Source organism: Pempheris klunzingeri, chromosome 21 (assembly GCF_042242105.1).
Source record: "Pempheris klunzingeri isolate RE-2024b chromosome 21, fPemKlu1.hap1, whole genome shotgun sequence".
NCBI classification, from domain to species: domain Eukaryota; kingdom Metazoa; phylum Chordata; class Actinopteri; order Acropomatiformes; family Pempheridae; genus Pempheris; species Pempheris klunzingeri.
In genome coordinates this window covers 1,155,429-1,211,594 of record NC_092032.1, presented here as the reverse complement: position 1 = coordinate 1,211,594, position 56,166 = coordinate 1,155,429, and the positions used below count along the sequence as shown (strand labels likewise).

The 56,166-nt window shown below is 43.7% G+C and overlaps 1 protein-coding gene across 1 annotated transcript; it reads right to left on the bottom strand.

The window, feature by feature from the left end:
• Positions 1 to 1,749: 1,749 nt before the first annotated feature.
• On the bottom strand, positions 1,750 to 54,957 carry arhgef4 (Rho guanine nucleotide exchange factor (GEF) 4). Its single transcript, XM_070852755.1, has 11 exons — positions 54,606 to 54,957; positions 20,533 to 20,678; positions 9,949 to 10,128; positions 9,543 to 9,743; positions 8,512 to 8,691; positions 8,075 to 8,307; positions 7,088 to 7,217; positions 6,842 to 6,973; positions 5,407 to 5,650; positions 4,261 to 4,338; positions 1,750 to 3,357 (listed from the first exon to the last, which is right to left on the bottom strand). The coding sequence occupies exons 1-11, from the start codon at positions 54,868 to 54,870 to the stop codon at positions 3,200 to 3,202; spliced, it is 1,947 nt and encodes a 648-aa protein (XP_070708856.1). The 5' UTR covers positions 54,871 to 54,957; the 3' UTR covers positions 1,750 to 3,199.
• Between the last annotated feature and the right edge of the window lie 1,209 nt (positions 54,958 to 56,166).

The following is a 56,166-nucleotide window of genomic DNA, read 5'->3' as shown; positions in this document are numbered from 1 at the left end:
TTGTGACTAACAGCACAAAGGGAAAGCAAGGTTTGCAACTTTTGCTGCATGCTGCTCTGAATGTGGTTCATTGTTTTTCATAGCATTAACATTTCATTCCCAACAGCTGCTCCAGTTTGACATCACTTGGTCTGTTGTCTTTGTTGTGGCTCAAAAACTGACATCTATAGAACAGTGCGGCCTCATTTTGAGGGGGAGTATCTGCAGATTCATTCCATACCTGACATGTTATGGTCCACTAAAGGTACGCCCCACACGGTGTATCGTCACTCTAGTGATTAGGCTTAGGAGTACATCATTGGTTCAACTGAGAGCACCTTAAGATCCAAATATGAGGAATAAGCTTGTTTTTCATGTCCTGTGTAACTCTCAATTATTTAATTAATATCAGCAACAAAAGCCCTGTATTGCTTGGACTGATAATAGGCTTATAGTAAACTGTTGCCCATAAAGTTGGAATAAAATGTTTTTTACTTCTTCTTATGAAATGATTGTGACAATGTGATTTATTCTTGATAAATAAAGTTTATATCTTCTCAGGTTTATTGATCAAACTCTTCCAAACATATCACAGTGAAACTTAAACCACAATGAATCTTTGCAAACTGTGTATTCAGGCTTTAACTAAATTGGGGGAATTGAACAATTATTCCAACTTTATGGGCAACAGTGTATATTTTAGAAATGTATTACTTGAGATAAATCACATATGCTCACATGACAGCTTATCATCTTTTTCAAAAAAAATCCCATGAATTGGTTTTTATCAATTTCTGTATGTTATCTAAATTCTTTAGCAGACTATTGAGTCATGCTTGCAATGACATCATTGTTGAAGTTTATTCTTCCCGGGAACAGCATGTTAAAAAACAGCCAGACAAACAGAGAAACAGGGTCAACTTAGTGTCAGAGAGTTCAAGCACACACTGCAGTCTGCCTCTGTGGAGTTCACTCTGTTGTCTCGGTCTGTTCCTGATGAAGACTGTACTGTGTGGTTGAAAGCACTGGAAAATGTTACTAAGTGGATGTGCTGTGTCAGACTACATTATTACTGTGAGACTGTGGAGATTGTTTCAAATGTTAGTCTCAGTTTGATACCTCACGTTCAGAGCTAAAAGCTTTTTATTTTAACAGTAGCTCTAACTGAGAAACAGAATGTATTATTCTATTAAACCGTGTGTTTCTAACAACAAAATAAGCCAAAGTCCTCATATCCATTAGCGTTTAATTCTGTTTTGACAAAAGTTTAAAAAAAAAAGCAAAATGATCACGTCAATCAGATGACAGAGTAAGTTAACATGCAGCTGATGCCAGTTTGGGGTATTTGACTGTTTTTCATACTCTTGTCAGTCACTCCCCAAAAAGTATTGAAGTTTGGCACCCAGACCTTGCTGTGAGGTCCATGGACATACTTCCCAGTATCTCTAGGAAGACCATTCTGCCCCTCTTGGTTTACAGCCAATGATGTTGAGTGCCAAAACAGGAAGTAGCGTGTCCTTTATGTTACAAGGCAGGATATACGGGTGTGAAGGTTACAGTGGTGGATGGGTGTGTAGACTATCTAACTTTCAAACTGGAGTTCATCAGGATTGGTCTTTTCATCATCCTTTTGCCATGTGCAGATATTGTAGGAAGAAAGAATTTTAAAAATGTTGACCAGCCTCATACGATGTAGTCTGGGGTTTGAAGTAACGCAGAGCATTCTGCTCAAATCATTTCGTACTTGAACTATAAATTATCGCAGACTTGATGTTCAGTGTGATGGATGACACAGTTTACAGAGGTCTAATCTGAATTAAACTTGCAGCTAAGTTAATAGCAACAGCATCATAATGTGCTTACATCTCTCCACGATGTCTGCAGTGTGAAATAAATATAAAAATCACCCCAACTGATGGCCACATTTGTCAGCTTAGGAATGTTTAATATTCCATATCGTCAGAAGCTAAAACATTTGAACATAAAGGTGAAAGGAGTACATTTCACTGAATGCACTTACAGAGCCATATCACTGGGCTGCATTGATCTGAAATGAGATTATATTGGAGACCAGATACACAGAGCAGGAATACTGGATATCAGAAGTACAGGTAGATAAAAGAACGTCAGTGTGTGTGTGTGTGTGTGAGAGAGAGAGAGAGAGAGAGATGCTGTCAGCCTAGTAGCACGATGAAACCACAATAGTTCCTGAATCTGGTTAAATATAGCAGGGCTCTTCAGAGATAAAAAAATATTCTTCACAGTATTTTTTCATCACATCCATGCATGTCATTGTAAATCATCCATGACACACTTAAAATGGCACTTCAAAAAAAAAAAAAGCAAGAAAAAAGAACAGGTTGTTTACTTTCATTGACATGGTAGGTGTCAGGGGGAGTCGAGGGTCAGACTCGAGGAATGTGTGTAGCTGTGTGTGTGTGTTGTGTGGGTTGCTGCTGTTTGTTTGAGTAAAAAGCTCCAAATCTGTGATGAGTTGAATCGTCTTTGGGCTGCGTTTGTCGACTTTTATCAAGTGCGTGCACAATACCACGAATGCACCAGAGACACGCAGAACCAAATGCTGGCAGACGGAGATCACAAAACACTTAAAAACCCAGCTGAGATCCTGAAATGAGATATTTGCACAGAGAAAAGCACAGGAAGCTTCAGCCCAGCTCCTCCATTTTCCCTTTGTTTTCAAAAGCAGACACAGAACGAACAAATATAAAAACAAATCATGTGGCACTGCGAACACTTGGCATCTGTCAAATCATAAGACAGAACAGAACAGTGGAAGTAAACGACACGATTCTGTCGACAGCTAATGTCTTCACAGAGGCAGCACAGTCAGGAGTCCCACGCTCACTTGCAGCAGTACAGTAGTAGTATTAGTACCAATCGGCGCTTGATTGAAGGTGTAGAAGTAGTAAGTTAAGCAAGAGTCCACTCTCCCTGTTTGACTCAGTGTCTCCAGGAGACCATTCTCAAGTCTGATTGTTAACCAACCGATAAAGTGCTTTCAGAAAATAATCTCCTCATCATAATCATCCTCATCTATACAATAAATCAGTAAGTCAATTAGGGCAATGTTACGAGTAGGAAAGAAAAGAGAGGAATAATTAAAAAGGGTCTGTTCAGGCACGAGCAGAGAGCTCTTCTTCTTCTCCTCCTCCGTTCCTTCTCTCCACAGCTTTGCTCTTTCTGGGTGATGTTTCCTTTTTTACTTCTTGAAGGGCGTCAGCCTGCCGATGTTGTGCCAGAAGGTGGAGGTTTTGCGCTTCGGCTCAGCCAGCATGAAGACCTGCTGCTGGGGCAAAGCGGTGGGGAGAGAGGGGTGTTTCTGTCGCAGCAGGAAGTCATAGTAGGGTCTGGTCACCGCTGACGGGCAGGAGAGAAACAGAAAGTGTTCACACATTCTGAGCAAGCTGGCGGAAAGCAGCCGTTCATTCCTGACTGGTCTGTGTTCATAAAGCGCCTCAGAGGCCTCAGAGGCCCACAGTCAATTCCACTATAAACGTGGGTATTCAAATAATGAATGATGAGCATGAAGTAATATTAGTCAGAAGTACCTCTACTATTCTGCCTCACATTTGATGTGATTCCAGAGTCGTGTCATAGCCACTGCTCTTTTCTGTCACCAATCAACTGTAATTGCTACAAATCTTTGCTGTTAAGCTTTACTGTTAATGACAGTCAGCACTTCCTGAAGCTGCTTCATATTAAACACTGACTCGTTAAGGGAGGACACTTCTTGCTGAGCTGATGCTTTAAATTTAAAAACAGCTGTGCAGGAAGTGTTTCGTTTTATTGACTGGAACTCAGCGCCACTCAAAGAGGATATTTAACGTTAAAGGCGTTTGCAGGAATCTTCATAAAGAACCTTTAGTGTGATTCCTGACAAAGATTCAGAGATGCTTGAAGAACACAGGTCCTGGTGACATAGGATTTCAACAGAGTGCTGCTATATGCATTATAGATCAGTGCTTATATATTATACATAGTGAGATGGCCCATGTACAGGCCCAGAGAGGAGGGAAGACATCTTCAGACTGACACTACACCGACACTTTAGATGATCACAGAGCTATATTCTTCTATAAAGAAGATGTCAAGTCACAAACACACAGTGAGACTCAGGTACAGGTGCTACAGATGCTTAGTCTTCTGGCCTCACCGTGTGTTGGACACAGATACTGAGCTGAACACTCACTGCCTAATGTGCAAATACTCATATCCATGCAATCCAAATATGAGCCTTTTACTGAACCCTTGGGGGCATACCTTTAGGTTTCCCAGCTGGATGGCTTTTGCAGGCATTCAGCATGGCCTGTTTCTTCTGGACCTCAGTGAGAGAGAAGCCTGAGATAGGAAAAACAGATAGTAACACTGTAAGTTATTTAGTAAAGTAGAACCTGGCTCAGCCAGTTTGTCACGCACATAAACAAATACAGTGTGAAGGCTAAGGCGTCCAATAACATTGAAGATGTATGCATTTCTATGGACATGTATGCATGTATGTATATGTATGTAATCAGCACCAGATTATTGAGCTCTTTCCATGAAATATATTTGACATTATTAGGAAACTACAGACCTGTAAAACAAAGCACGACCAGAATTTTCAAGCAAAACCAACTGTTGTAAACTTGAGAAAGCCAGTAGATTACATAATAAAAAATCTGTTAACATGTCTCCGCCTGTAATTCTATTTACAGTCCTCTCCAGTATGCATATACAGTTAGGACAGAGGTGCACATTGCAAACATTCACTGAAGTTTGATGAACAAACATCACATCTGCATCTAAAAACCAGTGTAAAAGCCACAGGAAGTCTGGTCCTAAACTTTCATGAGCACAAAAACATTGTTGCACTGACCTCTATCACTTGAGAAGCCTGTTGTAAAGTAGTGGACTAGTGAACTGTGACGTTCCTCTTGGCTGTTTTCAACCTGCTTCATCACTCTAAACTCCAGCACAGTGCTTTAAGCCCTGGTCTGTACTAAAGGTACAGACTGTCCACCTTCCCACTGTGTCACAGAGTCACAGTGAGACAGTGAGACAGGACAAAGCAAACAGGCCTGGCTGTGTGTAATGGAGGGAGATGATGTGAAATCACTGACATCCTGCTTGTCTACTCATTGGACCAGCATCACAGAAACCCATTTACTGCTGGCACACTGCCAAGTAAGGATATTAGAATAGTAATGCACATGTAGTGGAGGGAAAAGAAAGAGGGACAGAGATCACAAGATAGTTTATGGAAACAGCTCTGTGCTCTGTTTGCAGAAGGGGAAGCATGGCTGAGAGTTAATGGAGACAATGGTAGCTACCCAAAAGATCACAGGCTGGATTCCTTTCTGTGTTTTCTGAATAATACAACCGAAAAACCCTACAAACCCTAAGGCTGAACACGTGCGTGTCTCTGACCTGTCTCGCGGTCATGCTGGACCTGGATCCTCTCGTCAGCGAAGGCTCTGAGCCAGCGCTGTTTCTGCTCTGGCTTCTTGGCACACAGGAGATGGACCTCGTCACCAGCCAGCGACCGCAGTTTCAGGGCATTCTTCACGCTGATGTTGAAGTCCTTCTCCTTGCCATCCTCCACATCTATCACCTCCATGTGGTCCATGTCCAGCCGACCCTTGTAGTACAGCATGTCCCGGCGCAAGAGGTCCTGCAATAAGCAGAACAAGTTCAGCCAAGAATCCTTCAAAGAGTTCTAAGTAATGAGCAGAACCAGCAACAGCCAACATGGACTGAGTGACACCCGCAGGTATGAACAGACAGAAGAATTCATTCTACTACATTCCCTATTTGAAATTCATTCTCATTGATTTGAAAATTCATAATTTCCTAAGAAATGTGTTACAGGGATGATGTTACTATTCATGAATGGTAAGTAATTGTATATCAACAGACACCAAAATCTGAATCTTAATTTGGAGACAGTTGATCAGGAGGCTGGCTTGTTCCCATATAGAGTGTCTACTGCTGCTGCAACAATTTATCAATCAATAATATCAATAAATTAACCCATAAGAGCCCACGGTGACACAGGTGTCACAGACCTTTCCCTATACAGCTTTAACCTTGAATTTAACTCAAGAAGACTTCAGACTACTGGCAGGAATGACCTGCTGTGCCACTTGGTGGAACATCTTGAGCTTCAGGTTTCCCGGGGGTCCACATCAGCGAGGACCTGACCTGAGCTCACCAGCAAGACAACTGCACCTTTTCCTCTGCAGCCTGAGGAGACTTAACATGGACTCCAGGACCTCTACAGCTGATCAATACAATAGATCTACGGATCTTCAGAGGGTGGTGAAAACTGCACAGCTCATCACCAGAAAAATGACACTTTTAATGACTTAATGACTGCAGTCTCAACATTATTCACCCCCCTCTTGTTAAGCACCTTTAGTTCTTAGCAGAGCACCCTTTTGCTGTTATGACTTGCTGCAAACGTGATGCACAGCCAGACACCAGGTTCTGACAGCGTTCCTCAGGAATCTTAGCTCATTCCTCCTCATCTAATGTTCTTGGGTTTGTGTGCTGCAACCGCCTTCTTCAAATCCCACCAGAGATTTTCTATTGGATTGAAGCCAGGCGACTGTAACGGCCACTCTAGTAGTGGACTCTGAGGTATGCTTGGCATCATTGTCCTTAACTTAAAGGAGGCAATGGCCACTAATGACACCAAATGGGAAATGGTGTACAATTCACACAAATAGAAGACAGCCGCCCCTTGGACAAACCACAACCACAAGCTGAAAAATACTGCCCCCAAGTAGCTTTTTATGGTGATTCTTCTTGCGTACTGTTCTCAGCATAAAACAGTGTAAACCAGTGTAAAATGCTGGGGCACCTTTTTGCAGTAAACCATCTGATGATCAAAGAGGAAAAACATTCTCTGTTGACTCTTGGCCTGAGGCTGGGACAGCTTGGTCAACTCCCCCGAAAAGATGAGATCTGAGCTCCTGCTGAGAACATCTTCACCCTGCATGGACCAAAACACACACACACACACACACACACACACACACACGGCTGTTACTTGCTAACCAGCCACCTGTTGCAGTTGGTTAGAACACTATGAAGTGAAAGACCACACCTCCCAGTCCTCTATGGAGCTCTGCCACTGGGCGATCTTGTCGATGTTCTCAAGGCGTCGTTTCCTCTCGTTGATCAGTCTGGCCACGTTCTTCATGGCGTTTAAGGCTGCCTCCACATCTCTGTAGTCCCTAAAGATCAGAGAGTGACATGTAGTCGGTGTGTTAAGTTAAAGCATAAAGGATAGTGCATTTTCATTACAGTCAAGAAAGAATTCCACAAAACCAACGATGTAAGTGTCCCCCTATAGAGTATAAAGCTTGATGTATCTTGTTCCTTGTCCAAAAACATGCCTGCTGGACTGGACTGGCCCAAATGTGGATTCATCTGGCTTTGAAAACAGTCCCCTATGTCCTCCCTCAGTAAGGTTTGATAAAGCCTGGTTCTGTTCCAGGTTTCTTCCTGTTAAAGGGGAGTTCTTCCTGCCACTGTGTCTCTCTATAAATAAAGATTGATTGATACCAAACTCTTTAATTAAGAGAGAGACCCAACGATTGATTGAGCCTGGGATCGAACCAGCGACCTTCCAATTGATGGACGACCTCTGAGCCATAGCTTTCTCTCCAGCCTGCCCCGACAGAATGATGCTGTTACCACCGTGTTTCACTGCTGGGATGGTATTGACAGGTGAGAACGGCACCCAGTTTCCTTCAGACATGCTTAGAACTGAGGCCAAACTGTTTTTTGGGCTGTTTCCAATCATGTCCAATCACTTGAAATTGCCACAGGTGGACTCCAATCAATGTGTCGAAACATCTCAAAGATGATCAAGAGAAATGGGAGGCACCTGAGCTGAATTTGCATCATAGCAGTTTGAAAACATACATCAGTGTGATATTCCAGTTGTTCTTTCAAATAATAATAATTAAAGCGTCGTAACAGAGAAAGTGAAGGGGTCTGAATACTTTCTGAGTGCACTACTACAGCATGCACCACTGGATTTCCTGAAATCCTCCCCAGAGTGAACACAGACAGACTTTGCATTCACCTGTGCTGTGGGTTGGTGTATTTGAGCAGCTCAGCCAGCTGCAGTGGGTACTTGCAGATCTTCTGAACTGGGGTGAGCAGGAAGCCGTCCAAGGAAATGTCAATCATCTTCTGGAGCAGTCTGCAGGCCTCGAAGAAGAACACATACTTGTTGACCTTCATGAGCTTAGAGAGCTGGATGCAGGCGTTAGGGTGGTTGTTGCAATACTCCGAATAGATCTGGAAATCTGTTTGCTACACATAAAAGACAACAAGAGAAAGAGTTAGAAGCAAGAAAATGGCTGGCTACAATAAATGAAAGACTTGAAGTAAGTAAGAAAGGTTTTAAAGCATCTTTTGTGTGCTGTCTGAAAAACTACAGCAGAAATAATAAGCAGAGGCTTTCTACATGTTTTCTGAATTCAAGGTGTTCTGATTGACATTTGTGACTCGGCTTACATGTTCAAGGAAGCAGCAGCCGATCTCGCTGAGGTGTGGCTGCTCCTTATTAAACTTCTTCTCAAGGCCTTTCAGGAACTTCCTCTGGAATCGATAAATCTCTTCAATATTGCCAAAGATGGTACGAAGCTGCTCTTCAGTGAACATGTCGGTTCTCTTGCGGCACTGTTTGATGTAACCCTGAGGAAAACATACAACATGAGTACATTGTAACATCCATCACACACAATACACGTACAATATTACACATATGGAGTGTGTGATGCATGTTAGTAGCATAATAATGTAGTAGCGTAGGCTGCCGGGTCCTCTGCTAGTAAGTCCACTCATCACTTATCTGTACGGCCTCAGAGCTTCTGTATTTTCTGGTTTGCCTGCCGGTCATGGAGATGTGATGTGCAGATGTGTGGGTGCTGTGTTTGCTTTTGATTTAATAATTAATAATCTTAATTGTTTTCCAAGCAAGCATATTACTTTACAGGAGGAAGTCTACACATATACATGGGTGGCATTACATCATTCTCATCAGAACCTCTTCATAGCGTTTATGACTTGGCGGTGTAAGCTGCTTATTGCTGGGATGTTTGACTAGGTGATCTTATCCAAACTCATGCAGTATATACTTATTAAGTATATACTGCATAAGGTTTGTTGGTATGATGTTACCTAGTCACCTTCTGTCTTTTTCCATTCTTCACATTAAGGATCATAATGTAGATAATGTAGACCATGTTGAAGATTTAAATCATTTTTAGTAATGGCTACTGGATTTTATTGTGTCATCCTTCACATTGAAACGTGGGACCTGATGTCCTCCATCTTCTCATAACATTTATTGGTTTGGTTAGTTTCACCAGTGAGGAAATAGTTAATGTAATAGTATTTAGTGTCAGTATTTAAAACAGTGATTACAGAACTGAGCCCTGACAGCCAATCAGAAAAGAGTGTGTGGATGGTGGTGTACAGCAGTGAGGAAACGAGACAGTCTGTGACATGTTTTACAGTGTGTTCCCACGTGATCTGATCCACACCTCACAGATGTCCTTCAGGTGCTTGATGTAGTCTCTCTCTGTGCTCATGATCTCGTTGATAACGTTTGTCCTCATCTGCTCTTTGCAGGGTAAACCAGGTCCCAGCAACAGGCCCAGACCTGCCTGGTCCTCCTCTCCAGCCTGGGCCTCCTCCAGGTGGGCCAGATACTCCTCCATGGGCTCATCCTGGTTCACACGCAACTGAGGAGGCCACACGTAATGTAAAACCCCAAGAACTCTCATTTTCTCCAGCAATTAACTTGCATCTTTTATTGTAATTTCTTTCTTCACAAAAATCATTTTAATGCAAACTGCAGTTGCGATTTTATAACAGTTAAAGTTGTGCAAGATGTGCAGCTGTACAGCCGCTCTTTTCTGTCTCTGTTTTTGTCTCAGTTTGTCTCACCCGTACAAAGCTTGCAGGGAACCAGCCCTCACTGTCCATGATGCGACCCCACCACCACTCCTTGTTAGTGGCATCCACTACTTCAATGACATCACCGGCCTTGAAGCCCAGCTCCTGGTCGTCCATGGTGACATGGTCCCAGAGGGCCTCGGCATACACCACGCTGCCATCACTGATCAGCTGTAGGGGAAGCACCACAGAAGGGACACGGCTCAGTTTATTCCAGCACAGGGTACAACATGGTGACACAAAATGTGCGCTGCTGCCATGCAGCACCTTAGTCGTACGATGACAGTCAAAGGGCAACTACAAATCACTGAAATGATGAAGAATTGGATTTTCTGGTGTAACATTACACGACTTCAGTACAACATGTTATTAAAACCATCAAAATTCTGTTATCTTCCTCTCCATTGATTCCCACAGGCTGGCAACTTCTGTGGAGTGACAGTCAGACAAGTGAGGCTGGAGGGATGTTCGCTGTGCTGCTCAGACTTCTGACCCCCGTGAGGTGGCTGAATGACGGAGACATCACAGTGGAATGACTTTCACTTGGGAAAAAATCAACCTGCACTCTCACCTGTGAGGCTGCACAGAGGTTCTTCGAGGCTAAAGTCAGAAGGCTACCATGCAAAGGTCAGCATGCTGGTCTAAAGCAGCGATGTTTTGCAGGTATTTGGTCCTAAACTTAGGTATTAGACTAATTCAAGTTTCAAAACTGATGATGGTGCTAGCTGAAAGCATCACAGCATCATCAAAGTTATTATAATTCATCCCGAGGGGACAGCGAATGTTGTCTGAGCCAAATTTCATGACAATTCATCTGTTCTCAACGATTTCACTCAAAGCCACAAATAGTGGCGCTGGATGAAAAGCCAGATAATCATCGAAGTAGGAAGGGTTCATCCTTCACACCAAGGATGGAGAGATGTTTCAGTCTGGGTGGACCTGATTAGTCCCACTCATATCGAATTGGTATCAAACATGGGTTTGGGACGCAGTGAAAGTGAGTGAAAGTGAGGTTAAAGGCAAACCCATAACTGAGCACACACAGGTCACCGTAGAAGCAGATGGAGCCAGTGTTATTGATGAAGACACTGCAGTGGTCATATTTCACACTGCCAGTTTCACTGCGTCAACATGGCCCCAGGCTCCACAGAGGCGATCTGTTATGCTGCTCAGCCTCTCATTCCTGTAGAGACAGCAGGAGTCCTCCTGGACCACATCAGCTCACCATCCCTTCTCTCCACGAGCTCGTCTCATTCAGTCTGGGTCTCTCACACTACCTCACTAGTGTTGTTAAAGTAATAGTCGTTCTATTTTTCGTAGCTCCGCTGATCCATCATGACGATGAGGAAAACAGGCGATGTGGCTGTTGCTAAGCAACACACCCACACCATCTTGCCTCTCTGCTGCCTTTTCTCTCCAGATTCATCTTTGACTACATGGCACCACAGTATCCTCTTATTGTATGTTATGATAGTAAAAGGCCACAAACAGCTTGTTATGAACAGGGCGAACGTCATGACACTGCTCACAGAGCTGGTTTAATGGTCACCATGGCAACAGTAATGGTGAATACACACACAAGAGACTCACACACAAGCAGCTGTGCCCCCATCACCTTTACCCCTAACATGAGCAGCTGAGTGAGGCAGAAATGGGGTTGTCTTTTCCTGAGGGGGTTGCACACACACACACACACACACACACACACACACACACACACATACGCATGGAGGACCTGAATTATACCTATACTTATTCAACATATGTAATCTATGCCACGCTGATACTAATATTCTCTCTAAGATAATTTCACCTCATCAAGCCGCTAATTTTTTGAAGTGAAAACAGTCTCAGAGGAACAACTGGATGGAGCTCACAGACATTTACAAGCTATGGTGAGAGCACTGACTTGGACATTGTTTCATTTTGAGCTATTTTATTTCATAACGTAGTCATTTAAATTGTTTTTTAAAAACTAATATTCAAGTGATAATCCTTTGATAAAAATACATGGTAGTGTACGACATGGTGTCCAAATGTGAAACAATAATGCACAGGGTAGGGGGCCACAGCACAAAGCATAGTGCTCTTTTCTCTGCAGCCACTTCCTTTACATCCATTTTAAAGCTGCACAAAGTAACTTATTACCACAAGGAGATGCCAAAAGATTTGGATTTCCCCCAATCTTTTTTAGACTTTAAAATAATCAAACATCTTTGTTTCACTACACTACATAAACACTTGAGCTGCAGATAACAGGACTCACACCTGGAGCAAAGGCAGATTATGAGAGGCAGACAACTGGTATGTTTTGTGGATTTTAATGTTACTGCAGAGCTTCCTGAGCCAAAAAAGTGCAAAACCCATTTTAAACCCATTATATAAGTCACCATAACAGAAGCTTAACACACATTTTAGATGTCAAATAAAAGCTGGCATTTTGACAACACACAACAGGTCAATGGTAGTTGGTAACAAAGGCAGAGGAAAAACGTTGGGGGCACTATGATGGCTCACATGGTAGATTCAGCATCATGTCCATTTCCACAGCATTAATTCCATCTGTACAACCACGGTCATGTGACACTCACCACTCTGCTGGGAACACTTTCTCTCCTCCAACTGAAATACAGATTTGATTCACCAGTTACTCTCAAGTCTTTCTACACTGCTGTTTTATGAAGCACTGTTAGTCGACTGTCACTGAAATTAAACCAGGGATAGTGTGGATGTTTGTGAAGTGGTGTTATATAAGGTACTTATCCATCCACCTAAAAAAAGACCCACCTGAAAAAACCAATATGAGGTTAAGTGTATGCTATGTTTAGAATATTTTCATCAGACAATCCTTATTGTCGTTAAACTGAAGCTATTCTACTGCTGACTCCACTGACAACTAGAGTCATTTTACCCCACAGAAGACTAGAGTTTCTGGACCACCGCTGACTCCATCACTTCGATTGTTTGTGCTGTTGTGTGTCTTTGGTTTTTTAAAATGTTTGGTTCAAATCCTGATTAATGTGTTAGTTTGTTGACCAAGGCACCGAGAGTCTATCAACTACCGTGTTCTGTGAAGTAAACATCTATTTTTGTCAAAGACGTTTGGCAGCTTTGAGGACAGAACAGAGCGATACAATGGAAAAATATAGCGTGCACTACAATCCATATCGCTTTTTTTAGGTTTGTCATTTATTTTAAAAAATCTGAACTATCCCTTTAATGTTTGCCACTGAACAAAAAAGGCAGGAAAGTTGCTGTTTGATTTGAAACATCTATGTAGGAAGTGTTGAGCTTCATTGACAGTAGCTTGTTCATGAACAAAAAACAGCAAGGTACAAGCAATTCACAATGATTAGTGAACGACAGTGATATTTCTATCGGGGAAGAGGAACTCAGCGACAGAGTGGTGCAACGGATAAACATGGAGGAAGTGATGAGTTCGCATCGACAGCAAATGAACACAGGAGCAGTTCAGAAACAGGGGGACTGATCAAGCATAAATACAGGCCTGGGTCTAACGTACGTCTGTGTCAAAGTCAAATAAAGGCCCCGTCAACAAATAATACCTCATCATGTGAAGTTGGAACAGACCTGGCTCATCGATTTTCAGAGTCGCGTTTAATTTTTGCCGATGAATCAGCATCTGTTTGCTAAATGGATTCAGTTGATGCAGGACTATTTCAATATCTGTGCTGTTTGTGTGACTATATCATATTAGACTGTGTGACTGTGTGACTATAAGATTTTAATGAGCAACTTTGTGAGGTGAAAAATTGCTTAAGGTCAGTTTTATACGCATTTCTGTTCTGTCAGGTCACAAAAGGACAGATTACATATCAGAGGATTGACGATACTGGTAATTCAAATAATACCATTTACTTGAGGATGGGATCGCCGTGACAGCTCAGCTCTCTAATCTCTCTCTTCGAATACTGCATGCTGAGAGGTCAGCTCGGGTCTGCTCTGTCTACAGCAGACTAATTTAGCAATTTAGCAACATCGGCTAATGCTGAGGTGAATCAGCACCCAAATCAACTCTATCTGTTGAGTTCAGTTCAAAGTGTCGAGTTGTATCCTCAGAGCATCACTCAGCAGCCGTGGTTATCTAAGAGCTGAGGAGCTGTAACAGGGTCTCCGTAGAGTGTGTTACATCACCTGAAAGCACTCTGTTACATTACTGTTGCTTTTAAAGGGTTAGTTCATCCAAAGCAGAGAGAAAATATTTGCTCAAACTAACTCTCAAAGAAGCACTTCACCAGGAAACAGTGTGCTCTATAGATTATCCACAGTAACAAAGGACGTTCTGCTTTAAAGGCTAAGATCTTGATGACAAGCACTGCGTGTTTTTAACGCCTGATGTATCTTGTGATCCACATGAGTGAGCCCCACCGCTGCTCTGGCTCACAAGTTCCTTCATCACCATGAACACACACACAGTAGTTTATTTGGAGGATACACACATACACCCTCATCCTGCCCAGAATACTCACACTCACACCAAATATGAATTAGTCTGCTGCTGAAAATAGTCCCCTACAAAATGCTCTATGTCCTTCTGTTTGAACATGGTCGACAGACACTACAGTGGCCTGTAGCTGGGACCGAGAAATAGCTGAGAAATGAACCAATTTATTTGGGAAAAGATGTATGGGCCTGGAGCTGACAGCCACAGACAGGATAGGAAGTTAGAAAGTATTTACAGACAGACGGACATGTTGTTAGTTTGGATCTTTGTATGGAGTTTGTTGGCATCTATAGCATAGTATAAGCCTCATCCTTCAAGCACCACACCTTCCCCTGTCCTGGGCTGTAGCCAGCTCACAGAGGCAGAGCTCAAAACCAAACCCAAACTATTACTGACAATTATTGTACAATTCTGATGAAGACAGACTCCTGTCTTCTTCACAGGCTCCTGTGCTCACATATGAGAACTTGTTAACATGTCTCTGATGCCCCAAACCTGCACACATCATCCACTCTCACACTAAAGGCTCTTCTCTCTCCAGGCTGTACCTGTGTTCTGCTGCTGCAATGTTGGACACCCATCAATCCTAGCAGTCTCATCAACAGGGCAGTCCTCCGCTGCTGCTCGGTCCCCCTGGGTTTCAGTTTATCTGCTCGTTTCCTCCATCTAGAAGTGTGTGTGTGTGTGTGTGTGTGTGTGTGTTTGGATGACAGAGTGGTGGTCTGGTCTGTGTGTGCACTCTACTGGAAGGCCAGCAGGAACATGAGCACCACGTTGATGATAATGAGCAGCATCATGATGAGGAACACCACCACCTTCTGGGTCTCTGGGGGGAGGTTGCAGCGCAGCATGGCATTGAAGAATCCCATCCTCTGCCTGCTCCACCTCCCCGAGCCGCTGCCACGAGCCATCAGTGCCCTGGCCTCCTCCTCTTCCTCCTCCTCAGCACCGCTGCCCCTCCCCCGTCGCCTTTCCCTCAGTGCTGAGCCTCCACACCACACCACGTCACCTCGTCCTCCTCCTAGACTGTCTCCGTCGCTGTCCTCTAGTGCTGCTCTCCTCCTCCGCTCGGCTCCGGCGGTCACCGCCTCTGCTTCTCCTGCCACTTTGCCGATGCCCAGCGTCGCCCCGGCCTGCCAGTGGAGGCTGGGTGCCGTTCTGTGTCAGTGTGTGTGAAGCGATTTGTGTTTTACGTGCTGAGCATCCCCCCGTCCTCCTTTGCTCCCTTTTTCGTCTTTGAGGAATAGGCACCACCCCACTCTTTCTTCTTTCTACCTTCCACCAGATTAGTCTTTTTTCCCTTTCGGTTCCTCTCCCCTCTCTCTCGGTCAGGATGTCAGGATAAAAGACGGAGGATGGGATGCTGCATCTCTCCGGTTCACGCTCATGCTTCCTCGTCTTTTCTGTTCTCTTCTTTTTCACGCTCTGTCCTCTTGTTTTCCGGCTTGCTCTTCTCACACTCTAGCCTACATACGTTCAGTCATTTCTGCTCAAACCAGCAAGCCATTTGTTCTCCCTCTGGCTTGTTTTCTTCCTCTCCTATCTCTCCGTCTCTGCCCACCTTTTCTCTCCGTTAAGAGCTCTTCCTAAAATGGTGCCGGTGCTCTGCCTGGAGCGTTGATGCTTCAGCCATCCATCTAACTACCAGGATCACCCTCTTTTCTTTTTTTCTCCTTCCTCCCCTTCCTTTTTTGTGTGCCCACCCTTGAATAGCTGGCAGCCAATCAGGATGCAGAGAGTGTCACCGTATCCTGGATACCAGAGTGGATGAGGCAGGGCCATGGCAACCACTAGTAGGGTGAGGAGGGGCTGGGGTGTTGGGATGAGATGGAAAAGAGGGAGGGGTACAGCTGAGGCCATGCAGAATAATGAACGGATCTCAGGGGAATATGTGTGTGTGTGTGTGTGTGTGTGTGTGTGTGTGCGCGCATGTGCAGTGGTTTATGGTTGACTGCTATTTGCTGCATTCATACAGACTTACATTGATGTAGCAAATAAATGTGCTAGTGTTCACTAGAGAAATCAAATGTATTACAGAGTGTGTATTTAGGTTCATTACCAGTCTGGTGTGGTTTTATGTTTAAAGGTGCTAGGTAGGACACACACAGCCACTAGATATCACACTAGAGCACCAGCATCTTACACCAAAACAAATGTGTGCCTTAGCCACACCTCCCCCCCTCCCTCCGTGTTCTCAGCGCTGTGTTGTGAAACAGAGACGGCGGTCCCTGAACACGACATGAACAATGGAATAAAGTTACGCTTTCATGAACAATGTCAAGGTGAGTACACTCTGCAAGCCAGACGGTGCACACTGCGCTCTTATTTTGTTGATTGGAAGATTGATTTAAGCAACATTAGTAACGTACTCTGCTTGGTGAGCAGATATTTCTTCCATCTGTCAAGTGCATAAATCCATGGAACATGATTATTAGCTTGCCAGCTAACCTGCTAACAGCTGGGATTACAACACACACTTGAAGCGAGTGCGACTTCATTCTCTGCTCAGGACACGATAACTCCATTACCTCTTCACAGAGCACATGGTTCTTTGCTGCCATGTTAAAGTTCAGAAATAGAATTGTTACAGAAAAAAACCATCAGTCCGTCTTTCGGTGCTTCTCTTCCTGTCTGTTGCTCCCAGGCTCATTTGTTCGCTTTAAAAAGAATTCACAAATACATGGTCTTATCTTCACCAGCTGGGTTATTCCCTAAACTGGAGTTTTTCCTCAAACGTTATTTAGACAGGGGGAGGTGCTGCATTAGTTGGGGACTATCTCCGATACGTACTGGTGCCCCTGGGAGTATTTTTGGTATTAGACCCTACTTTGTGACCATGGTGTCACCGCAGGATCGATTTCACTTTGTTATGTTAGTGCTTCATATGTATTCATTAGAATCAAGACGACCATTTTCTGACACAGGCCATCAGTAAGTGTGACCCTCACTCTAATGTGCTTCAGCTGGCCCCTGACAAATCATTTTGGTATACATATAGCATTGTATTACATACGTGCATATTAGTGTTTCCTCTCATTCTCCCTTAGTTCCCCTCCATCACCTCACCCTCAGAAGCCATCGTAGAGGACTGGCAGTAGCATTTCCCTTAATTATCCTAACTGCAGTCAGTGAGGCATTGCTTTCCCTGGTCCCGCCTCTCCACTCACATGACCTCAATAAGTGGAGTCACTACAGCACACCTACCACATGCTCCTCCTATTCATTTCCACACCAACTGTCACAATCATCATCAGAATCTCCCAGAGGCCATGGTGATGTATTAAAATGAGCCATTTTGTCCAATAGGCCTAAAAGACCCAAAAGATATTGAGTTGACAATGATATGAATGGAGAAAAGAAGCAGATCTCCTGCTTGGAGAAGCTGGAACATGAGAGCAATCACAGCCATCTCACATGTCACCGCCACGTGAGTCTCCACTACCTGAGGCCTGACAGGCAGACTGTCAGAGAACACACAGCACCATTTTGTTGACATACACATTTCTACCTCCTACTTAACCCACATCAGTGAGCCACAGGGTGGCAGCAGAGCGCACTCTGTCTGATACTCAGGGAGAAGAAGAAAACTGGGTGTGTTTTGATTGGCTCTAAATCTGTCGCCATCAACCAATCCAGCAGAGTGCAGACTAATGCTGCAGGAGAAGGGAGGAGGACTAGAAAGGATCCAAAGGGCCGATTGTCTGCTGCTACTGGACTTTCCTGAATAATCAGAATCAGAAACAGGTTTATTGCCAAGCAGGATTTCATGTACAAGGAAGTGAGGAGCTGAAAGACCAAAGAAGTGTTCTGTGGAGCTACACAGCCACACAAAGTTACTCCTTTCACACTACATTAGTCATTTTTTCAGTGTTAATATAAAAGCATTAAAAAGGGAACACTCAAATCAGTTAGACTGTTCCTTTAATTCAGTTTTGAGTGTCAAAGTTTAGCACAGGGGGCGTCTGGCTAAGGCTTCTTTACTGTGGGTCCTTCACTTTCATTGTTTCCACCAACAATGAGGGTCAGAAGCACAGATAGATTAGAGCTAGGCAGCGTTAAGCAGTAAATGAGGTAAATAGTTACCAGTTCATAAACCAGCAGAAACTGTTAGGACTTGAGTATGGTTCTAATGAAGTGTTGTGAAAGGCCACCCTGTCATACTGACAGTGTAGATACACACTTTCTTCCTCTAAGACATTGATGGTGAAGTGAAAGGAGTAGTTGGATAAAAAATGAAAAAAAAAAAAGGGAAGAGAGGGTGAAATCCAGCCCACGACACGTGTGAAGTGTGCCTCGTTGTTGGATTGTTGTTTCTGGAAAGTTACAACAATTGTCAAATGCAGCCAACTTAGTGCTGTTGAGCTGTGAGCAGTAAGCATCAACCCGTGTGTCGTCTCCTCGGCGGTTTGCAACAGCTAATGTGTACGTGCTGGCAGGGCTCTGGTCAACGCAGAGCTGTCACCGCTCTCTGACGGCAAAGCTGTACGTGATGGATCCAGCTCAGCTGTCTATATTGGCTGGGTGTCACCAGTATGAAGCAGGCACATGATGGCCACATGATTATTGGTGTGTGTTTTGGAGGAGACAGAACAGAAAGCGGTTGGGCCACACACCATCGTCTCGTTTCAATGTGAACGCAGTGTCTTATTGTACAGTTTTAGAAAGTCAGAAACACAAACGAGTCACTTTTCTTCCATCTCTCAGCTCCAGCAGTGGTCATCAGCTATTGGCTGCACCCAAAAGGATCCGTGCAGCTTGGGTGAGATAATAAAATAAAGAAAAATGGTTCTTGTACTTTAATAAAGGACGTGGAACAAAAATGGAAATGCTATTTTTGAAAACTGAAGACGTTTGTTTGCATCTCTACCACAAAGAGCTCTGTGCTTTCCTGTCTCCTCTTTGCATGTTTGGCTGTAACATCTTTTTAGGAGAGTGCTGACTGTACATAAATGGTGCATGACATGATTTCTAACCTGAGGAACTTCTTTGGCAGAACCCTTTTTCAGTGGTGGGTAGTGTCGGACTCCGTGCAGCCCAAACACACTGATAACACCTGTAACTAGTAATAACTGAAGGTGGCCCACATGAGTTAATCAACATTTTCTATCCACTATCTGTTTGGACTGTAGTGGCTGAACAATGTTCAGAGAGAAAATCAACCTGAAACTTTCAACGTGGGGGGGCCATGGCCTCCCACACTATAAACACATGATAGATCAGCTCAGTCAGACTGTGACACTTTGGATCAGGAAGCTTCAGTCAGGTACTGTACGAGTGCATGTATCTACTGAGTAAATCACATTTTAGTGAGCAGAATCCAAAGCAAGTATCCATGACAACCAAATAACCCAGCAACCTCCAAGCTTGTTTTTGCCTCCCCTCTTAGCCAAAAGGCAATGAGAGCCATTTCTAGTCATCTGCTGACTCTGGCTCTGTTTCACTTGCTACCACCTGAACACTGCATCATTTTACCATCTCCTGTCTCTTCACATCAGCACAGAGCAACTGTGAACCTGCTGCCATTAAAATCAGTGTAAAGGATGATAGGAGGCTGAAGGACGGACAGATCTACTTCAGATCAAGTCCTTTGAACACCGGATGGGATGTCATACAGACGCTTTGTGTCTCCTACTGTTGCTGTGAGGTTTATGAGAATTCATGGCATTTGGTCACAACGATGAACCAGTTTCTGTCAGTCCCTGGAGGGACAAACGAACAATTCTGCCCCCACCGGCTCTGCAGAACCTCCATGTGTGTGTGTGTGTGTGTGTGTGTGTGTGTTTTGGTGGCTCAGGGCTTTCCTGCGTCGGAGCCTTATTCAATGTAAGACATTTGACAGGAAGACAGCTTCTCTGCCATTATCAACCTGATATGAACCGTTTTCATTTCTTACCCAGCTTAAAGCCGCAGTCATTACAAAAGCAGTAGAATCAAAAAGACACAATGGCAAAAACAACACACACACAAATACTATCATCACAACGACCTGGTGCTGCCCGTAATGATTCTACAGACAGCTTTTTTCCATCTTCACCCTGAGCACACTTCTTCACCATAACCAGATCCATCATGTGGTGGTAGACCAAACATCTCCAGCCATATTGCCGTACCTCATTGATGGCTAGCTGCTCTCCTCCACCTCCTCCTGGGTGTCCAAAGCGATGCCCAGAGCTGCGAAACTCTTCATAAAGCAGATCCTCTTCACTGCCCAGGTCGTCCCCAGCCTTCTCTGACGCTCCGTCAGGAACAACCACCGCTGAGACAGGAGGGGAAGCAGGGGAGACGGAGAGAGGAGAGAACAGAGGGTCTGATTAGCCAACTTATAAATAATGACTTTGACTTTTTAATCTAGCCTGAAACTGTGGCTGATAAATGAGTTGATATTCTTCAATGGAGCAAATCAATGAACAAATAAGCAGGTAGGGGCTCAGTGCTCATTCACATACAGACGATACATATAATCTTCTATGTTACTGAAGAGGAGATAAGCCTGTGTGAGGTTAGGTGTCCCAATACTGTGGGGAAGAAACTGTCAAACTGTGAAATAACAGCATCAAGAATATTTTCAGTGGGACTGAAGGGACAGACAGAAAATTCACTGTATTTGAATGAATGTGTTCTAATATTAGAATGATACTCTCTACCCATATAGCACCATTCTGCATTTGTCCTTTAACTCCCACATTAAACAGATTTCCAGAACTGTCTTTTTCCATCTACATAATATTGCTAAAATCAGGCCCATCAGAAACATTAGTCCATGCATTTGTCACTTCCAGGTTGGATTATTTCTGTTCCTTATTATCAGGCTGCCCCCATAAGTCCTTAAAGACTCTCCAGCTGGTCCAGAACGCTGCTGCTCCTGTTCTGACGAGAACTAAGAGAAGAGATCATATTTCTCCTGTACTGGCTTCTCTTCACTGGCTTCCAGTAAAATCTAGAATAGAGTTTAAAATCCTTCTCCTCACCTACAAGGTTCTTAATGTTCAGGCTCCATCATATCTTAAAGAACTCATAGTACCGTACTACCCCACTAGAGCACTGTGCTCCCAGAATGCAGGCCTACTGGTGGTTCCTAAAGTCCTCTAAAGTAGTGATGGAGCCAGAGCTTTCAGCTATCAGGCTCCTCTCCTGTGGAATCTCCTTCCAGTTTGGGTTCGGGGGGCAGACACCCTCTCTACATTTAAGAGTAGACTAAAAACCTTCCTTAGTGATAAAGCCTATAGTTTAGGGCTGGATCAGGCCTTGAACCAGCCCCTAGTTATGCTGCTATGGGCTCAGACTGCTGAGGGACTCCCATGATGCACTGGGCTCCTCTCTCCTCCTCTTCCTCTCCATCCTGATGCTTCATGTGTCTCTAATGTCTGTTACTAACTTGGTATCTTCCCCGGAGCCTTTCTGTGCTTTTCTCATCTCTCTGGTTTTCAGCTAGAATAATGAATTGTTACTATACTATATTTTACCTGATATAATGTACTCGATAAAAAATGACTTCTCATCAAAATATATTAAAGTACAACAATACATGGCAAATTGAAGTACTGTTCTTTTATCATAAAACAAAAAAAAGTTATCATGGGGGGGCCCTAGAAAAAGACTCTAAAGTTAGTGAAAAATCAGGGAATTGTTAAAATTCACACAATGAAACACAATGAAAATCACATGACTACAATCGCGTGGGTGAAAATCACCCGACGTTCGTGTTCTAGGGTTAAAAAGCAGTGCAACAGCTATTCAACTCTGAACGTCTGACATGAAACTGCCAGTCGCTGACCACACGGGGATGGCAGCTGTTGCTTTGGATTTGGAAAAATATTTGTATTTCAGCCACAATAAATCAAATAAATGAAATTGGCAAACAGGGAAACTTCATGGCTCTGATTGAGCTATTTGGTGCTGATCAAATCAGCGAGCTAGTTTTGTTAGTTGGTTCAGTCAGCTATCCAAATGATCCAAAGAGCTAATCTCTGGTGCAAACTGTTTTAATTTAGTGATGCAGAAATCTTCCCTTATTTATTTTGAATGTTGAATTTGAGTCTGAATTCATGAGCAGCTGTTTGGAACAGCTCTTGAACATCAGGGATTATTGACATTCACAGTCTTGGAGAATTTGTTGAAGTGTTATCAGAGGTCTCGGAGCACCCAGGGGTGTAGCAGCCCCCTGTCAATGACTAATGCGAATGCTTGTAAGTTGTAACCATGGAGATCATTCCCATCACTACTTGCCATCCTAAATGAACACAACATTATCCACAGCAGAGCACAGGATACCAGGGTGCACCAGGAGCACAAGCTCAGCATAAAGGTCTGCTCTGACGTTTGTCACAGGGATTAGCTCAACTCTAGCATAAGATTGTTCAAAATTAAAGATAACATGGGAACAAAAACGTCCCCTATCAGTAGCCTCATACCATGCTGATAGGAGGCTTTCACAATGCAGCCTTTGTTTCTCCTCCCATCACCGAAACATCCACTGAAGTGTCTGAACTCACTTTGTCAGTACCTGGCTGATGAGCTAAAAATACACTTGCTGCCACACCTCGTCATAGGCGTCACCCTCGGCTGCCTCGCCGACAGCTGTTGCCATGGAGGACGTATCCGTGGTGGCAAATCACCGTGGAGACAGAGAGAGATGGATATATGAAAGCTCACATAGTGGCCGAGGTGGAAAAGATCGCACATGGAAACACTCAGCTGTTAAAGGATGCACAATAAGATGCAGTTGGGGGGGCAGTGTATTAAAGGTGAGTCGGACCCTTCTGTTCTCGATCTATACAGTCAACATCAGGCAAAACAAACCAAAGGTTATGTCCTCCTGTGAAAACAACCAGCAGCACCTTGTGCTCCATATAACACTGCACACTGTAACATCGCCATCACTGCCATCTGTGGGACTGCAGAAGCTGCAGGTGCTGCCCTCATGGGGGCAGTGTAGGACACCCTGACTGGTGGTGTGTGATGCTGTAGCGAGATGGAGTAGCTCCAGGTATTGACTGGCCTTTATTCATGAGCATAGAGCTCCTGCAGTCTGGCTTACAGCAGCAAGGAGGGGTGAGAGGAGAGTCACCACATGAATTCTCCAGCGAGGCACTGCTCTCCACTGCTGTCTGAGCACTCAGGAACAGCCCCATTCAAAGCACAGGGTTAAGGTTAGATAAGATATTGTCAAAGTTTGACAACATACATACATACAGTAGAGGCCAAAAGTTTGGACACACCTTCTCATTCAATGCATTTTCTTTATTTTCATGACTATTTACATTGTAGATTCTCACTGAAGGCATCAAAACTATGAATGAACACATGTGGAATTATGTACTTAACAAAAAAGTGTGAAATAACTGAAAACATGTCTTATATTGTAGTTTCTTCAGAGTAGCCACCCTTTGCTCTGATTACTGATTACTGCACACTCTTGGCATTCTCTTGATGAGCTTCAAGAGGTAGTCACCTGAAATGGTTTTCACTTCACAGGTGTGCCTTGTCAGGGTTACTTAGTGGAATTTCTTGCCTTATTAATGGGGTTGGGACCATCAGTTGTGTTGTGCAGAAGTCAGGTTGATACACAGCCGACAGCCCTATTGGACAACTGTTAGAATTCATATTATGGCAAGAACCCATCAGCTAAGTAAAGAGAAACGAGTGGCCATTATTACTTTAAGAAATGAAGGTCAGTCAGTCCGGAAAATTGCAAAAACTTTAAACACAGCTGTGCTAGTTACCAGCACAAAGCTCACACTCGCTGATCTGATGAACGAGAAATGTCCTGTGTCCTGTGTCCTTTAGTGGGCTCACCATCCTTGTATTGAGCTAACAAGTTAGCACGAAGCTCAGCCTCTGAGCCCCGTGAGCACAAACATTATGTTCAAGACAGCTGCTTCCCTGTGTTTATATGAAGTCATATAGTCATGTATTTATCAGACTGAAAAACTAGGAGAGGCTGACAGACCGAAGGAAGGCAGCCAGCCTGCTCATCACTGTTGTGGACTAGTTCTCCAGCAGCAACATTAGTCAGGCAGCGTGTCCATGTGTTGGGGGGAGTGTCTTTGGAAGAAACCTGAAGGGAGGGAGGGAGATATTTCCGATTGGATACTTTCAAAATCCAGCTACTGTCGCTAGTTTCTCCAAAGTCGCTGAGCGTGCCTTTAAGGTCCTCTAACTAGTATGCAGATACATTTGGACACTAGATAAGCCCGTGCTGTAGAACCGGACACGGAGGACATTGTGCTTTCGTGGGACAAAATCCCTAAAAAATTGCACTTAGTCAAATGACCAAAACTAACTTGCTTGCAGAGCCATTATGGGTCTGGGGCCTTGGAGCAGTTTACATTCTCAGAATGGACTATTGCTGAATCAACACACTGTAAATACTCAGAAAATGAGACACAATTAGCTGGTGGCTTTTAGAGGCAGAGCACAGCAGGTCCAGTTCCCTGATGCTCTCTATCCCAGTCCTCTCTGTGTCATGAAGCACGTGTTCCCTCTGATCTGACTGATAATCACCTGTCTATCCAATGAATCCAAAGCAATTACCATTGTCAGAGTTACATTTCCTATTGTGCCATGGATCTAAAGACAGCTATTTTCACTGCTTTCTCATTGTGACTCATTCGGTTATGCCCTGCTAAACAATTTGATGAATAGAAAAGTGATAACACACTGTGGGGTGTAACAGCGACAGCAGACGGCTTCTCCTCCGCTGCTCTATCGTCCACAGAGAACAAAAGCAATCAGTGTCACCTACTGAACAGCAGCTTGATGCAGGCCAGCGTGTCACTCACAGCGAGGGACACAACTAAACTGTACTGTTTACTGTTCGCCTCGCGCTTGGCTGGTCAGCCTGTCCTTGACAGAGAGAGTGTGTGTCTGTGTGTGTGTGTGTGTCTGTGTGTCACAGTGTGTTATAACTGAGATGCTGATGGGATCACACACAGAACACTGATTTAAATGGGTTTTGTGTGTGTGTGTGTGTGTGTGTAGGAAGCTGAAGCTGAGGCAGAGCATGTTAGTGTGTGAGTTTGGACTGTAGCATTTAATCATCCTGAGCCTCTGGATGTGGGTTAGCCATATTAGTGGATCAGATTTGTCTGCATAGAGAACACTCAATACTCAATGACCCCAGTGTGTGCATCTTTGTGTGTGTGTGTGTGTGTGTGTGTGTTTGTGGTTGGCTGAGGAATTCAAGCGTAATGGTTGCATTTTCATTAGATGTTGTGTGCTGCTGGCTGCAGCGCAGCACGTGTCTACTGGAAACGCGTGACTGGACAGCCTCGTACGACTGGCTGCCCTGGACCACTTGGCCTGCTAACCGGGACGAGGGACGAGGGATGGAGGGGAGGGTCCCTCGTCCCACTTTACAGGCCCAGTGGTTGAGGGGATCACGAGGCTACATGCTAAGCTACATTTAGAACTTTTTCTTGTTTTCATGAACAAACCTTAAAGGCCTGACATAAATGTATCCTACTGACAACAATTGTTTGAGCATCCACACCCTGATATACCCTCTTCCTCTGTGGCATGCAGCTCTAAAACTATTAAAAACACTTTAATGGGCCTCACTTTTGAACTGGGTGACAATCCCAAATACACTGCTGCCAGAAACACTCAGTCGTCAGTCACAAATGTCAGTCCTCCACTGAAAATAGTTCTCTAACAAATACTCCTTTCCTTGTGAAATGATGGACTGTCTCCATGATCAACATCAGTGGGACACCTGTGTGTTAAGCAGCTAGAACAGGGATGTGCTTAGCCTAGCTTAACATAAATACTGGATGCAGGAGGAAACAGCTAGCCTGGCCCTGTCCAACCTTCAAACATACACCCACCAACACCTCCAACGCTCACTGTTGACCTGTTGTATTACTTCTGTCTCATCGGCACATAGACAGAAATGTGACAGTAAATGGCATCACTCCGTCACTATCTCATCATGTCCTCCTACTTCACTCTGTCCATCACAGATTCTTTCCATTTCTATCAAACTCTTTACACAGTCTTTTGCTTTTCGTTGCAAGCAGGAAAGGAATATATGGGCTGGATGGATGTCAAACCACGGTTACTTATCGGTGCTGTCTGACGCATTCTGCATTTGTACTGAGCAAAAGTGATGGGCAGTCATCCTGGGAGCCGTCCCAGTCCACAGTGCTGCTCTATCAGACAGGATCAGCAAAACAGTTCTGGAAATGTTACATCACAGTGACATCAGTGATCTTATCAGAAAACAGGCCCCCCACTGCTTGGGTCTACATCTCATAGCTGTACTCATCACCATTAGATCTTCTGCCCATTAACAAACTTGTTCAGGACCATTCCGGTTTACTACAACTGTGCTTTATCTTTGTAGGTCTCATCATAAAAAAGGCAGTTACACAATGCCAAAATGCATTATCATTATGAAGAGAATAGAATAGAATATATCTTCATCATCCAGTGGGGGGGAACTTTGTCTTCGGCTCACCAGACTCACTAGAGCAACAACAGCAGAAAAAGCAAGCAGACATGCAACATATTCTGTGGTTATAGCCAGAATGCTTCTCATATAGTTTATACCATACATCATGTATCTCCAGGCAGAATACAGTAAACATGTCATAGTATACACACACACATACATACATAGTATACACACACACACACATAGTATACACACACATACATACATAGTATACACACACAAACATAGTATACACACACACACACATAGTATACACACACACATACATAGTATACACACACATACATAGTATACACACATGTACATAGTATACACACACACACACATAGTATACACACACATACATAGTATACACACACGTACATAGTATACACACATACATACATAGTATACACACACACATACATAGTATACACACACGTACATAGTATACACACATACATACATAGTATACACACACATACATAGTATACACACACACATACATAGTATACACACACGTACATAGTATACACACACACATACATAGTATACACACATACATACATAGTATACACACACACACATACATAGTATACACACACATACATACATGGTATACACACATACATACATAGCATATGCTGAGGGTGAACGTTTGGAAATTGTAGTTTATGAAAATAAAGAGCAACAAAGAGCCGATCCCAAACCTTATAAAACGTTTGCACTGATCTGCTGATGGAATAACCAGCTGTTTTAAGACTAAAGCTGTCGTATTAATCCTGTACATCATGTTAACTCACACCACACATCTTGATGGGCCTAAAAGGAAAGACAGAGAAGGTAAAGACATTATGATATGATAATATGATAATGGACACCTACTTAATAGTTCCAGTGAAACTGAATCTGTTCACCGTTCTACGTTGTCCGTTAAATGAGTAACCATGGCAACAGGGACACGGGGACAACAGCCTCATTGTCAATTCATTGTAGCACCTCACCAAGCTAGCTTATTTCCAACAGTGAGTGTAACACAGGTCCTTCAGTGTCTCATCCTCTGAACGCCACAAGATGGAGACACGAAGGCTGCAGGAAGTAGACTGACCCCCTCTGACCCCAATGATGGACAAAACTGTGACTCTAAGACCCAATTTGTAATAAACCAGAATTACCCTTTAAGATTAGATTGTACATAAAAGCGTGCTCTCTATATGCTAATACACAATATGAAAATCTCTGTAGTTGGACTACGGGGAGTTTATTGTGCTATTGTATTCTGAATATGATTTGTTTAGGGAACAGTTCAGTAGGAAACTGTTACACATGTCCTCCCCTCAGCACAGTGTGACACCACCACTGGTGCTCTCCTCTGTTATAGAAAGTGACGGACTGGAGTCGGGCACCTTGCCAAACGCTTCTTCAAGGTGACAGAGTCGCCCACTGGCCAGCACCTCAGCACGCAGGCTTCACATATACTCATACTCCACAGACATGTTCATAGATGAACTTTTCCCCTCTCTCTAAATAGATGGATTTGCTCTTTGAGGAAAAAGGGAATAGGCTTCTTTGATACCTCAAGGTTTTAATCTCAAGCCTCAGCTAATGGATGGGGATGACAATTTTGTAAGAGCCCTCGGTAACAAGTTCAATTCCCCCCTGGGACCCTGCTGTGCCCTCAAATCCACCTGTGCCGGTGTGGACACAATCCAATTACAAATATTTTTTTTGTCCTTGCTCTTCAACGTGGGCTGGAACAAAACTGGACAAATGGTCGAGCAAGTCTGGTTAAAGGATGTAAAATAAGGTACATTTTGTGTACCTCAGTGTGTGATGTAATGTGATGAAGTCGTGTTTACTGTTAGAGCCAGCAGCTAAAGCACCTGTGCAGAGACAGAAGAAAGGAATAAAACAAGGCCCCGCAGCAGAAGCTGCACACACAGAAACCTTCACTGGCATTAGAGAGCTTCTCAAAGATGCAGATGAATTAAAGGAAAACTTCGCCTTTGAAACACTGACCTTATTAAAGTGTGCTTTCCAGAAACACTCATGGCCCTAATGCCATAACTTGAACTTGCTCTGCAGCTTCTCAGTGGATGCCAAGAGTTCAATGACATTAGCATAAAAACATACATGATAATGCAGAAATATCAGTGTAAGAACAGAACCACAGTGTACAGAAAAGCCATGAACACAGACCAACATCTCAGTTGAAACTAACCAGCACACATAATAATAATAATAGATTTTATTTTTAGGGCGCCTTTCAAGGCTCACAAGGTCGCCGTACAGAATACAAATAAAACATACAACATAATAACTAAAACAGGTGAGCACTGAAAACGTTAAAAAGCGTGTTCCCCCGGCGAGCAGCGGCAGCCAGACATGCCAGCGTTCACTCCCAGAAGCAGCACTATGTCAGCACATGATCAAAGGTCATTAGTTAAGAGCCTCCTAGGCAGAGCTTAACACGTGCAAGGTAAGGATGATGAGAGTCATACTGTGAATTAAGGCGGGACAGACATTGCTAATTCAACGGGAGCCACCACAATCATTTCAGTGGGACTCCCTGACATAACTGGACTGTCAGAGCATCAAAACAGAGCCTTATGGTTTGATGTGCTAACATGGTAACATTTGTTAATTAGCACAAAATGCATAGAACAGCGGAGGCTGATGGGAATGTTACTAGTTTTGCAGATATTTGTTCAGAAGTATTGAACGTGAAATTTTGACCAAATGATGGTGCTAGCTCAAATACTACAATTTGTCCTGAAGGGGACATGTTCACACATTTCAAAACCACAAATGTTTAATGAAAACGAGTGATCAGGCCATAAAAATCTCCCTGAAATCAAGAAGTAACACTAATGTGAGTTCCTAAGAAACAAAGTGGTCAAAGAACTGCAAGCTGCAAAAGCACAGCACTTAATCAGGTTGATTGAAAACGCCAAAGCTCTGTCAAGTAGCTTAAGATGGAGAATACCACAACTACAGACCTTACAATAAATGAATGTTTTAATTATCTTTTATTGACTGTGAATTAACTTGCAAGCAATTTTTGGCCAGTTCAAATTAGATAATGACACGACAACAGACTAATGCCAGCCTTACACCAAACAACTTTTGAAGCCATTGCACTGTTGCAGACAAATTTCCAATGTCAGAAAGAAATCCTGAGAGTTTTGGTAGAGTTGGACCGACAGTCTTTTTCCCGTCTTGATGTTTGATGTTATCCTAAGTTTTTAGTCTTGGCTCATGCAAATTGTGAATGTCAGTGACGTGACTATTGTCAACAGCCAGTAGGAGTGCTCTCCTCAGCACCAAACAGGACGCAGCAAACATGAATAAAGATAATAAACATGAATTGGATTGGGTGACACAAGAAGGTGAACAAGTCTCGGTTCTCTTGGACTGAGAAAAAGGAGGAGAAGCTGGTGGAGTGACAAAGAGTGCCTCTCTGACGGGTCCTCCTATTCGTACTATGATGGAAAAAAAGTGGACAGAAATTGCTGCAGCCCATAAAATCCCCAGTGGGTTTGCTACATTGTTATGCTGTTAGCTAGTTAACTACCACCCAGAGTGCCATACTGTAACATGACATTACTTGCAAGATGGGGGAGGAAGTTATTGCTGGAAAGGTATTGTTGGAATAGAATGCTTTATTTTTTAGGAGAGTTTTGGTCATTTTAACATTTAGTGACAAGAGTCCTGTAGTATTGGAGAAATTACTACTACTACTACAACTACCTTTGCAAAACCAACCAGACTCATGCGCTTGTCTATAGCTACAGACGGATTTACTGATCACTGGAAAAAAGCTCTGACAACCTCCATTTTCAATTCAGGTGCAGCTAATCTGACAACCTGACAAATTACAATCCAATTTCCATACTTCCAGTTTTGTCCAAAGTCTTGGGAAAGGTTGTAACACAACAATTAATGGCATACTTGAATAATAATCCCCTGAAAATGTATTTAGTTTCAGACCCAAGCACTCAGAACTTTCTAATCGTTATCTGCTTGAAAATATCGGGACCGTTTTTGGATAGGGAGAGTGGAGTTGAATGTTGTCTTTCTAGACCTCAAAAAAGTATTTGAGACTTTTAATTGTGATATTCTGCCATCCAAATTCTTTAAACTTAATTTCTCTGCTCAAGCCTCCTCTTCACAGAAGAGCAGTCAACAGGTCAGCATCGGTCAAATGAAAGTAAAATGGTCATACAACAACAATCTTGGACATCTATTATTTTGCTTTTATATCAGTGACATCTCTGAAAGTTGCACAGGAGTTGGGCTACAAATGTACGTTGATGATACTGTTTTATTTGTGGCAGCAAAAACACCAACTATTGCTGCAGCCAAACTAACAGCTCTCAGCTCTCTCAGCTCAGTGGCACTCTGGCTTGACACTTCCTGCCTACCACTGAATGTTAAAAAAAAATCCTGTTTCTCAATCAGAAAGCTCCCAATCACTGGCACTTTCAAAGCGATGATAAAAGTATCTCGGAATTAGACACTCAGCTAGGGTTTGACGAGTGTTAAGAAGTTAGGTATCATCAAACCTCAAACCAGCATAACATTTCAGACATCAACCTCTACCAGTAAACCCCTAAAATCTCTTTACAACCGAGCTATCAAAGTTTTTGACAAGACACAACCAAAATTTCATCATTGCAACCTATCATTGCATCCTAAAGAATTATAATCCTCTCAGTCTTGAGAATTTCAGTAATTATTCCAGCCTCAGACTAAATGTCTCCACAATCTTGCTCCACCCATTTTCAACACACACATAGCTAGACTTCCCTCACACTTGAAGTACACCATAAGAATTAGTAAAATTAGTCACTGACTTCCTTTGTAAAAAACTGCATTCTCAATTACAGACCTACCCTCTGGAATTCCCTACCTGAAAAATTCAAAGCAGATTCAGGATTTTAAAACATTTTTCTCCAGCCATGTCCTGGTCAGAACTGTCATCATGGAACCAACCAGTTATTATTTGTGTACTTAGGTTAAAGTTCTAAATGTTTGTATGATTGTTTGAGTATTGTCTTAGAGGCTTTTGGTTATTATATGCACTGATTTCAAGATTCTAAACAATAATATGTTATTTTAACAATTGCTTGAACTGTCAAGGGACTAGTGTTGGAAATGAGCTTTGGCATCATACATGTGTACAGTACAACAGACACTTATTTTGCAACTGTCAATGTTTTTTTGTACAAACAAACTAATAAACTAAACTAAATATTGTTGCTGGACTGCCGTCCTGCAAGTGAGCCCCTACCTTCACCAGCAGCACTGCTGCTTGGAGACATTTTGGAATTTCATCCACGTCCCAGATCCTGCCACAGGTGAGCATACTGAATTAATGATGAGGCTGGCATCTCACAATGTCCACAGAAACAAAAAGCCCCTACCTGAAGCGACCCCCGGTGACTGAGGCACACACACATTGCATCCTGTTCTATAAAGTGACTAACACTCTTCCATTGATCTCTGACTGATTGTAGCATCCTCAGTGCCTGAAGTCAGAGGTCAAATACGCCTCACTAGCCCAGGAGGACACAGTAGAGGACATTACCCTTGACGAACCCTTGAGTTGTCACAGTCAACAGCAGTGAAGTTTAACTCTGTGAACCCTTCACTGTTTTTGGTGTTTTCACTCCTGATTTACAAAATGTTGGCATGTATATGAAAGGTATGTCATATGTTTTGCCTTTACATTTGGTCGACAGTGGGCTTCTCTGAGTACCAATTTGAAATTATTTGGTTTTCTGCTTCCATGTCCAAAGGTTTTACGAACAACATAGGTACATGAACAGAGAGATGAGACAGTCAGGGGATATGAGAAATGTATTGAGTGGATACTCTGAGCCTAAGTTCTGTCAAAACTAGAGGACAGTTAATAGGTTGTCTAATGTGGCTGGCCACATCAAACAAGTCCTAAATCAGACAGGAGGGGATCGATGTGGATCATCAGCACAGGCACCAGTTTCGCTGTGTGTATTGATCCGCACCAAAAATTACTTTTGGTTGTGGAGCCACACAAACACACAGCACTCACACCACTGTGAGGCTATCAGGCTTCACTGACACTGTACGCCTTGAATGTACAACCAAAGCTGGGATGCACACACACACACTTTCATGTTTGGGTTTGATCCCTTTGTAGCCGAATGAGAAGTAAGTGAAGAAAGATGTTTTTATGGAGCTGCAGCTCTGTAACCACATGGCAAAGTCCAGAAGCCTGACTGATTGTGTCCCAGTGGTGCTCATTGGAATTGAAGGTAGACTTTGGAAAATTGTGTTTGGAAGAACTCAGCAAGCCAGGCCTGAGGGGGAAGTGTGAAGATAGGAAACACACACTCTGTAGTGTTGTCAGGTATGAAGGTGCTACTGAAGGAAAGTACTGTTGTACTACCCATCTTCATAACGCCCTGAAACTGTAAAAGAAGCCAAAGAAAATCAGAATCAGAATGTACTGTCACTCCATACAAACATGTACTGTAAAAATCTGGCCTCTAGTATTGGGTGACCTGGACAACTGAAAATTGTCATAGATATATTGTTGGATTGATGAACAATTTGGCAATGGTGAGCAAATAGGGAGCCAGAAAACTACAAAAATACTTAAACTTGTCATGCTGACAGTATGGACAAAACCTTGAGCCACTTCTAATGCCATCCTGACATTCATTCCCATGTCCATTCACTGCTTGTCACTGTGACTCCAATGGCTGTCACATGTAGACTAATGCCTACACATATTACCTCAACCACTGATGGGGGAGTGACCCTACAGAGTTTAAAAGAATCCAAAGCAATAATATGATCAATAAAACAGAAACACATTTGTTGAGTAAAAAATATTAAAAAGTATTGTTATTGTTAACAGAGCATAGCCTATCCATTAAAAAATAGAATACATCAGGTCTGCACATATCTCTGCTGCCTCCAAAAATTATGGATTAAGAGGCACTTTTCTCAGTAATTGTGGAACAAATGAGAATTTGTCAGACAAGAACATATCGGCCAACCAATCAACCTCCCAACCAGAAGCTGTCAGCCTTTGTAGTATCTTTTTTTTTTTAATCTCATTTAGTCATTTTGGGGGTATCAACACAGAGACATTTAAGTATTGAATATTGGCAACTGGAGATCTCATCATCCCTCAAAGACCGATATCAATTCCTTTTTTCCAAATTGCATTTTTTATTCAGCTTTTCCTTTGTGCTTTGGTATCTTCCTGACTTTGAGGTCAAGACAAACTCCTGATTCCCCATGGCTGCTTCACTGAACCACAGGTGGACAAACACACCTGCAAAGGTCAGATTGTGATTAAAGAATGTAAAAAATATGGATAACCATTCAGCATGCCCCACAGGGATGGGCTGGGACTGTCGCACAGGACACTGATGCAGCAACCACGGCATTAAAATGCTGACACAGGTAGTCTGGTAGTCTGAAGATGGAGAGATGGCCTCCTTTTCTGATGATAACAAACAGAGTGACAAATGCAAGCAGCGGAGTAGTGTTTGTGTCAGCGTTTTGTGCCTCATTAGAGTTTCCTTCCGACTCCCGATGGTCGCACACAAACTTGCAAACACACATTAAACAGGTAACAGAAATAATAACAGTCCATAGGCTTGCAGGAAGAGACAGCAGCTATGGCTAGGATTCAAATTACCATCACAGGGACAAGAGATTCACTAGAACCAATGGAACCCCAAGAGTTCCTACTGCTATGAACGGCCATGTAAAGGTAATGGTAGACAATTTCTATTATTTAATGGCAGTGACACCCATCCCTCCTCAGTACAATCACAAGTGTAAATGTTATCTGTTCTTGCGAGCCTTGATTATTGGGCTTTATCCTCTGAGCTACAGCAGGACAGTGTAAGCTACCCGTAGACATATCTGACAGTCATTAAGAGGCTGCATTCCTTTCATACCATCCTCACTTGTTTCTCATCCACCAATAATTTCCTTTGCTGGACAGCCAACCAGCTGCTGACCGTACATGGCTGCAGTGAGGGACAGCTCTTGATCCTGTAAACCTCGCCCAGCGGCTCTGGATTTACCACATACTGATGGGATAGCTCACTCTACGTCCACGCCTGATAGTTTCCTCACCCCTGAAACCCTCCCTCTGCACTGACCCTCCATCTTCTTCCTCCTGTGTGAGCAGACATCACTCCTGTCTGACAGCCCTCACAGCTTTTAGCCCCCCCCTTTACCCACTTTGGAGCCTGGGCACCATTTTAGAAACAGCCCAACGACCACCACCGTTACCTTTTACTCTTTTAGTCACTCAGAGATGGAGGCCTGCGCTCTGACAGGATGACAAGTGACAGAAAAAGGTTCTTTTGGGTCTGTGTTTTCTTTGTTATGAAAATGTTACTTGGCTGTACAAAGAGAGAGGATGGACGAAAACAGGGACAAACTTAATGTTATGTCCAATAAAAAAAACTACACACTGGCTACAGACTAAAGCAGCATCTCTATGACACAGTTTGCAACAAAACTAAAAAAGAAGCTTCATAAGGTGGTATTAGCTGGACTGTCATAGTGCTGCATGCGCTTCATACAATACTGTCACATTCTTGTCCATTACAGGACACTGTAGATTTAATAACAGCTAATTAAAACAGAAGTATATCAGATAACACATAGGCTTCTTACTAAAAAGCGGTCAAGTATATAAAACAGGGTGAATCCGGACCAGCACCCAGTCTTTAACCTGTCTCTACTATAAGTCTATAATGCTACTCACATGAAGATATGGTTCTCTCTCCAGTAGACGTAAACAATTAAAGAGTGGTGGAGAATCAAGACGAAGGATTTGATTGTGGTCCAGACAGAAAAAAAAGAAACATGTATATGAACATGTGTATATACTGTCTGAATAAAAAAAACATGCAAAGACGTGAATTCTGTGTATTCTGGAAAATCCTGTGCTGCTGAACAGTCCAGGACAACAGACAGCACATCATACCCCAGTGCTGTTACAAACAGTGTCAACAATTTAACACTGTAAGTGACAAAATGTGGCATTTATTGGAAAGCTGTTCCACTGGATTACATTGCAGTGCACGTCCAGTGATGCCAGTGACACAACAGAGCTGGTGCTCGTCTTGGAGGAGAAAACTTGCAGGTTTGTTTCCTGGCATCCCGTCTCCGGGAGCATTCCAGCTAATGAATGATAAGGCTGACGGTTTCCAGATCTCAGTGCGTGCCTTACATGATGAGTCAGTAGCACTCACACAAACACAGACGGAATGAGAAGATCGCTTTAACAAACTAAAAGAGCACTGTTTAGCCAACCCCTCATGTTAATGTTGCTCTGCTTAACTCTTTCATTTCCCACCCCCTTACTTTGACCTAAAGTGAATTCTATTCTCACCTCTAAGCTCTCAATCCTAATAAAAAAACCAAACATTCAAGACATACATGAACAAGAGATGTTACAAATGTCAGTGAAATCACACAATATGATAAATGGTTAATGAACTCTACTTGTGTGGCACCTTTCCAGTCGTTTCGACCACTCGGAGCGCTTCAACACCACATGACATTCATCCATTCACACACCATTCACCATTCATGCACTGATGACAGGGGCTAGCATGCTAGCTAGGTAGCGATGGTGTCAGTCAGAGACTAACCAAGTGATGAGGCGCAGCTTTGGGAGCAGTTTGGATACGTTGACACGCCTACTGGAAGAGCTGGGACTTTTCTGACTAGTGGATGAACCCTACCACTGGGCTCCAGCTGCCCGCTAGGAGACAATCATTCTCATTTAGCCAATAAACAGCTCAATAATCCAATGAACATCACAACACAGCACATGAAGCCTGGTACACATCAGTAACCCAGCTGAGAAGGACACACAGCAACAGATCATAACATGGCTTCATTCTGGATGTTCACATGAACCGTCTGTGGAGCCTGGGGGGGGGGGGCTAAAGCATGTCCATATATCTGGTCTCATAATAAACACACATGTTCACATAGCACACGGACCCACAGAGACAGAGACACCAAGGACACAGTCCCTGTGGTGCTTTGTTATTACGGCTTTTTATAAATAGTAACAGTGGGACAAGTGGGAAAGACTGCCCCCCCCACCCACCCTATCAGCCCTGACAAATCCGACCAGGGGCAGACAGCTGGTGGGAAACAGGGGCCTGGGATGACCCTTTAACTGTCCACCTACCCCCAGGGCCCCAAATCATCTAACTCAGTTTAAATGAGTGTGTATGGCTCATGAAAAATAATGGAATAAGCAGAATGTGTCAACATGCAGAGCGCATGCTTCATCCACATGTGATGGTAATGGACGGGGAGGTCAGTTTTTCAACCTCAACAAGTAAACCTTCTTCTAATGTTATGAAAGAAACCATGCACAGCCATCTGGATCTGGATTATTGCAAAGCCAACCTGGACGGGTGATGCAGGTCTTGAATCATCATGAAGGGCTTCGTTTGGCAGCTTGCTGTACATGACCCTGCTTATTACACAGCTTCGTACTAAAGAACTCAATAATACCGCTATCAGAATTGCCTCCATAGCAACAGTCAGTTATAAAGGAATAACAGACAGTAGAATGCTGTAATTGACCAATCAGAACAAAGTATTCAGCAAAGCAGTGTAATAATATAATGTAATTGTTTGAATTGGACTGGATGGAACTGTTAAAGACACTAGAATAGCTTTTCAGATTGTGAATTTTATGAAAGTCATGTTATAACACAGTCCACTTTGTGCTCGTTGTCAGTTCAGTCATTTTCTTTGTGTAACATTGAAATGCCCAGCCAATGAGGCGCTGGCTGTCTGCAGCATAAAGCAGCCTGTCGTGGATGACAGTAAACACTTTGAAACTGTTAAAAGGAAGGAAAATTATTCAAGACGCTCGTTAGTTCTGGAGGATGCAAACAATGTGTTTTGGAGCAAGGCATGGCAAATCAGGAAAAAGGTGGTAAGAGGGGTATGGAATCAGATTTGCTTCAAAAGCTTCAAGCAAAACTTATTAAAAGTCAATCAAAATAAATGGATTTGAGAGAGAAAAAAATGAACTCAAGCAAAAAATTATAACCTTCAAAATAAAAAATGTCTCTTGAAAACAAATAACTCAAATGTAGTTTTGCTCTCGCCCTCTCTCTCTTTTGGTTACGCTTCTGGCTTTTTCGTTTGCGCTGCCAGATTCTTTGTTTGAGTTTTGACACAAACCTATCGCGTGGGCGGGCTCTTTCAAGGGCGCGTTCCTATTGGCTGTTGAGTTTTTGAGCGACACGGCTGTGACCCGGAGGTTGTTCCCCTGTTTGCTTGAATTGACTCCTGGGGATCACTTTAATCTTGAAGCAGTTGCTTGTACGCCCCCCTATGCTTCCTCTTCATGCATGCCTTGCATGGCGAATGAAAGATTCTTTCTTTCGCTTGGTGATTAGAAAAAGTTCAAAAAACTGTATAGATCCCCAGGAGTCAATTCAAGCAAACAGGGGAACAACCTCCGGGAGGGGGTTTTGACCAAAGTCGTCAGGGAGACCTACATGGACAAAAGCGTGAACAGGTGGGTTGTAAAAGGGGTGGGTTGTTTTCAGAGAAGGAAAATGGGTTACGGTGGAAGCTGTGTGTCTGTTTAATGTGAGGATTATGTGTGCTGTTTTTATGTGAGTGGATGAGCAGAGCACGTGGCACATCAGAGTTCTAGACTTGGTGACAACACAGGCTGGGTTATCTGAGTGGAGCGGATTTCATCCACGCTCAGCTTAACCTCTCTGCTGGTCTAACAGTGTGTGTGTACCTCACATTCAGTGGGATTAACGGGCCAGAGAGGAGTAATTACAGCCAGTGAATGACATTATCTTAAAACACTGCAGGCTGAAGCAGGTCAGCTTGCCAAACACACAGACCATGATCTCTTCGACGGTTTAGAGCCGCACTGTCCTCCCTTTCTATTAGAAACCAATGAACATTAATGTCCAATTTTCGGAGGCTGTTTAGAGACTGAACAACATTTAGATACAGATCAGCTGGCTGTGATCAGTCCATACATCCTTGGCCTTCACAGCCAACTAAACTACATTCACTTCAGTCATCACAACACACGAATCAGCTCTCAGAGTAGTCTATTGTGTTGAAAAGTATTTTCTTGTTTATTATACAATATTATCCATCCATCCATTGTCTACACCACTCCTTCCTTCAGGGTCACGGGGGAGCCAATCCCAGCTGACTTTGGGTGAGAGGTGGGGCCACCCTGGACTGGTCAATCACAGAGCTGACACATAGAGACAAGACACTCAAACCTACGGGCAATTTAGGGTCACCACTTAACCTAAACCTGCATGTCTTTGGACTGTGGGAGGAAGCCGGACATGCAAACTCCACACAGAAAGGCTCAAACCACAAACCTAGAACCTGGAACCTTTTTGCTGTGAGGCAACAGAGCTAACCACCACCCCACCATGCTGCTCATAACCAATATTGTGTTAGATCTGCAGTCTACAGACCTGCCAGCAGTTTGTGTGTTTCAAATGTGACGCATGTGACTGCTAAAGAGAGATGTTTGAAGCTACAGTGTAGCGGTGGTTTAGCCTTCATGCAGTGAGAGAACAATGGCTTCATCTGCCACAAGAATAGATGACTGCCCACACATGGAGGGAAGATGCACACAAAGTAGCAGATATACATTGTACATGGATGTACTGGTATGCACAAGGAGAAGTTTCCTAATAGTAGTCTGCATTTTTCTTCTGGTCAGGGTTAAAGGGCCTCTGGGACACCATTAAAATCAGGGGAAACCAAACCAAAGTCCAGCATGAGACAATTCTGGCTTGAAATAGCACTTTAATGCTGTGGTCTCGTACAGGCACACGTCTTCACAAGGAACATGAGAGCAAAGGTCACTGTGCAACACGCACATGGAGGAGTGAGGCCTCAGCAAATGTGACTGATCCTCTCTGATGAGGACTTCCAGGCTCTGACCAAGTGAAGTGAGGAGGAATGACAGAGGAGGAGTGGGGATGATACAGCGAAGGGGGGGAGAGGGGCATGCTGCGTGCAAGGAAGTGCTGGGCTGAGCTCAGTTATTCCTCTGGCTCTGTGTTTACAGCCATACATGGGCAGTATATGAAAGGCAGCACGTATACAATACAAGGACACAAACACACTGACTGCCACTAAATGGAATGTAACACACTCACACATACACACACACACCTCCCCTCTGTGCAGGTCTGTGAAAACCTCAACATCCCCCCTTCTCCTGCTGCTGCCGCACACCTTCGCCTACATTATTATCAGAAAAATGGGGGAGGCTAGGAGGGAGTGGAGGAGTAAAAGAGGGGGGATGGGCGAATGAAGGACAAGAGAAGGAAGGAAAGGTAGACCAAAGCTCTTTTCAGGAATCTGTAACAGCACACATCACAAGTGCTGCTTTTGGGCTTTCAGACACACCGTAGTCTCTGTTGTTGTCACTGTATGCTCCATTCAAACAACACAGAACCCAACCAGCAGTCATAGAGCGCTCTCAGATCTCTCAAAGGCTTCAGCTGTGATGGATTTTACAACTTCTTTTGCTGATGAAACCTTCAACAATGACTATTGTGTCCACAAAGGACCCAGAGCCTGCTTCTTACTATTCCTGTTATTACATCTCTATTCACAGGCATTTTGCATTATTTGATAGTGACAGGAGAGACACAGATAAGAAATGGGGGAGGGGGGCCCATTATGTTAATGTGACTAACATGTTGATGGCACTCTGGTCACTTTTACATAAAACTCAAACAGCAGTCTTACTGGGCCAGACTTCTGAGTCTGAGCTGTATGCTGTCCACCAGAGAGACATGTCTCATCTTCTAACATCAGTGTAATAAATGTATTATTAATGTATCATCACTTTACAGTATGTGAGCAAATAGGAATTACATGAGAATTCCACCATCATGTACCGTCATCCCATATCTGCTGGACTTTCACCCTCCAATAACACTGAATGATGATTACCAAGCAGTGACGCAACAAAAACGTCTTCCATTCACCGCTGCTCTCTCCCCGATTAAATCTCACCGGTCTGAATGACAAAAAGCCATCACTTGGACAGAGAAATGAACAAACAAACCGAGGACCAGTTTCCCCAAAACTTAATTTTCAGTTTAATCCTTTATCATTGGATCATGGAAATAGTTGTTGGGCTTAATGTGCATTTGGACTGTTTTTCTCCAATTGATCTTCCTGAATTGGCTTCAATGATTTCCTCATCCAAACTGTCAGCTTCTCTCCTAGACCCCATCCCTACTGGGTTACTTAAGGAAGTGCTGCCCTTAATTAACACATCCTTACTGGATATGACGTACCTCAATCCTTTAAAGTAGCAATAATTAAACCTCTTCTGAAAAGCCAACTATAGACCTTTATCCAACCTTCCCTTTTTCTCCAAGATCCTTGAGAAAGCAGCAGCCAATCAGCTGTGTAATTTTATAAATTCCAATAGTCTATTTGAGGATTTTCAGTCAGGTTTTAGAGTGAACCATAGCACAGAGACAGCACTGGTGAAGGTTACAGATGACCTCCTTATTGCATCAGACAGAGGACTTCTCTCTGTACTGGTCTTGTTGGACCTGAGTGCTGCTTTTGACACCATTGACCATCACATCCTGTTACAGAGACTGGAACAGTTTATTGGTATAAAAGGAACTGCATTAAGCTGGTTTAAGTCCCATTGATCAGATCGATCTCAGTTTGTACATGTTAACAATGAGTCCTCCTACAGTTAGACATGGAGTTCCACAAGGTTTGGTGCTTGGACCGATATTATTTACCTTATATATACTTCCTCTGAGTAATATTATCAGGACAATTTCCACTGTTATGCAGATGATACCCAATTATACCTATCATGTACATAAAACGCAATTCCGGTGCTTGAATTTTGGGGGCGCTATGGAGCCATTTTGCCACGACTGATGCGTGTGCAAAATTTCACGAGTTTTCGAATATGTTTAGGCCCTCAAAATTGCAATTTATTACGGAGAAAAAGAAGAAAAAGAAGAAGAATTCCTTGCATTTCAATAGGGTCCTTGCACCGCTTGGTGCTCAGGCCCTAATAAAGCCAGATGAATCCAACCAGTTGACTAAACTTAAAGTCCTGGATGAGCAGCAATTTTCTGCTGCTAACTCAGATAAAACTGAAGTTATTCTGCTTAGAGACACCTTTTCTACCAACATAACTGCTCTGGATGACATTACTCTGGCCTCCAGCTCCACTGTGAGGAATCTGGGAGTCTTATTTGATCAGGATTTGTCTTTTAACTCCCACATTAAACAGATTTCCAGAACTGCCTTTTCCATCTACATAATATTGCTAAAATCAGGCCCATCTTGTCTATAGATGATGCAGAAACACATTTGTCACTTCTAGGTTGGACTATTGCAACTCATTATTATCAGGCTGCTTCAATAAGTCGTTAAACACTCTCCAGCTGGTCTGGCTTTTTACTGATATTAGTCGTGCTATTATTAGTCATATATTAACTACTGTCATGTTTCTCACTACTCATATAACTAACCATTAGTCATATTCATATTGTCAGTGCTATAGTTGCTGTTAGTATTTTGGTTGCTGTTTCTTTTATCTCTCTCTCTCTCTCTCTGTCCAACCTCCACCCAACATGGACCCCACTGTTGCCTAATATAATGACACATATGTGCTACAGTCTCACAGACAAATAAATATGACGAAATATACCGTTGGGTCCGTTTCATTTTAGTGTACATACAAGCACCAAGCTCAGGGCCTCAGTATGCTTCAACATGTGGGAAAAGCAACCGGGAAGTTCCCACCTTTCTTTCTCTTTGACTGGTCGATACAGAGGAGAGTTAAACACCAAAACCAAAAAGGTGGGAGGTGGGACTGACATTAGACAGACAGTCTAACAGAGCAAACAGCTCTTCTGTTTTCTTCCTTCCCACTGACCTTGACCTCCATCTCTCTCTTCAGTCTTTGTCTGGTGTGTCTTCATCCATCAGTCCACATACCATCACACCATGTGGTCTGCTTCCAACATGAAGGACATTATGTTTCCGTGACCACAGCTGATGGGTGTATTCATATTTGTGTTACTGTGATATCAGATGGCAGACCAGAGGGAGCCGCAGGTTTGAGAGCAGCTATCATTTTGAGATCTAATGGCCCATGGACATGTTTTCCTGAAACACAAGATGCTGCGTTTCAGGAGCTTTTCACCTAGAAATAAATACATTTAGATAAAGTACAATACTATAAAGAATCTAAATCCCTATTTGTTTGTATTTTCTGAACTGACATCAGCACTTTAAAGAGCTTCTCCAGTGATTCAGTATTTTACTGCCATAATGTCTGGAGAACAAGAGACAGATTAAAAGAAGTGTAATTAAAAGTCAGAGCAGCAGATGCTGAGATACCCTGACTTTTTGTCCCTAGTGAAACCCTGAAAGCTATGTTTCCCATGATGCACTTTGTTAGTGTGTTTTGTTAGACCCTCCCTGCCTGATAAATGCCTACGTCTTTCAAACGCCACACTTCCACTCTGTAACACCGCTGTCCTGTTAGAAATGTGCAATCTTCAATGACATCATCAGTGTGGACGCGACACAAGTGTTTTCACAGCAGGAGGAGGAAGCTCGTTGTGACGAGTAAGAAGATCTTCACCTGTGCAAGAGGTAGAGTTTGGTCCACATTTGTAAACAAAAGATTCTAAACCAGGTTTACCTGCCACAGTAAGAACCAACCAATCAGACATCACTCACTCACTCCTTAGAAATGTCAGTGATTCCTGACTCATTCAACACGGGTCAGCACCTTAAGGTGTGATCGTCTTGCCTCTGACAGGCCCAGGCTCTTATCTTACATACCATGCATTCTCAAAGTCCGTCTCCTGCTTTTAGCCAGGACACTAGAGACAAATGTCTGGGAGAAGAGTCCACAGCTCCAGTGCACGGTCAAACAATTCATAAATATTAACAATAACAGGGTCAAAAAAACAATGGCATCTTTAATCTAACGAGTCACATTCTCAAATAATCCACTTTGAACTGAGAAATTTCACTCCACTGTAAACACATTCATTTACAAAGTCATCACTTGGACCAAAATTGAAAATAACCTCCTGTCATCCTGCTTCTGTACATTTCTAGACCATCTTAGGGGGATGACACTCTAAATGGTAAAGGCGACAGTATGCTTTAAACATGGAGCTTGTGAGATCACCCTATGCCCCATATCTTTCTGACATTGGCTCCATCTGTGCAGCGGTCTGAGGCAGGATCTGATTACAGACTGGCGGGCCTAAGCAGCAACTAAACTATGATAAGAAAAGAACAGCCTTCCCCATGAGTTTGCAAAGGAGGTAAAAAAGATTGAGCAGGGACAAGGAGAGCACATTACTGAAAACTTGAGAAGGAATGGAACCGAAGGTGCCCTTGTGGCTGGCAGAAAGAAAAAACATTCAATAGCTGAGAGTGATACTGACATCCAGTTCATGGTCTATCGACACCACTGTAGAAGGAGCAGACATCAGGACTGAAGCAGGGTCTGGAGGCTCAGGCGACTCAGAACAAGAAAGACACACAGGCTGGGTAAATTCTGACTAGAGGGAATATGTAAAGGCAGATAGACAGACTGAAGGGAAACATAGATGACAGACCAGATGCACCGTAGGATATTATTGTGTCTCTGCATTCATGAAGGAGGCAGGAGGTAATGGGAGCCAAGAACAGCCAGAAGTTGACTTTTGACAAACACAGAGGATGAGACTGAATTAAGGCAGCAGAAGTGCAGAAGATTCACCTGATGGCAATGGAGGAGACAGTGAATATCACAGAGAAACAATAATTAGCTAAGACAGCATTTCAAATTCATTTGAATTCATCAAACCACTCTTCAACATGGAGTGAGTGCACTGAGGGTAGTGCAGTGAAAGATACTGCAGAGAAGACAGTCAGTATGTATACCATATATTAGGTAAGTAACGAGTTTTGCAATATTGTGCAATATAACTGCACTGCTGTCATGGCACTGTAAAATCTACGGTGGTATGGTGTATTACATGCCAATGCACATGCAGAACAGAAATTCGACAGCGCAGGTTTCAGCCGGAGAATGTAGTCAGTGCACCGGTCGGCAGAGTTTCAGCAAAAATGGGCAACGATAAGTGTCAAACTGTGTGCACATACTGTTCAGCCGTGTGTTTGTGGAAACACTTCAGACATGGACAGTAATTTATGATGGCATCACCTGAATGTGTTGAAAAGCAGAATGAAAACAGACTGAATACGAGTCCTCCTGCCTGCAGCCTTCAGACAGCCTCTCACTGCAGATTCACACTGGGCCAAAGTAATAACTAGAGAATACACGACTTAAGAATGTGGTGAAAATGCTGGAGTTGAGCTGAAATGCGCCGTCATGTGTGCATTTCAGTCAGTCTGCTGTGCCTGCCGTGTGAAAACAAGCACAGGCTGCAGATGTGGCTAAAGAACAGACATCCATAGAGAAGTTCGGTCTGGTTTTATACCACAGCAGCTGCAGATTAATTCCACTCCCGACCTGACCCACTAACGCTGTGCAAAAGACCGCATGAATAAATCCCTGTTTCTGTTATCTTCACCTCCACCTTGACCATTTAGTCTTTGAAGATTTTTTAACAACTTAATTGAAACAGTTAGACTATACAACAAGTTTTAGACACCTTGTGTATACAGCTTTGAGTTACAAACATGCCAGAGGACCAGAGGTTGTAAAAATGAAAAGTTAAATAACATTGTATGAGGCTTACAGTGGTTACAGGTGTAGATAAGGTTAGGGTTAGGGTTAGGGTTAAGGTTAAGGTTAAGGGTAGCAGAGATCACTTGGTGAAGACCTGCACTCTACCAAGTGGACTTTTCTATGTTAAATATGGATCATGGAATTTTTATTGTGGTAATATACCGTGAGTTTTTGGTCTCGTTACATTGTTGAGAAGAAGTGCTCTCTGCGGGAAAGGTTGACATGCAAAAGCATTACCATCATCCTGTGGAGCACCAGTGTGGCAAGACTATGATCTGTCACAGGAAACTGCTGGTCATTAACATGCCCTGTTAGGACACAGGGACGACATTAATTGGAAGTTAATTGACACCCAATTTACGACGGGCCTGGAGTCAAAGTAGTCTAATGATCCCGCAATCCCAGGATGTGGAAGGGAATAAAACAAATGAGTCTGTCATGCAGAACTGAATATATACTGACATAACCTACTCAGTTAAAATATATTCAAAGAATAAAGAGCTCATCTAATGATCTGATAAGTGATTAAAGGTAAAAGCCAGGCATTCGGACTGTCTGACTGTGAAGAAACGTGGTCCAGTCGACTGCAGCGTCTGTGCCCAAAGAGCCGTGTGATCTGAAGTAATGCAGTGGCAGCTATAGACATGTGTCAACCTGTTATTTAATTGTCAGCCTCCCTCCATTTTGCCAAACATCCCTGATCCTGTCTGTGCAGTCTCTCCGTGTGCCTGTCAATCACCCCCTGTGTGAGCAGCCAGCATGTAGACAGCCGTACCGTCAGACCTGCTCGCCCTGCTCTGCCCTTCCCAGCAGTGATGGGCGAAGTGGCAATGAGGCGAGAGAGTCGCAGAAAGACAAAATGAGAGAGTTTCAGCCCCAGTACTTCTTAGCCATGGGGTGGGGGGAGGTCGGCATGCCTTGCCATCAGAGGAAATCTATTTAAAGGAGAAAGACTTCTCACTATCTGTCTGCCAATGAAAGACTAGAGACAGGGAGGCAATCGTTTCTTTCTACTCTCCTCTTGCTCCAACAAAGACAAAAAGAAATAATTTTAGCTTCCTGTGTAGTCGAGGTGCTGCCAAGCCAGCCCGAGGGAGCCGGCTGATCGCACATTGTTTGTTAAATGAAGCGTTTTAATGCTGCGTTAGAAATATGGAGGCCTCTTAGTAAAAGGTGCACTGAGGAGAACTTAAGGTCATAAATAGGACAAAAGAAAATTCATTGAATGAAAAAGCAGCGTTAGACAAAGACAGCCTTGTCGTGAGCCATGGTCTCCATGTGTGAACTGGACAACATACCACTTACTACACAGGAGATGCCAACAGAGGTGGAGGAAGTGAGGAACATTACTATACTGAATGTAATGACATCAGACAAAATACTGCACCGCATTTCTAGTTTTTGCATTAATATAAATGGCTGTGATGATTTCCACCTCACAACCATTACCAACGCTGCAGGCCACTTTTAGAATGACTTACACAACAAAACACACAACACTGTGCTCAAGAGGGAAAACTGTGAGAAAGACACATGAGAGAGAGACACAGTCACAGGAGAGAGAGACAGAAACACATGAGAAGGGTTTCAGGTTCACATAGTTCACAAAGATGAGAATACACTCTGCACTCCACATCTGGCTCTCTTATGTACTCACAACAACAAGACTGAGAGTCTGCTGCCAAGCCAACAGCTCTGTTAGAGTAGGAACAGCTCTACTACAACATCGGCTCACCACGTGTTAGCATGGTAGCAATAGCTGATTAGCACTAAACACAAAGTACAGCTGAGGCCAGTGGGATTAGTGTCATCAGATCTGCAAGTATTTGGTACTACTAGAAGGCCACTTGAATTAACACAAGTTGAAAGGACATTATGGAATTTATGCCCAGTGAAAGAACTGTTTTTCTTATTTTGACATGTCTGTGAAGATTCTAGTCCTCCAAATGAAACCAGAGAAATGTTCTCTGATGTTGCACCACTATTTGCACCAAGTCTCACAAGTCACTGTTGAAAAATGTATGAGTTATGTTCCAGCTTTGGTATGTTTGGGGTCTGGCTGTCATGGAACCGGTTCTGACTCTTGGCTGGAACTGTGAATCGTGTGTTCGAATGAGAAGCTGTCTCCTGTGTTAAAGCCTGACGTTCTGCTGACCCACCCACCCCGACCTCCTCCTTCTGAGGACGCTCTAGATTCTAGATTCTGACTGATGCTGTCGTTTTCTTTGGGGGGAGGGTTCCCTAAAACTAGAATTACTGTCGATTTCGTGAAGACAATCTTACACAAGTTAGATGTAATTTATCCAGAAATGAAGAGGCTTTCCTGTGGGGGGGGGGCGCTGCAGCACTTCAGCATACCCACGCTCATAATGGAAACCTTTTCAGCCATTTTAAAATGAATAGCAAACCAAGGCTGGAGCTGATTATGGGGAGGATGTTGATGCGCTGACTGCACCAGCTCACTACTGGTTAATGTCAAACAATTGGCCATCTGTTATTACTATGAACATTATTATATGATGACTGAAATGACTCCAGCTTTGTCACATCACAAACTTAGAAGGGGACCAGGGGAAGTAAACATAATGAACATAACGGATGGCAGTTCCACCCTTGTGATGAAATAATCCACTTTCGACAAATTCTCCATAAGTTTGATGAGGAAAAACAAACACCAACATTTATTTACTGTTTAATCAATCATCACTGAAAGAACGAGCACTGGAGATTATTGATCTGTGGCAAAACCTCTTACTTTGGTTGCTACATGACATCATGAGCCCCTGAACAACAACCATCACAGCAGTCCATCTCACAGTGCTCCTCTGACATGATGTAATGGGCTGTTTGGAGACTATAATGCCATTAAGCAGAGTTAATAGCTCCCAGCACTTCAGACCGTCCTTCTGTTTTGACACTTGGGTTCACTGCAGGGATGACTTCAACTCTACATTACACTGACCATCGTCAGACAGTGGAAGAAAATCGTTGCACACAGTGGATTCAGAAGATAACTCTCTGTATTAGTGTTCAGTTATATTAGCAAATTTAAATCCAGTATTCAATCAGCTTTTTTCCCGTCCTTTATCAGATCTGATCTGGTTGAGTTTTAATGGTTATAAATAAAACTTTGAAATAAAAAGTTAGAAATCGCTAATAACTAAAAACTCTACGAATCATCTTTGGTTGGCCGAAGATGCAGAAACCGTTTTGAATCAAAGTGTTCTTCAAATGTAGCTGACACTTAAACAGCTGTGGTCTACTGACGTTTTTCCCTTTTTCTCAAGCTACTTGATCCAAACACTGGAGATCCTGATTCACAACAATTAAGATGATTCGCTTCAATCGCTGATATGATTTGAATAAAGGTTTAACTTGGAGAGGATACGATTAGCTGGTGGTTTCGTACAGTCCACTTGGGGTTGCACAGTGAAGTTTGTTTCCCTAACAGATGACATGTGGCTGAAAACAGAAGAGGTTTGTCGTGATGCTGCGGTGCTGATGATAACTATTACTGATACTATATTCAAAATGAAATATTGAAATCATGTTTATGATGCACATGTGATAATATTGTATAAATAGCATACGGTATAATATATAAATACAAATAATCCATTTCCATTTCATTTGGTTTGGTCACACACACACACCTAACCTAACACAGTGCTACAGTAACTAGCTAGCTACTACCACAGTGTGTAGATATAAAATGTTACTGACATGCAAAATCATCTCAGAGGGACGGACAGACCAGCGTGACGCACTCTCCCCAAACCCCCAACATGTTAGCTCGTCAGTAACCACCAGCCTGGTCAGCCACTCTCACCTCCATCATCCTGAAGGTTGTTTGGGTGTAAGCTGCCCTGAATGGGAAGTGTTCCATTAAGGTCTAGGTTGTGTTGTCAAAGCTCAGTTGCCATGGTGATGGACTTATTTCTGCCTCCTGGTTATTTGTCAGACAGACTTTTTTTTTTTTTCCAAAATTTTTCTATAGATATCGTGATAGTATGGCTGTTGTGAATTCTGTTCACCATGATAATCGTGTAAGTCTGATATTGTGATAGCCCAATTACTGACAGCAGCTTACAGAGAGCACACTAACCAGACAACCTTTATAGAATTAAAGTCAATTAGCTGAAGCTGACAGTTACAGTGGTCAGTTTAACCAGCCAAAGCCACCTGCTGAAAATGAAAACCCGGCTAAAAAACAAGTGCTAGGCTTGTTATGAAAGGAGCAAGCAGAGATAAAAGATTCACTGAGGAATCTGCTAACTTCATCGTCACAGAATAGAGTACAAGGCTGCAGGGAAACGATCCGACAGTAGCAGGCAGAGCCAGTTTCAGGATTTATTGTCAGGAAAAGAAAATACAAAAAAGTCCGAGCAGTCCAAACAGAATGGAGAAGAACAGAGTAGCAGGAATGGGGCAGGGAGAAGGGCAGGCAGGCTGGTATAGATAGGGGTCAGGTCCAGGCCCCCGCCACAGTGTAGCAGTGCAGCAGGTCTGGGAGCGAGGTGACTGGACAGAGGCACAGACAGGCACAATGTGACTGTCTTCCTAACACTGGCAAACAGACCCAGAGTTTAACCAAACTAGTCTGGGTTGCGTATTTTATTTTTTGTTGCTTTAAATTATTCTTATTAAATCCATGTTCTGATTCTTGTCATGTGATTTGAGTACAAACACTGATTTTCCATCTTCCATACAAAACCTGACTATTGTGTGTTTTACGTGTTAGTTGGACGGCTGCAGGTGGATGTACTTGTCACCCAGCTTGGCTATGTGCCGCTGAGTTGATAGTGGAAACCACATTTGGTGATGGTCTACCAGTGCTGACGTGGATCAGATGGGAAAGTTGTAAACAAATGTATAAAAAACTAAAGTAAATCATCGCAGTAATTCAGGTCTTTGTTTCCCCTGTCTCCATCCCAACAAAGTAACTCCAGTAGAGGTAGAGCACGAAGACGCCTCAGGCTGAATAGCTGTTCCACAGCGACCTATTTCCCAGAGTGCCCCGTGCCTCCCACTTTTAGTGATGGATGCTTTCAGACATCCCTCCCTCCTCCCCTCACTGTTTCTTGCCCCACAGATGAGGACAGTTGGCAGTGTGTACATGTGTACGTGTGTGTGTGTGTGTGTGTGTGTTTGGGTGGCACAGTGCGCTGCACAGTTGCCAGCTGGCCTTGCTTTAACTCACAGGCCCACACAGAGGCAAACATTAACACAAGCTTTCATGTTTCCACACATGACCTCAGTGGCATCATTTAGAGGAGTCGTATTGTTATTGGGTGCACAGGACGTGCTCTGGCGATGGTGGTCTGGGTTCAGGCATGACAAAGCCCTGTAGGGGACGGGACGCACCATTGCATGAGGGAGCAGGACTGAAATCTACTTAGACGGCCAAAATATGTGGGCAGAGAAGAAATCTTAAAACTATAGCAGACCAAATGATATTTCAGCTAACAGTACTTCCAACAGATACGTCTGCCCCTGTTGTGTTTCAACAGGACAGTGCCCCCGTGCCTCTGAAGGTGAACAATCACTAATGCTGTGACTGGAAACAATGGAAGGGGAGGGAGAGGGGGTGGGGGAGGCTCATTATCGACCTTTAAAGAAACTATTACAAGACAACACTACCAGATTACTGGCAGAAAACCTTCAGTGTTTTTCCATGTGATCCCACTTACTGACGAATCACACGGAGCAGTTACTGCACAGTTCTGCAGACCAAATAATAAATCTTTATCTTTTGAAGTCCTGTTTTCCCTGGTAGACATTCATTTCATTCCTCGTCTAAAATCATTATGAAGACACTTTCAGTTCCCTTCACAGTGAGCATCACATCTGGTTACACTTTGTCTTCCATTATTACGGTGTGTGACCTCAGCAGAAAGCATCACTACATTTGAAAAGTCTGCCGGGGGTGTGTTCATGGTTCAGATGCTGTGCAGATCTGCATTCAGGCGCTGTTGCAAACTCTTAACACAAAAGTAACCAGCAGAACAAGCTTTGGTCATGTCTTGCTTCAGAAGAGCCAGAAACGTTCGATTGATCAGTCCATTTCCCTGCAGAGGCTAAATACATTTTTGGACCACTTCTGACATGAACTTCCAAAGTCTGACAGAATAATTCAAACCTCTGACTTACTGCACGCCATGCTGACCTCTGACAGCATCGCGTTAGCTGCTTTGCATCGTACAGTTTTATATAACCCCGCTGTGCCGAATGAGCGCCAGTGACAGTGGGACCTTCCTCTTGTTCGAGGGCTTGGAGATGATGTCAGTGGACTCAACAATTGCAGCAGCTACCTTTTACATGTGGGACCCTGAGGTGGGGGTGGCAGAAGAGACCTTCTGTTCATAATTTAGCAACTCCTTCATGTTCCCAGAGAATCAATACAGCTTATACATGAGTTGGTGCCTATGTGATTTCAACATGGGACATCTGAAAGGCTAAAGGGTACATTTCATTAGTCCACGGATGGTAAAGAACATGCTCTTATTTCTGCAACTCAGTAGGGTGTGTGTGTGTGTGTGTGTGTGTGTGTGTGTGTGTGTGTGTGTGTGTTCCTATCTGTCACAGGGGCTCAGTGTTGTGTAGGAGATAGACGTCCTCCTGTCATTTTGCCAGCATTAAATGGAGGGACTTCTCCTTTTGCCCCGGCTCCCTCCAATCGTAAAAAAGAAAAAAACAGTCCTTCAAACTGAATCAGAATCAGATTAAAGGCCCCTCCGCTCTCCCTCCTACATGTCGAGGACAAGAACAACAACTAAAACAGAGCTTTAGGTCCATGTATTCTGACCAACAAGTCTTCAAAACGAACTGAAAAATAAAACACCTGATATCACCAGGGTCTTCCAAAACCATCCATATGACGCATCTTTCAAGCTAGTTTGTTTCAAGCATGCTGAGGTACTACGTCGTTAGTTTAAAGACGCCAACAGTCTTCAGTGACAGGATGTGAGCAGTGGTGTTAACCCTGCCTCCTGCCTCTGGGGTTTGATGGTGCTGTGTAACACCCCGTCGCCATCCTCATGGCCACAGAAATGTTTGACCCTCATGTTACTGTCTGGAGGACACTCTCCGTCTTGGCCTGATAAGCACTGGGACAGAACTGGTGATTTGGACGACTCTTACTTCAGGCAGTAGGTGAGGTTACGTATAGTTGATATATAGGTTTGCATATAGGTTGGTGCACAGCTTTCCAAGGTGCTGAGAGCAGATAAAGGGGCTCAGTGTGTTTGTCACGTGCTAACATCTGTGTTTGTGAGCATGTATGGGAGAGAAATGGAGAACAAACGAGAAAGAGGAGGTCAAGGATACATCCATCTCTACGCTCCATACGCTCTGTGAAAACACACGTCTCTTTACATGTCCTGTAGTCTTGTGTGCCAGTACAACAGCATGCAGCACATATGCTCGTTCGTCCACCTCCGACTGAGCAACAAACACTCACTAATGTTCCAATGGGAATATTCAGTGCTGTATCCGACCCTCCTCCCACTCCACTGTACATCTTCACCCCTCCTCCCCCTCCTCTCTCAAATGTTCACACTCCATCCTTTGCAAGTTATAAACCATAGCTAATCACACACACACACTAGGAGTCATGCTAAAGCTAAAGTGATGCTGTTTCAGCGAGGCGGATCCTGGCTAAGTGCCACTGTGTTGTGAGCTAATATGTCTCCCTCACTGCTGTGTTTCACAGCTGTACCAGGTCCTGCTCTGGTGGCCACTTTCTCTCCTATTCTTCCTTCCTTCGCCAGAGACGTGCAGTAAATGCAGTCCCACGACAACAGGAGAAAACAGGCTGTCAGGTCAGGTAGGTGAGTGGAAACAGAGCCATTATGAGATCCAAAGCGTGCAACAGAGAGGCACCATTAGAAGACGATACAGCATTAGCAGGCCTGCAGCCAGTGCCCACCAGGACACGCTGCTCGTGATGACACTGAAACTTCACCACAGCCAAACGTATTTCATTTGGAAATATCTACTGACCGGCGGGCTCAGCATCATTCATCATTCATCATTCATCATTCGAGTCTTTTATCAAGCACAACGCTCAGACACTTGCTGTTCATGTTTTGTGGAACAGAAGAATGAGCTGTTTCATACCTGTGTAAACCATATACAGCCTTTACATCTTTGAGTTTTGGGCTTTTGGTCGAATAAAACAATCAGTTTGATGATGTCATTCTTGCCCTGGGACATTTTATGAACATTCATTCAAACGATTCAAACATCGACACTGAATCAAATGAATATCGATAGAATCAATACTGAAAATAATTGTTCCACATTTTTGCTCGTTTAAACTTTTATTTTAGGTTTAAGTCCTGTGACAGTTATTGGTGTACAGACGTTCCATGTTGGAAGAGATCTGCTTAATTGTTAATGCTCAATGTTAATATTTGTCAATGCAACATGCCAAACAGGTATGATATGGTTCAGACACTGACCATGTAATCACAGTGCTGCTGCTCTCAGTCTGCCTGTGGATTGTGTTGCCATATAACTCATGTGTGCAGCAGATAAGCACACACAGACTGTGATCAGTAAAGAAACTGCTCCCTGAACGCTAACGCTCTCTGTATTTTGGGCTCTTTCTGCATTGCTAGAAAGCTAAACAGCCGGCCCACCCAAACACATCAACACAGCACCTACCCTGTCAGCGGGTGTCAGCTGAGCTGACATGACGCACACACGCGTGCCCACACACACACACACACACACACACACACACACACACACACACACACACTGCGCTTGTCATCCAGCCCTGAATAACACACTAACCTCATGGCAGTGTGTCAGTCTGCTGGTGTGCACGTGTGCTCTCATCCAGCGTAGTGTGTGCATCCATGTGCATGAAAAAGGACACTTCATGTTGGTGATGGGGGGGGGGACCTGCATCGTGTGTGCACAACACTTACCTGTGGTGGAGTGCAGACTCTCCAAGCTCCAATAGCGAGACAGGACCCCCCTCAGAGTGCCGCCCAAGCTTCCTGCTCCTCTGCCTCCACCCATACATCCACCCACCCCGACCCCTCCGTCCACCATGCTGTCCACCACTCCGCCCGTCGGGCTCCCTCCGTCCGAGTCAGACCCTGGTGACAGCCCCGAGCTGCCACTGCCGCTGCTGCCACAGCTGCCCCCGGGCAGGGGCACACCCCCCTCTGAGCCCTGCTGGGTCCGCATCCCGATTTAAATGCACGACAACACGGGGGCAAATGGGCTGTGAAGAAGTGAGTGGAAATGAAAAGAAGGCAAGGCGGCCGAGCAGGTGGTTTATTCCCCCAGCAGGGAGAGAGCACAGAGGAGCAGGGGAGGAGGTGTCCTCCCGCCTGATATCTGCTGCACTATTCGCTGAGGTAAGCTTCAGCTGTCAACTTGCTGCTTCCTCCTCCCATGTACTGAACAGGAGAGCTGTAGCAACGCTCCTCCTCTCCTCCCTTCACCTCTCTGCTCTGGATCGCTTCTCATCCAGTGACTGCCTCCTCTCTCTCCTCTCTCTCCTCTCTCTCTCTCCTCTCTCTCTCCTCTCCTCTCTCTCTCCTCTCTCTCTTCTCTCTCTCCTCTCTCTCTCCTCTCTCTCCTCTCTCTCTCTCCTCTTTCCTCTCTCTCTCTCCTCTCTCTCTGGGTCTCTCTGCCCATTTGCACACTGCTTCATTTCCTCACATTAACTCACACAGACCATCTCTCTCTCTCTCTTTCTCTTTCTTTCTCTCTCTCTCTCTCTCTCTCTCTCCAGGCTGACATCAGTAGGGGTCCGGCAGGGGGGTTTCTGAAGCCCAACCTTGTCATTTGCCTGCAAGCGACAGTACAGACAGCTCACTAATGGTGCAGGATCATTTAGGTGGAGACTGAAAACAGCCAGCCCTCCCTCAGTCCACCCCCCCTCCACCCCTCATACACCCCAAAACACAAGAACAAACACACACACACACACACACACACACACACACACTCCACACTCTGTGTTGGTTTTCAAATCTACAGTGAGCTACAGAGCAGATTTTCAGATTAAGCTCATAGCTTTTTCAGCCATATTGGGCCTGGGCATGTCGTGAATGAGGTCCAGTATGTATGTACAGTATCATATAGGTGCTGACCAGTGTGCCACATCTAGATCACACATACAACACAGATAATTGTAGCTTCACAGATGCCAGGTTTTAACGGCTGTTGCAAATGTTATTTCTGAAAATAGTGGTTGCTTTTTACAGCAATATTCAGACAATATCAGTTCAAATAACAAATAGTAGTGGAGTAGCATAGTAGAGGAAGATGATACTGGCTGCACTAGGTCAGATTCTTTACAGTGGGCTCAATCTGTGGGCAAACTGATACATCCACCAAGCCCCAGTGTGTCCGGTGTCATCCAATAGTTAGTAACTTCTAGTTAGGAGAAGTAACTTAAAAGTGAAAAGCAGTGAAAAACTGTGCTTTACTGCACCTCTGAGCAGTGAACATGTATCATGGCCTGGGTGAGAG

What these genes read in the sequence shown, in the direction of transcription:
- arhgef4 (XM_070852755.1), bottom strand. Translation starts at nt 54,870, where the DNA reads ATGCGGACCCAGCAGGGCTCAGAGGGGGGTGTGCCCCTGCCCGGGGGC. An exon ending in TACACCAACCCACAGCACAG is followed by an intron (nt 7,218 to 8,074) that starts GTGAATGCAAAG and finishes TCTGATCTTTAG; the next exon opens with GGACTACAGAGATGTGGAGG. An exon ending in GCTCCATAGAGGACTGGGAG is followed by an intron (nt 6,974 to 7,087) that starts GTGTGGTCTTTC and finishes TGGTCCATGCAG; the next exon opens with GGTGAAGATGTTCTCAGCAG.